The following is a 72,089-nucleotide window of genomic DNA, read 5'->3' as shown; positions in this document are numbered from 1 at the left end:
CTATGTACCATTGTTTTATCGCAATGCGAGAAATATATAGACATTTATGCAGATTTTTCATTATTTAAATTCTTCAAATATAATGCAGGACTCTAACATTGGGTGGCAACAGTTTGAAAAGTGAAACAGACATTTATAGTGAACCAAGCAAAATCGCAAAATGAAAACAATAGTCCTTCAGGGACAAAGCCCTTTTGGACTAACAAACTGGTTAATAAAAGTAAATGAATACTATTTACAATTTGAATACTATTTACAATGAATACTATTTACTATTTACAAAGGGTATTTTATTTTCCCTTTATTCTGATCCTGTAAAACCCACAACATGCATTTGAATGTTATACATCATATTTTACCTAAGTTTCTTGGTGATCAAAATTAAGATTTTTTTTTTAAGCTGCAAAAACTTTGACCGCTAAATTGCCGCATACGTCGGAGATGCCTGCATTTGAAATTGGAAAATATAATTTAAGTTTTTGTTAAAGTTATATAGCTATAAGCACAATGTATAGTAAACAAACAGTATCAAATCATATCTTCCAGATATTTTGTAGTGACATAGTTTCTCAACATTTTAGTAAAATTTTAGATATTGCTGAGTACGATAGAATGTTGTATAATTAAACAGCTGGCCTCTTGTTGAGTAATAATTTATTTATTCCCTCACATACTGTGATTGCTTTTAATAATTCAAAGCAAATTTCTCTGCTTTAATCACACCCACAGTACCCTCCCGTGATTCATTTCGAGAGCCCGAGTTAGTTAGAACATGTATGTTTTCCACTGAAGCGTAAAGTTTATAATTGAATTGTGAGACCTAAGTAAAGTTATCTAGGGCATGAGAGTTTGTTTAAACCTGGCCAATGAAAACATCTAAAATATAATTATGTATGCAATAAATTTAATTTCGGTTTAAGGCAAGCTCAAATCCGAAAATAAAGGAAAAAAAATAACACATTCTTTAAAGCAATCATACTTATTTATCTTAAAACAAAACTTGAAAACATAAAAGTTAATGTTGTAATATTGCTGAAACTTCCCTTCACACATTAATATTGCGTTCAATGAGAGCCATAAAAATCTAGGAAAAAATCTGAAATTCCAATGTATCAGGCAATAAAATATTAAAATGTTTTGGCAATACTTTGGGAAACAGTATTTAATTGAAAAAAAAAGAAAACATCTAAATTAGGAATTTTGTCCTGCATTTTTATGACTGATTTTCCCCCATGATCCCATTTGTCCCCATGATATAACCGGGTTTTATTTTAATATCAAGATATGTAAATTAACTTAATTGAAACTTTTGTTTAAGTTTCGTTAAAGAAACTAATTCTAATTTTAAATTAGGAAACAGAACAGCTTTATATCCCCTGCTTCATTAGCATTGAGTATATAAGATGCTTTATAATAAGACTTTTCTAGCTCAGTGTAAAAAAAAATTAAGGTTAATCTTCTAATTATGGTAACTTGGCGATTTTTTGGTGAACATTTGGCGACCAACCCTGCTACAGCAACCTGCTAGTTTTTTTTTTTTTTGGACGCCATTTTGTTTTCACGATGCAAAGGCATGTTTTTTTTTTTTTTTTTTTTTTTTTTTAACTCAACGTTTTCTTTTCCCACCAATCTGCTAGCCGAATTACGCTTATGCTAGAACTTTTATGGAACAAAAGTGCTTAATCATGACGAAGATTAAGTGCGAAATTGGGAGAAAGTACAGAATCGCCCACTGCTTGCCGCGTTTTTAAGAATTGCACATACACGGTATCCATGTACACGTTGACCTATTTTCACTTAAAAAAAATCCCAGAATTGCACAAAAATTGCATTGCGCACACTCTTGACTTTATCCATGTACACTGCTAAAGTCCTAGCTAGTAACCTTTATCGCCTTACCAAAATGTCGCCAAACTACCTGTTACCATATTAACCGAAATTAAAATTTCGGGAGAAGGATATAATCAGGAAAAGACGATTAAAGCTTCTTTTCCTAACAACATACTGCACTTTAGTGGCACTAACATTCGTCTGTGAAGAAGCAGATTCAGCCAATCCACAGAAATACGTTATGTTAACAAAGCATTTGGTGAATTATAAAATTAGATATGCCACTAAATATTCCAATACCATAGTTTATAATTCAGATAATTTTATAGTGGTTCATAAAGCAATGTAAACTAATTTACAGCTGGTCTAACTAATTCTGAAAATCTTCTGAAAGTTTGATTTTAATTGAATCAAATTATGATTTGACCGTTTTATATTAATATCGACACGCATATACATAACAATATATGGAATTATTATTCGGCATTATATGTGTATTTTAAACTCAGAAGAATGACTATTTTTTAGTTATTTAAATCAAGAAATAGTTTTTATCCTAAACGGCGCTATTAGGCATTTTGCATTGATTCCCTATAAATGGTAAATCACTTTTTAAACTGTTGCCACCAAACATTAGAGCCTTGTATTAGATTTAAAGAAATTAAATAATGAATAATCTGCATAAACGTATGTAAATTCTGGCATTGTGATAAAGCAACTGTAGCTAGAGCCATCCAATTTTGAATGATGTCCGTCTCTACCCGAAAATGGGCATCTGGAAACCCAAACTTGGAATTTGCTTTATTACCTGTTTCACATTTTGTTGCATTTATAAGTTTTTGATTAAGAAACTCAACAATTTCGAAGCGAGCAGTGGCAACGCTGTTCGGAAAAAAAATTACCTCCAGCGCGAAACTGTATATCTGAAATTTTAAAGATGTGCTCTTTTAAATATTTTGTTATATTGCTGTTGAATTTAATTTTATGGTTTAAGTGCTAAGAACATCATATTTAGTAAATGAAGGTAACACACAAAACGTTAAAAAAAAACGCCTCTTTGGGCGTAATATAAAATCTCAAAGCTTTCAGATTTGTTTTTTGTATTATTTGTGAAAAACATTTGTCACTGATATTTACTGTTTGTACTAGCCGCCCAGGTTAGGGTCTACCGAGTTCGAATTCCGAAGAAGGCATAGTTGTAACTGTCCATTTCTTCGTAGAAGCAAACGATGGCCGCCTATTAGGTGCCTCCGCAAAAAAATGGCTATTACTTCTGGCCTTAGGGGTGGTCAGTGCTGAATAGCCTAGTACCCACCATTAGGTTTAAAAAACTGTTTGTACTATCTAGCTGTTTACTGGAAGCTATTATGAGTATTCTATTATTTAAAATAAGTAGCCGCTTCCTTCACAAGCCAACTAAAACAGTTATTGTACAAAAAAAAAAAAAAAAAAAATCTGAAATGTTTTAGATTTTAAATTACGTCCAAATTAAATTACGTTTTTTTAACGTTTTGTGCGTTATCTTTATTTGTTAAACATTATGTTCTTCGTACTTAAACCATAAAATTCAATTCAACAGGAATATCGCAAAATAGTTTTAAAACGAGCATATCTTTAGAATTTCCGATACAAAAACTCACGCGCCGGAGATAAAAATGTTTTTTCTGCAGAACGTTGCCATTGCTCGCTTTGAAATCCTTGAGTTTGTTAATCAAAAATTCGTCAAAGTTTTAAAAAATAGGAAATTGATTATAAAACAAATTTCAAATTTCAAATGTGGTCTTTCACATCCCCATATTCGTTGGAGGATTAAGTCATTCCAAATTCGATTGCTCTATGTACCGTTATTTTATCACAATGCGATAAATATACATACATTTATGCATATTTTTCATTATTTAATTTCTTCAAATATCATGCAGGACTCTAACATTTTGTGGTAACAGTCTGAAAAGTGAACCGACATTTATAGGAGTCCGATGCAAAATGCCAAAACGAAAGTAATAGTCCTTCGGGACTCAAATCCCTTTGGACTAAAAAAAAAAAAATATTTAATGATTTTGGTGTGCACATATACTGTAATTGCATTGATTTTGACTAATATTATTCCATAAAATTGTTAATACTTTTAATAATAAATCAAAATTATTATTTTCATTACACAATATAATCATTCTTTCCATTTCAACGATTCTAGATTTTAGATGCAATTCAATTATGCAATAAACAACAGCTCATTGTACAATTCTTTAATATGCCAAATACCTTTCATATATTTTTAAAAATATTTATTTTTCAATGCATTTTATTGCTTAACAATTAAAAACGTAATCTGAGATATGGATTTCTTTCCTTTAATACAGGGTTTGGCAACTCCGGTGGAATTTCATATTTTCAGGGGGGGAGAATGCGATCAGTATCTTATTTACTTGTATTTAGTTTCAGTTTATGAATCAAAAGAATTGTATTCAGGTTTTGGTATTTATCACATTTTTTTATACTTTTTCTTGTTTAAGGAATAAGCACATTAAAAAATAATCTAAATTTTAAGCAAAACGTTTTTCGACTTTTACAAAAGAGGGGGAGGGGAATGATCTTCTAGCGATAGTAAAAGGAGTGCATGGGGCAAAAGAGGCTGAAAACGACTACTTTAGTCCTTCTTGAACTATATTATATTAAATAATTTATTTAAATTAATCAGATTAAAATTAGAAAAAGTATTATTAAGAGCAGCGTTTATTACGTTTAAAAATACTTGGTTTGTTGATCACTAGTACACAGATTATTGTTTGTTTAGTTGAAATCTTGCGAATCTTGCTTGCTCCTATGATGGAAATCACAACGCAAACCTGCAGTCCAGAAAAAAAGCTATCAGATCGAACATTTAAAAATTAGATTTTAAACATTAATTAACCGTCCTCGAATTCGTTTTAAAAATGTGTAAAGCTTAAAATTTAAAAAAAGGGTTTCAAATTGTAGAGAGAGTTAATTAGGTTATTTGGAAGCAGGAGACATGAAAAATGAGCAGCGTCTTCGCCGGGAATCGAGCCACGGACCTCTGGAATACGCGCCCAGTATGCAGAGCACTACACTACGAAGGCACGCTAAGAAGGCGGGAGAAATAACTTATAAAATATATTACTAAAAAAAACTGATTACATGTAGAATAAGGTACTAGAAAATATCACACAACATCAATTTAACTTCGTAGTACAAATTCACGACACAATATTGTTACGAATAGACAATTTTAGTAGCATTATAAGTAAAATTGCTGCATTTTTCTCTGTAATGTAGCGCGAGACAAATTTTAAGAGAAAGCTATGCCGGAAAAGTAAGAATACAGGGCAAGTGAATTTAACATTGAGTAAATGGGTATCTCGGTAATTTGGCGAGATATCGCCAAACTGAGAACGGTTTTTGTGTCGCCAAATTTGGAGATAAATCGACAGAATTTGCCACATTTAGCACCCATTTGACGACATTTTGGTATGGTCCCTGTATTGCCGTAATATACATTGAAATTGAATAAATGTAATTGACCGCTGTGTTAGCTGTAACCGTAATCGCATACTCTTATTGCTTTCCAGTATTTCAAGAAGCAGAAATATCTGGCGGCCGGGGAAAGTTATTTAAGGCCGAAGAGAGCATCTGCTCCCAGTTGCTTTTTTATTGCTCTTGCGAGTTTTTTTTTTTTTTTTTTTCGTGAACTGAGATATTGTGTGTTATTTTTATTTTTATTTTTTTTTTTTTTTTGCGTGAACTGATATATATTTTTTTTTTTTTTTTTTTTTTTTTGCGTGATCTGAGATATATATATATATATATATATATATATTTTTTTTTGCGTGAACTGAGATATTGTAGGTTATTTTTTTTGCGTGAACTATATATTTGTTTTTTTTTTTTTTTGAGTGATCTGAGATATATGTGTTTTTTTTGCGTGAACTGATATATATATTTTTTTGCGTGATCTGAGATATATGTGTTTTTTTTTTGCGTGATCTGAGATATATGTGTTTTTTTGCGTGATCTGAGATATATGTTGTTTTTTTTTTTTTCGTGAACTGGGTTATATGTGTTAGCGTTCTCTTTAGATGCGCTTTTCTTTGCGTTGCATTTGACGTTCGTACTAGTTTGATGCGTAACTACTGATTATACTGTGTTATTTCTGTGGAAAATTCCAGAGTTCTGAAATATTTCTTTTGATAAAAATAAGTTATTATTAACTTATTATCGGACTTGTGCATTCAATCGAATACGAACCAGTATGCACGCAACAACATATTTGAAATACGATATAGTAAGAACAAAGTATAGCACCTTAATTTGCTTCCAGATTGTGGAGGAGTGAATTATTTTGCTTTTGCTTGCACAGAGAGGCGATCTCTCTGGTAAAGCTCCTATGCCGTATTGCTTCATCAATTGTTTGCTCATTTATGCAAAATTCTCTAAATTATTTACGTTTATAAAAAGAGGTTACGTATCAGTTTCCTTACTAAGTAAAAGAACTCTCTTTCTTTAATGGAAAAATCCTAAACGTTTATTAGGAAATTTGTCAGTTTCTTTTGCTCTGTTTTCAACTTCTAAAGTATATCTTTCAAGGTACAAAATTCGAAACATATACATAGAAACACATAAAACTATATTTAGTGATACTTAAGGAATATATTTTAATAGTTATTAACCACGTATGTTAAAAATCATTAAAATAATTTAACTAGAGCTATTTAAGAAACAAAGTCCTACACTCAAAGATCGAAATTGTAAAAGATAAAATTTAGAACCATAAAACACATTTCATTGTTAATGAGTAAAAAACTGATAATGAAAAAAAATTATTTCCAGGATCAGACCATGTGCTTGATATTTAGTAATTTTCGTTTCTCGTTCCGTTAATTATAGGTAATTTAAAATTACTCTGATTCTGACAGGTTTTTTTTATATAAATTATGATGTAGAAATTTGCGTAAGTTTTTGTAACGGTTTCTTAAAATTATATATTCTATCACAATCAACTTTCGCTGATAAATGATTTAAAATATTTGCCTTCGTGGTGTAACGGTAGCACACTCGGCGCGTATTCAAAAGGTCCAAGTTCGAGTTCCGGTGAGAGCACTGCTTATTTTTTATGTCTACTGCTTCCAAATAACCTAATGACTGTACAGTGGCGCCAGAATTAAAAGGTGGACGATAATTCGTCACCACGAGGATCTGGCGATCGGGTCCCCTAACCCCCAGTTTCCCTTTAAAAGGGGAAGCATATAAGGTACCAGAAGCGGGCGCAGCCCCACCCACCTAACCAAACAAATTAATCTTATGTCATAACAGGCCCCGCCCAAGGAATATGTAAGAAATTTTTTCCCTCCTTAAAGCATGCCATCGTGGTGTAACGGTAACACACTAGGCGCGCGTTCGAGAGGTACAGGCTCGAGTACCGGCGAAAGCATTGCTCATTTTTCATGTCCCCTCTGCTCCATAATAAACTAATTACTCTACAGTGGGCATTAACTAAAAGGTGGTGAACAATAATTCATCACCACCAGGTTTTGGCGAATGGGTCCCTTCATTCCCAGTCGTCTTTTTAAAAGGGGGAAGTATATAAGGTATTTTCTTCCTCCTTTCAGTATTCCTTTGAGGTGTAACGGTAGCCCACTCAGCACGTATTCGAAAGGTTCCAGGTTCGAATCCTGGTGAGAGTATTGCTCATGTTTTATGCCTCATTTTTCATGTCTCATGCTTCAAAATAACGTGATGACTCTACAAGGATACCTTGAATAGTAAGGACAAATAAAAATAGAAAAAATAAGAAAATGAAGGAAGTTTCTTTAAATGTCTAAAATTACTTTAGATGAACGTTTTATGCATCTAAACTTACGTTTTATGTTTACGTTTAATAGATGTCTAAAATTATGTTTTAGTACGTCTAAAATTACTTTAGATGAACTTTCTTAATATATATAAATACCCGAAAAGTTTCTGGAGTGTTTCTGGCTAGCCAAGTATGATTTTTTAACCTTCGCATATTTTTTTTTCTTCATGTGTGAAATGAACATATTTTACTCACTAAGTGTTTGTGGTTATTTGCTATACTATTTATGTTTGATAACTTACGTATGATAATTATTGCTGTTTGTTATAAAGTTTCAAATAAGTTTCTTTAAATATTATTTTTAATAAAACTTGTAGAGTCATTACGTTAATTGGAAGCAGAAAAGATAAAAAATATGCAACCGCCTTCGCCGGGAATCGAACCACAGACCTCTGAAATACCGGCCCAGCGTGCTACCGTTACACCACGAAGGCACGCTAGGGAAGTGGGAGAAATACCTTATATACTCTCCTTTTTAAAGGGCGACTAGGGTTTTAGGGGACCTAGTCGCCAAATCCTGTTTGCAGAGAATCATCATCCACAACTCTTTTAGTTCGGGCGCCACTTGTAGAGTCATTAGGTTTATTGGAAGCAGAAAAGATGAAAAATACGCAACCGCCTTCGCCGGGAATCGAACGAAGGACCTCTGGAATATCGGCCCAGCGTGCTACCGTTTCACCACGAAGGCACGCTAGGGAAGTGGGAGAAATACCTTATAAACTTATTTCGAAAATATAAAAATGTTTCCTTTTATACCTAAAGCAAATAAGCAAAAGTTAAAAATCAGTAAAAAAGTGTATTACTCGTTTTATTTAAAATATTTACTAACACCATCATTTTGAATACTTCTACGTAAATCCTTTATTAAGAATCCCTAATATTTTACATCCTATTAAGATCCTTTAAAATGTAAAATAGTGGAATAATTTGAAACTCTTCGGTAATTGCGATATCAAACATTAGGAAACAAACGAGCCCTCGTTCACAGTTAAGAGAATCTACTTATTAAATTGGACTCAGTTTCAGATTTTGGGCAGAATCCGGAAAATTACATGGACGTTTAAGCACAGAGAGCTATTGGATCAATATCCCTTGTCATAATCAACGAAGGGGTGAAATCCAAAGGCGTCCGAATTCCACATAACAGTGGTTATTCGGGAAGACACCCGATAATTTCAAACTCAGGTAATATTAATGAGTTAAATTTTCCGATGACATGTTGGAAAACAAAAAAGGAAGGAATTCTGAAATTTCTGTCAATATTGCAAATGTCAGAGTAAACGTGAGAAGAGTAAATCATCCAATATTTTTTCGGTGATATAATATTTCTGAAAAGTGAAATTAAATAATCCACACGCTTTATTAGCGATATAAACGTGTGCCTTTCCTACACCATTACGTTACGTTAGAAACCGCAGCATAAAGAACAACCTAATAGAATTCCTATTTCTTTAAATGTGTTCCTGATATTTCTGAAGATCTCTCTTTATGCAACTGGCAAATGACCAATTCTGCCAGCTATTGCTTAGTATTCGGAAAAGTTTTTTAATTGGTTTTAAAAATGAGAGTAATATATTGCATTATCGATGCATCAACTGATGTATAATGTTACGAATTTTGTACTTAGGTATTTTTAGTAGAATTATAAGTAAAACTGATGTATAAGTAAAATTGTTGTAGTTTTCTGGCTAACGTAGTGCGAGACAAATTTTAAGAGAAAGCTATGCCAGAAAAGTAAGAATACAGGGCAAGTGCATTTAACATTGAATAAATGAGTACCTCGATAATTTGGCGAGATATAGGCCATCTGGCAACGGTTTTGGAAACATATTTTGTTGCCAAATTTGGCGATAACTCGCCAAAAGTAGTCAAATTTGGCGACCATTCGGGTCCGCTTCCCTGTATCACCGTAATATGTTTTGAAATTGAATAAATATAATTGACCACTGCGTTGTTGAAACTATTTAAGGCCGAAGAGAGCATCTGCTCTCAGATTTTAATTAGCTGCTCTTGTTATTGTTGCGAGTTCAGCGCGAGATCCGATTAGCTTTCTCTTTAGATGAGCTTTGCATTGCATTGTGTTTAACGTTCTTAGTATTTTGAAGTGCAACTACTGATTACACTGTGTGATACTGTGAACATTTGTAGAAATATTTCTGTGGAAAATTCCAGAGTTTTGAAATATTTCTTTTGGTAAAAATAAATTTTATTGACCTATTATCGGAATTGTTTATTTAATCTATTACCCCCTACGCACGCAACAATAAGTTACCGGCGAAGCATGAAAAAAACCGGCATTCTATAAAATATCTAGGCAAATTAGGCAACGTGAAATCTGAGAATTATTATATACTTTACTTAAGCATTATATATATAATACCTGGGCATTCTATAGAATGAGAATGCTGTTTATGCAAAGTATGAAAGAAAGGGTGATAATGAAGCTATTATTCAAAAGCCTTTCATTCCTCAAAAATACAAATGCTATTTAAAAAAATAATGAAAGAGTGCCATTAAGAACATTTTTCTCAGAATACATACAGAAAATTGAATGCTATACGAAATAAAACTTATGTCTTCCTTATTAAAGAAAATTTTCATATAAAAATTAGAAATTAAAATTAACCTATTTGTTTCAACATGGTATGCTTAAATGACATTTTGAATTCACTTCATTACTTTTTCAAGCAAAGACATTTCATATCTCGGCATTTTCTTTAGCAGATACACTTGACGAATCTTTGGCCATTTCCATTGGACTTAACAACTGCAACTGACCAGAGAGGAATTTCGTGGCCAGTAATATCTTCATTTCTAAAAAAGTTTTTTAGAACATAAAACGAACTGTTATCTCTGTTTAAAATGAACTAAAAATAACTGTATATATATTTTTTTAATTATTTCAGAAGTTCCAAGTCGGTACAAACTATCCTCTGAGATACACATTACCAATTTCCAATATATTGCGCGAATTATTATATACTTTAAGGCATTGTATATAATACGAGGGGGACTTCCTACTTTGCCGATCTGTTTTTCTAGAATGCCTAGGCAACGCGAAATGTGTAATCGTTTCATACATTGCCAGCCAGTTTTCGGCATTCTATAAAATACTTAGGTATTCTGTAGAATGCCGAATTTCATACTTTTTTGGTAACATATATGAGAAACATTAAAGTAAAAACAATATATAAATTTCTTGATATTTTTAACTCGTATGTTTGAATACCTTTTGATATATTTTACTGTATTTATAATTATTTATAAAAATGAATACATTATTATCATAGTTCATAAAAGACGTTTGTAATGCCATGTGTAATATATAGCGTCAAGGCATAATAAGATGCAAGCTGCCTAGAAATGAATTGTAAATTATTTTCTTTAATTCATTAATGAATAGTTCATAGATTTTTCTTTTTAAACGTAGAAGCCCGACTTCGTTAACATAAGAAAAAACCCTTAGGACAGAAAATGCAGGCATTAAATAGTACCTCGGCAAATGATGACCCGCGGTCACCGAGTGACCACTTTCATAATTTCAAGTGACCCATATGAGTTCCGAAAATAAAGTATGATGTGTACAAAAAAATTATAAAGCATAAGTATGAAACTAGGAATTTGAAGAATACATAACCAGAATACATAAACCGGAAAGAAATAATAACAATCACACTTGTGTTTGATTGCGAAGTTGCAGTAATGAATACTTTGCGAAGTTGCAGTAATGAATACTAATGCATTTTTATTTTTTTTATAAAAATTGTAATATAATTTCAAGAAGAAATCAATAAGTTTGACAACGCCGATTGATGGTCCATAATTCCAAAAGCATGGCTTTGTCATTTTGTTAACTAATAAATATGCACATATATTTTGACACATTAAATTTATTGTAAAAAAATCTCATGTGTACACCACATGACTTCCTTTTACGGAATATTAAATTATACGCATTTTTTTTTGCATTTTATTTAAACTTATTGGATTGAATTAAATCTACTTCGTCGATAGCGCATAAACCACAATAGGATAAATGCACTCTTTAAAGTTCACTATATTTGTTTACCATAGCAACACTTTGGCGCTTGGTTCATTAACAGCGATACATTTCGTTCATATTATAACTCAGAATGCACAAAATTTATATCATTTGAAGAATTATCTAATCGTTGCCACATGTTCTATTCAAATACTATAATAAATCTAGAACCACGTATAACAGAAATTAAGCAAAAAAAAAAAAAAAAAAAAAAAAAATAATAATAATTCACAGACGATTCCGTATTTCTCATTCAATTAATTCAGTTCTCACTTCGCGAGAAAGTAAAAATACATAAAAACTCAAAATATCTATATTAAAAATTACGAAGTAAATCTCAAACACTTATTTCCTCGAAAAAATTCCAAAAAGAATTAAGCATGATTTAATTGGCAATAATAAGTGAATGCGTTATCTTTAATGTTGCATAGCTACGTTTCTCTAGATTGGCAACAAATCCACTAGTCTCCTGTTTCAAATGTAAACATCAATGGCCGCCATTAAAAAAAGGCTTAGCGGCACTTAGACAACTTTAAAATTGTTGATAATTCTAAAAATATTGCATACAGATTTACTAAAGGCATAATAACCTGAACCGGAAGATAAGAACAACATAATACAATAATTTTTAAAGCAAAAAATGTACAATTTACAAACATATAAGAGTGAAGAAACTGAGGTCACTGAGCCGGGTAACAGAGTGGATATATTTATAAATATATTTATATACGTTTGGTGCGGCCGATTGTAACCAAAATACGAGGTGCACATCTACATGTTATAGCAGTCCTATATACAAAATTTCAACGTTCTGAGGCTACTCGGTTTTGAGTTATGCGAGATCCATACGTACATACATACAAACACCACGAAACATTCTCTACAGAATTCATTTTAAAGCAGTTTTATAGTTTTTTTGGAGGAAAAGAGTCTTTTATTCTGCCCTTACGTACAGATGTCACGCAGAAACATCGTTAAATTGCATTCGATAGCGGTCAAAATGGATATTTTCGTTGAAATATGCTGAATGAAACTTTTCGCGATTACAATACTTCTTTTTTACTTAGTACAAGGAAATAAAAAGAACAGGAACAGCTTAAGTACCGAAAATTCAGGTGCTTCGTCTTAAGACGACTTTGCTAAGTTGACGCCATAATTTCAGCATCAGCGAAGTCAAATGAAGTTCACTCCATTATGCGTGTTTTCATTATAATTATAATTATAATTATAAATTTTTAATTTTAAAATTTAAAGCGTACTGTAATTATTTTCTCAAAAAAAATTAACCCATTATCCACCAAGAAAGACTGTTCTAAAATGTAATTACCGTTAACATTACACACTTTGTTTAATTTTGATCCGCAGTCACAAAACGTTTCTGACGTCTGTTTTAGAATATAATTAGCTCAATATAAATGGAGTTTTAGATTGTTTTCATACTTTTAATTTTATTTAATATTTATTTGTGATAAAAAGATAGTATTTCATGCCAAGGTCTTTGAAAAGCTGCGTCATCTTTGATTAGTCTGTGATTATCAAGTAGGAAAAGTTATTTCTAATATTAAAACCTTCCAGATTTTATCTATACTTATTTCGTAAGGGAAGCATACATGTATGTGGAAAAATTAGCAAAAAAATTGAACAATCTCGATATTTTTTATAAATAAGTAGAATATCTTAATCATCTGAGGTAAATCACGCGGTATCAAATTGCCGTATAGGAAACATAAACCTTTGTAAAGACCTTATTGCGTACTAATCAATTATTATTATTTTAAGAAAATATCCTTTCCCTTTTGATTTTAGTTTCCCGCCAGAAAGGAAATTTTAATGGCGTATATGCAAATCTTAAAGAGTTCGGAGAGAGATCCGGGAATAGTATTTAAGAGTAGAGTTTAAGAGTTCGCAGTAGAAAGCATAAACTGAGTTTATGCCGTGTATTTGCAAGTAGTTCTGTTGCTGAATACTCGGTGCTAACCTTTTACTTATACTGCTATTAATTAACTTTAATTTATACTGCTATTCTAGACTCGTCTTTGCTGTATGGAGCGGTTAAAACGGATTTAGATTGAAATAGGATCCAGCATATTATACTGCTATTCTAGACTCGTCTTTGCTGTATTTATACTGCTATTCTAGACTCGTCTTTGCTGTATGGAGCGGATAAAACGGATTTAGATTGAAACAGGATCCAGCATATTATACTGCTATTCTAGACACGTCTTTGCTGTATTTATACTGCTATTCTAGACTCGTCTTTGCTGTATTTATACTGCTATTCTAGACTCGTCTTTGCTGTATTGAGCGGGTAAAACGGATTTAGATTGAAATAGGATCCAGCATATTATACTGCTATTCTAGACACGTCTTTGCTGTATTTATACTGCTATTCTAGACTCGTCTTTGCTGTATTTATACTGCTATTCTAGACTCGTCTTTGCTGTATTGAGCGGATAAAACGGATTTAGATTGAAATAGGATCCAGCATATTATACTGCTATTCTAGACTCGTCTTTGCTGTATTTATACTGCTATTCTAGACTCGTCTTTGCTCTATGGAGCGGATAAAACGGATTTAGATTGAAATAGGATCCAACATATTATACTGCTATTCTAGACTCGTCTTTGCTGTATGGAGCGGATAAAACGGATTTAGATTGAAATAGGATCCAGCATATTATACTGCTATTCTAGACTCGTCTTTGCTGTATTTATACTGCTATTCTAGACTCGTCTTTGCTGTATGGAGCGGATAAAACGGATTTAGATTTAAATAGGATCCAGCATATTATACTGCTATTCTAGACTCGTCTTTGCTGTATTTATACTGCTATTCTAGACTTATCTTTGCTGTATGCAGCGGATAAAACGGATTTGGATTGAAATAGGATCCAGCCGTGTAGTTAAAATTTAATTCATTCTGATTATATATACTATTTCGTGTTAAATTACTTAGCCACAAGTGATGGTTAAATTGTGAACGTTGAGTGAGTGCATGTTCTGTTCAATTTAGTTAAAAGAAAAAGGTTGGTATATAAACTTCGTCGGCAGTCATTTATTCTTGCATGACATAGCGAGAATTCGCTACTTCGTCTTCAGTTGGGTCTACATTTTATGCTGCCAAAAAGACATAGACTCTACATCTGACTACATATTCCTGACTAGATGTTTCAAAGGGAAACTGGTGCGTATTTATGTTTCATATAGGAAAAGCTTGGAAAGGGCTGTATAAATGATTTTTTAAGTTTAAAGTATATCTTTTCCCGAAACAAATCTTGTACAGAGCTGTTTCAGACTCTACAATATTGTAGAGCTCTACAATATTGGCAATCTACAATAATGGATGTACAGTACTGTAGAGCCATTAGGATATTTTGTAAGCAAGAGAGATTGAAAACTTAGCAACGCCTTCGCCGGGAATCGAACCACGGACCTCTGGAATACCTGCTCAGTGTACTGACTACTACACCACGAAGCCTCGCTAGGAAGGCGGGAAAAATACCTTATGTACTCTCCCTTTCAAAGGGCGACTGGGGTTTTTAGCGGACCCAATCGCCAAATCCTGGGTGAGGAGAATCATCATCTAACACCAGTTTTAGTTCGGGCGCCACTGTAAAGATATTAGGATCTTTTGGAAGCTAGAGAGATTTAAAAATTAGCATCGCCTTCGCTGGGAATCGAACCACGGCGCTCTGAAATTCCTGCTCAGTGTACTGACCACAACACCACGAAGACACGCTAGGAAGGCGGGAGAAATACATTATAATATAAATGTCTGAATTCCAAAGAGCAAATATGCCTATACTTCGAGTTTAAGCCGTATACAGAAATTTATTTAAAGAAACGTTTTATCAGCAAAGTTATACATAAGAGTTAATAATTAAAACTTCACAGCTCAGATTAAACTGGTTTCGAACAACAGGACAAAAAATCCACCATGCAACGAATGTCATAGAATATTTGGATATACAGATATACAGATTTGGATATACAGAAGTCTGTAAGATCCAACACTCTATTATTTTTGTAGACTGGAAAAAAATCCTTTATTCTCAAAGAGAATTTAGAAACTTTTCTTGCATATAAAGGCCTTTTGGACTGTATCATTGCATTCAAATTTCGCGCTGTCTGTCAGCCATTAGGCCTTCCACAGTTTTTAGATCATCCTTTGTATTCGCTGCTTTTTAAGTTTTTAAAATTATTCTGCGATTTTTTTTTTAGCTGTAGATATATATTTAATGATGACGAAAGTCCAGCCATAGAAAAAAGCATTCGGTGAGTTGGGTTGTAGACCCATTGAAATAATGTAGTAGTCGTTTCCGCTCTCACACATATTATCATTTTAAATCATTATTTAGCAAGAACGTTACTTAGTCTCTGTGTATCATGTAACTATTTACTTTTTGAATCTGGGGATTAGGGATTATTTAATTATGGCAAAGCACACGAGAGCTATCTGCCCAAATGGAGGGATGCCTTCGAGGAGGACTTTCTAAGGGAAACTGGTTCGTATATACGTTACACACGGGAAAAACCACGAAATCGGCCATGCAGCCAGCCCGTTCGCGAAATTCAAACCTCGGACCGAACTACCAGTGTTCAGCGTTTTTACCGCTCGGCCGCTGGTGGGCCCTTTGTGAATCTAGGGTTTCCTGATTTATTAACTCTTACATTTGCTATCCTTAGCTGGGCAAGAGAGGCATGAATTGTAATATTTTCATGTACATGTACAATATTTTCATGTAAGAGACGCTTTTACAATTTATTATACCGTTGTGAAGGCCACAGTTAAAAGCAATGAGCTAAATATCCCGTTACAACTAAATCTGGCAAAGCGCCATCTTAAAGTTTAAATCATTTTATTTAAAAACAGTTCATGTGTAAATTGTTATATATATATATATATATATATATATATATATATCCTTAAGCAATAAATTTTTAAAATGAACTTCCTTTGTCATCCGCAATATAATTTGGATTCTACGTAAAGTATAAAATGTTAGAGTTCTTATTATTTAGATGAACTCCAAACCCTCTAGTTATAAAGGGGTTTCTCTCATTGAAATATACTAAATTACAGATTTTGACTGTCTTAAGGCTAATGCACTGCATGTTACAAAGAATGCAGACACGTGCATTTGTTCGTGTATTTAATATCTTAAATTTTAGAATGAGTTTTAAATTGTAAATAACATTTTTCAATATAGTTTCAAATTCCCTAACATATGTATTTAATTTTTCGCACAGATATCGCACATTTCCTGATATATCTGTCCAATATATGCATAATTACTAAATTAGTATTTAGTAATATATATTTATTTATCAATTATGAATATACTGCTAAATTATTCATATACTGCTAAATTACTAAATTAATTCCTAAATAATTACTAAATTATGTATATTTCTATATCAAGAATGGTACATTTGACTTACCAAGAATGGTAAGTCAAATAATACTAAGTCACAATACTAGTACACTAAGTCAATACCAAAATATAATTTGAACCATACATTAACAAGAATTAGCATAACAATGCTAAACTGTAAAGTAATTCATGTTATGAATATATTCATGAATGGCAGATGTTAGGAGCTAATTAATAGAGAGTAATAAAACGAAAGATGAAATGTTATGGCATTGCAAATTTTGAATCCAAATGAAAACGGACTCCCTAATTATAAATTAAAACTATTCTGAAGTTTAATAAAATACATCGAAGCATTTAAGATTACAATGTTTCATAACTGCAGTCACCAAATACATCTCAAAATTCTACCCTTCTAAAGCTAAAAAAGGTAGCGATAGATTCTCTATGAAGGTCTTATGAAGGTAAGACCTTTTATTATAAGAACTTTTATTTTCTAAACTGGCATAAGATTTTAAAATACGAGTATAAGTTTATGCTATTTTGAGCTCTTTTATTTAAACATTCAGGAAACTTGTATAGGAATAGTAAGGTTTATACTGTTACTGTTTTTTCTGTCTGTGGGCGTTCTGTAACATTTAGTTTGCGATTAGGCATTTAGTTTGCGATTAGGCATTTCATTTGAATATTCATTTCTGCCATTTTACCGATGATGTCATGATGGATATACAAACTTTATATTCTGAAGGCAAAAATCTGCTTTAAATATTCCACAAGTACAGGAGAAACATGCGAACATATCAATGCATGCAAATCGAATAAGCACATAGTTATCCTTCGAATTGCCTAAAATAAAATTAGATATAAATTACGATTAAAATGAAGATTGGAAGAAAAACGTCTACGAGTTTTGCCTAATGCAAACGATAACATGATTCATATTTCAAACAAAATAAAATTACACGAAATATTTTTTCTGCGACAATATGTGCGACAATATGCAGATGTTAGTAACTTAGAACTAATGGACAAATTTGATAACAAATCAAATTTCATTTTAAAATGATTCACAGAATTCTTGCGTAAATTTAGAACTATTTCTGGATAAATTTGTAGATAATTTCTAGATAAACTAGTGCATTAGAGAATATGTAAATAAAAGTACTTTATTAGCTTATTTTTACAGTTTAAAGAACAGATGTAGAGATAAAGCATATCATTTAAGAATAATTTAGTTAAGTAAAAATATGCGTATATTTATTTGAAAATCAGAAATGTGTCCATAGTTTAGAAGCCGTTCAGAGAACAATCGTTCGAAATAAGCACAAAAAGTAACAGTCATACTATTCTTAACGCTACTCTTTTACATTAATAAATTTTTGCTGAAAGGAATATCCTATATGTTGGCTGTTGTTTCTTCCGTTCAAGTTTTTGCCCGAAAGGAATTCGTGGAATGTTGATGTAATTCTCCTCGTACATCACTTTAATGAGAAACATGGTAACAACTACTGAAATAGAATCAACAGCTTGTTCACTATTTACTCTGCTTTCTTTCATTATTTTGGTGCCTTAGATTGGGGGTGATAATCCTTTTTCTTTTCACGTTTTGTTACTCTCTTTATTAATAACGGGAGATGACACTTCAATTTTTGCCTCGTAAGTAAGCTATTTTCCACATATTCGTCACGAATATTGTCTAAATGTAATTTTTAAATAATTGCCTTACATATCTTAACAAAACGCAGTTAATGATCAACTGCATTGAAGACCTTAATCTTTGATACGTGGAGATTGAAATTTCTTTCGCTCTGTATTCAATCTCTGAGGCATTTGTGATACTTCATATTGATGCTACTGTTTCCAGTCAGCGGTTTTTGTGAGGTAAAAATAATTATCAGAAAATGTTCCCAATAAATGAGATTTAAAATCTTTCATTCATATGCCGTAATATAAATCTGCGTTGATTATGAGAGTATCAAGAATAATTACATAAAAAGCAAGTTTATCTGTACTTCTTAACGATATTTTTCAAAAATTATAATTTTATACTTTTTACGTAATCAATAAAATATGTTTCTAATACCATATAATATAGGGAGAGTCAACCTGGTCACTACCGACCCCTAGTGGGTAATTAAGCTTTAATAATGGACGGTATAGGCTTTTGTCCATCCGATGATGAAAGCTTGTTCTCTCGCGTGCATACATATATATCTAAAAAGCAGAAAGTATGTACGTTTGTCTTTTAATTAACTCAGTCACTACTATAGCTATCGTCGCTAAACTTTCTGCAATTCATGTCTGGGTCCTGAAAAAGGTCGACTTCCACTTTTTTCTAAAAAAAAGTAGCTAAAATCAGAGATATTAATTAAAAAGCCTGAAAAACGGGAATTTTCGCCCTCATTTTTCCGAATGGCAACAGTCTCGCAAGCTGGAGATGAAAACCTGCTTTATTTCGATAGGTGTTGCCACTGCTCGCTTTCAAATCGTAGAGTTTGTTAATACAAAATTTCTAAGTTTTACAATGAAATAAAAATATCATTACAAAACATTAAATACATTGTTCTCGATTGCAGAAATTCGTGGGAAGCCATTTCACTATTCCCATCTTTGTACGACTTTTATCAGAAGAAATATTAATTAAAAACTCTGAAAGCGCTAATTCTCGCACCTATTTTTCCGAGTGGCAACAGTCTCGCGCGTTGGAAGTAAAATGCTTTATTTCGCAAAGTGTTGCTACTGCTCGCTTTCGAATCGTAGAGTTTGTTAATTAAAAATTTGTTAAGTTTTACAAAATTTACACATATAAAAAAGAATGCCTGTTTGTGTGTTGGTTTCTTCGCGTTGCTCATTTCTGATCAATTATGATAAATGTTTTGCCACATTTATTCGACTAAACTTGAATATAATTGAAAAATTGGATTGAACTTGAGTTTTTACGAACATTTCATTAGAAAGACAATAATCATTAAAAACTGCATGTCATTGTTGTTGGTATGGTGAAAGAGAATTAACTTATTTTTCTATCGATATTTTTTAAGTGGGTTCCATATCTCATCATACTGAAAAATGTATGACTATGAATAGTATTTTCTTTCATCGTTATTAGAGAAGGATTACAGCGGTATCGTTCTCTCTGTTGTTAGATGCATTACTGTCAATCTAACTGAACTGGCATCGGGTACTTCCGGTAGTATACAGTAGCTCCCAAAAGTGTTCGCACACTTATTTTTATTGAAATAGGGCTCTATCCATTAACTAAAAGTAAACGTTCTGAATGAGATTTTAATAAGATCTATAATCTATTCGTAACAAATTACACGAAATATTTTTAAAATATAGCGAAACTTTATTTTTAGGAAATTAATAATCAAAAAATGACAAACATTTTATCTCACAAAAGTCTTCGTACACTGAAATATTTTTGGATAAAATCAAAATTAGAATTATCGCTTGCCGCTTTTTTAAAATTTTTGTATTGTAGTGGCATTTAAAAAAATCGTTTGCTTTAATTTTTTATTGTTTACTTCATAATATTCTATTTATTATTGAAACATGGGTCGCAGTGGTAAAGAAATTACAAACAGCATTCGAAAATTGATCATTTTTCACCATAGTAGTGGTAAATCAATTCGAAATGTCGCTAAATTAGTTAATTTATCCCATTCTACAGTGCAGTATGTGATAAAACGCTTTAAAGAAGAAATTCGGATTGAAAACAAGGTAAGAAAAGGTTAACTAAATGTGATGAGAGATTTATTGTTAGAAAATTTGTGAAAAACCCACGTTTAAGTGCTGTAAAAGTTTTTGCAGAATTTAATGCAAAGTTTGCTAATTCAGTTTCACTTTAAACTGTTCGACGAGTTCTCAGAGAAGCTGGATTACATGGGCGTTCTGCCCGTAATAAAAATTTTGTTAATGTGAAAAATAGAAAGCTTAGGCTTTCATTCGCAAAATCAATGATAAATACACCCGAAACGTACTGGAATAATGTTGTATTTGCTGACGAAAGCAAATTTAACATTTTTGGTTCCGATGGTCGAATAACTGTATGGAGAAGAATAAAAGGAGGAACTTCATTCTAAGAACTTCGTTGGAACAGTTAAGCATGGCGGTGGAGGTGTTCTTGTGGGAGGAGGCATGACAGCATCAGGACTAGGTAATTTGGCCTTTATTAATGGCATAATGAATCATTCTCTTTATTTATATATTTAAAGATACAATTTAAAATTATCAGCCCAAAATTTGGGTATTGGAAACAACTTTATTTTTAATCATGATAACGATGCTAAGTATACGGCTCTCAACGTTCGCCTGTAGTGTCTCTATAATTGTCCACAGATTTTGAAAACACCACCTCAGTCGCCAGATTTAAACCCCATAGAACACATTTGGAAAGAACTGGAGGTTAGAGTACGAAAACACGATATCGAAACGAAAAGAACTCAAAACAGCCATGATGAAAGAATGGATGAAAATTGATACAGAAATAAAAAAAAACTAGCAAAAACCTATTCCCAGACGTTTAAAATCTGTTGCAGATGCTAAAGGATATCCTACTAATATTAACGTAACGAAAAATGAAAATATTTACTAATATGTCAAGATTTTTTTGAAATGTACGAAGACACTTGTAAGATAAAATGTTTGTCATTTGATTATTAATTTCTTAAAAAAAACGTTTCGCTATATTTAAAAAATATTTCATGTAATTTTGTTAATAGATTATAGATCTTATTATTAAAATCTCATTCAGAAAGTTTACTTTTAATTAATGGATAGAGCCCTATTTCAATGAAAATCATAAGTGTACGAACACTTTTGGTAGCCACTGTATATATATATTGTGTGTGTGTGAACTAGGCGTCTAGGGAACTTCTAGGCTGAAGATACACATCTAGGTGACTAAAGTATTTACTTAGTTAATAGTGGAGATACATTAGTGACTCTTTACTTCGGTGGCTATTTACCAAATGAAAAAAGTGAGTGATCATTGGAAGGTTACATCTTTGTTGTTTCATCTTTACACCTTGATTGAAAGCGTGACTGCTATCCTTCTCTTCCATCGTCCATCTTACCACGATACCGTTAGTCGTGTTGAGTTATCGCACTCCTGCTACTCATATATATAAGGTTTTGCACTTCTCTTAGGTGTTGTTCTGTGATTATAGCGCGATAATGGGATTCTCACATCTTAACAAAGCATGAGGCTAGGAGAAATGTTTACGAAGATGTAATTTCATTCTTTCGTTGAAGGCTTCCTAACCAAAAAAGTTTCGCTGGAACCGATGTCTCGGCTAGCTACGTGAGACGTAAATTTTCTTTGTCTTATAAATATGAGAAAAGTATAAATAAATGGATAAATTTAACTATATGTATTTTACTAAGGCTGTACTCAAAACGTTACTTTTCATTTACGCTAAATTATGTTACTGCGGAACTAGTTGGCATTAAGGAAATTTTACTTACCTGCACAGTTGGTGGAAGGTATGAAAAGGTTGACTACACCTGATATAATATATCGAATGCAAACTTTTTAACACCAACTGTGTACATTGTTGTGTGCATCAAAAATAATATGTATTGGCAGTAATGAAATTTTCTCGCAATATACAAATTCGGAATATCTGTATGCATGCTTTTCATTAATTTTATTCAAGCGAAAATTTTTTTAAACAGTATTTTAATTTTAATTTTGTCGATGGTTATCAAATTATATTATTTTGGTTTTAAGAAAGGAAGGCAAAACCTTTCAAGAATTACCTTTAATTTTATTTGCCGATACGGTTTCATCAGCTGAGAAAAATAAGTCTTGTTCTCATTTGTTTAATGACAAAACCCCTTTTTGAAGATTTTAGTTCAGTTTGAAATTTTCAAAAAGCAAATGCTTTCCTTATATACACTGGTGTGCAAAAATTAAGGACGACACGGTTTTTTCAATATAACTTTGTACGAAAGCTTTCCAAATCAACACATTTAATACCGTAAGATCCCCAATATGTAAGGGCATAAGTAATGTAAGCAACACTTACTAAAAGAGAAACCAGAGGGATAAAAAGAAGCTTTATTGAAAAAGTAGCATGGAGCGCAATGCGACTGAAGGCCGAAACATCCCTGCGATGGGTGTCCAGCAAAAAACATCCGGTCTTTAATAGGGGATATGATCTTCCCTGAGTTATCTCGTTGCAATAACGGGTCCCGTTGACTGAACCTGCGTCGAAGATGTGAAGGTCTGTATAACTACCAAGCATGATGCCTCCCCAAACGAGAACACCGCCACCTCCATACCTGTCCCTTTCAATGATGTTCGAGGGATGATTGCGGCTTCCCCGTTCTCTCCAGATGAGTATGCGATGAGAATCGCTACTCAGACTGAATCTGCTCTCATCTGTAAAGAGTACTCGTCCCCATTCATTGTCTCTCCAATTCCGGTGTTCCCGGCACTACAGATAACGCCTTCTCCGATGGGCAGGCTTTAGAGGTACACACCGTACAGGGCGTCGGCCAAACAGACCACCACCGTGCAGTCTTCTGGCCACGGTAAAACGCGATATCGGTCGTCCAGTCGCCTGTGTCGCGTGTCTGGCGATTTCTCCCGCTGTCTGCCGCCTGTTTCTTCTGGCCTGTAAGGCAATATACCGGTCATCTGCGGGTGTGGTTCCTCGTGGACGACCACTACTAAACCTCCGGATAGCTGTTCCTGTAGTTTGACATTGTCTCCAAAGTCGTGAAACGATGCTGTGAGCAATTCCGAACTCTGCAGCCACACTTGTCACACTGCGGCCTTCCTTCAACTTCCCAATGATTCGACCTCGGTTGAAAGCATCCAGATGTCTAACAGATTGATTATTCGCCATTTCTCGGTGAGGCAGCAACTTGGTGTGATTTTAACTGCTATACAGCGTGCAATCTCTTTCCCAGAAATACTGATCTTACACCGACAACATGCTTTATACTACTCAGACACTCCCCCATTACGTCTGCCTGCATATCTGAGCATGTGCTACCGTACATCCCCTTACTTAATCTCCTGATTGGTCTTTCTGTCCGCTGTGCATCTTCGTTCAGCTGATATGCTAATTTTTCGACTTCGTGCTTAATTTTTGCACCCAGTGTATGTGTGTAAGTGTAAGATATAACAAAATATGATAGCTGCTTTAAAAATAATTGGTGATCTCAAAATTAGCATTCTAGATTTAGTGATTTCCCCCTAAATTCATCTGTTCTCCCAAATTCAAGATTTTTTTATGTTATGTTATCAGGTTCTGTATTCCTCCTTACTTTCTTGGGGAACATTAAATGAACTGACTCGGAACAGGGAGCTTACTAAAGCTATGTTCAATAAATGTGGGAAGTAGACAAGATACACAGGAAGGGTATACGAAACCCTTTATTTTTCTCTCTTTACAATGATTTCCGGACTTCGGAATACAGAGACCAACTACTTGTGGTCTGAATGTAAGTATATAAAAATATTAACTAAATTCTAACTAAACTAACTTTGGATAATAAACAAGTGTCTACTTGAAGATTGGCCGTATATTAACAGAAAGGCCGTATGTAGTACAGAGAACTGTTAACACTACGATACGTTTAAAATTATCAAGAGGATTAAACCTATGGCCTTGAAGGCAACCAGCAACCGAGTAAAACTGCTATGGCAAGCGGCCTGCTCCTAATCACTCCTTCCTCTCTCTTGCTTGGCAAAAGCCACAACTTAAGTACTTGGCGTTCGCAAGACAAATTTGCATAAATAAGTTAAAGCTTTTAATTCTGGCCGGAAGTAGAAAATAAGAAGTGATAGTAAAGATTTAAAATAAAATAAACGTTAGTAAAACTTAAGATCCTTACAATGTAATGCTACTGGGAAAGGGCAACTGAAACTAATATTAACCAATCATAGCTTATCTCTAAAATTGCATCTACAATGGTATATAAACCTCTGCTGAGGTAATTACGTCATTATTATTCTGGTAGCTTCTACCTTGCTAATATCTCCTCACTTCGCTTCTGTAAAATGCCTGCGTCATTTCTTGTTAAAAACCAACGTAGATAGCAATTTATCATATTTTATTATGATTTAACCATAGAAATGTATCGGATTTCATTATCATTGGATAATATTTCATTATCATTGAATAAATATCTAGAGATGTTTTTATATGCGCGGAAATAATAACTGTGAATTCCGTCAAGCTCATGTTTTGTTCTCTTCCATCAGTAAGCATTCACCATAAGGCACAACGAATGGAAGCTGAATCCTCTTCTATGCTTGAAAAACATTATATATATATATATATATATGTAATAATAAAATTCCATAGTCAAGAATAAACTTATTTCTAACTGTATGTTCTTTTAAATTTTAATGGCGACGTTCTCTTATTTGAAAGTACGTGGAATTAAATCCACAGCCCCGTAGTCAAGTTGTTTTTCCCGCCTTTTCTACACGTACAGTTATAGAATGTTCTCGAGATATTTCAAGCGAACTGGATTGGCTGACGAGGCTGACGTCATTTCTTGGAAGCTCCGCCTTTCCAGAGGCTATAAAATGACTCGCAAGAGGAATATCGGGGCTTTTTCTTAAATGTCACGTTGCAGTAAACTTCATACAAAAAGTTATTAGTAATTCTTTTATTTACTCCGGATATCTGATTTTTGTAACTGCTATTTTCTCCTGAATAATAAATAATGGATCCTGTTTTTTAAACTTATCGTCTAATTATTTAAGCTACGACTACATTTATGATTCTTCAGCATTCTATTTATTCCGGACAAAAGCTGATACATCACATATATCTATCTATATATATATATATATATATATATATATATATATATTAAGGCATAATTATAAAACCAAGCCTTGATTTCTATTTTGTTTTCTACTTTCCCCAGTTGAAGTCCTTGCTAACCTTTTCCTATTTGGATGGATAATCACAGAACAGAACCTTCAGTGTAAACTATCACAGAAAACAATCAGAAAAATTAATTAGTAATTGAAAATTGTAGGCGGACGTTTTACCGAATGTCCTAAATGCAAGTTAATTAGAAACTAAGCTTTTACACGTCTAATGTCCAACAATCGTTCAGTATTTAATTTAAAATCACAGAAGCAGGTAATAGATATTTGCATTAAGACTTCGTACCTGCAAGAATCTGAATTCTGACGAAATAAAGATTCATTTAAGCCGCGTACGCTCTGAGAAATCTTTCGTGGATCTTCTCTTCCCAAATTTAAATCCGCGCAAAATTACACCTAAATAGACTTGCGAACAATAAACGCATCCACATTTGAACTTTGTCTTGTTAATGTACTTTAACCATGCTATGTTTCCTCTTATACAACCTCGTTTGCATACTTCTGGAATGAGTGACGTAATTCAATATAATGAGAGAGTGATAGGTCACAGCAACTTAAAAATGTATTTACATAGCTGAGCTTAAGTTAAAACCTGAAAAGTCATTAACATTGTTTCATATCCGAAAGTAATTCTTTCAGGAATGTTTTATGTGGCAATAATCTATTTTATGTATTATGAACGTAGTTTAAAATATATCTCTCTTATCTAACTGATAATATAGTCGCGGAGAAATGTCATGTAGCTGTGACTGAAATTAGAATATTAAACATAATGGCTACCAGGTCTAAATATCTGCATTGTCTAAGCCGTTTTATACTCAAAACCATATTGCTGTGTTGTTGGTGTTAGGGCTTATCTCACTTGTCTAACAGTAACATCCGAACAAGCTCACGAAATTCATCTTAGCAATAAGAGCAAGACTGCACCTGCGCCGAAGTCGCAGTGTCACCTCTATGGCCTTGAGCACCATAGAGGCGACACTGCGACTTCGCTCAGTTCCGTCCCAAATTTGATGGAGAGTATTCTAGAGGTCCGGTCTGGATGTCTTCCTACCACCAACCTCTCGAGAAAACCTTCGGTTCGCCATGTATTTAAACTGCCTCCATGCCGCAAAGACACTATATATTTACAAACATACACACCTTCTCCGGGATTCGAACTCCGGCCCTTCGGTAATGCAATAGGCTCCCCTAACCACTATACCGTCTGGCCGATCAAAACCGTATTTTACTATATTAGCAATTATAAATAAAATTTACTACAAAATAATAAATTATTAGTCCAAAGGGGCTTTGTCCCTGAAGGACTATTGTTTTCGTTTTGCGATTTTGCGTTCAATCACTATAAATGTCCGTTTCACTTTTCAAACTGTTGCCACCAAATGTTCGAGTCCTGCATTACATTTGCAGAAATTAAACAATGAAAAATCTGCATAAATGTATGTATATTTCTCGCATTGTGATAAAGCAAAAGTACAGAGAGGCATCGAATTTTGAATGACGTAGTCCTCCTACAAATAAGGGCATGTGGAAGCCCAAATTTTAAATTTGGAATTTGTTTTATGATCGATTTCATATTTTTTAAATCTTTAACGAATTTTTGAGTAACAAACTCAACTATTCCAAAGCGAGCAATGGCAACACTCTTTGGGGAAAAAAAAAAAAATCTTTTTATCTCCAGCGCGCGGAACTGTGCATCGGAAATTCTAAAGATATGAAATTATTTTGCGACATTGATATTGAGCTGAGTTTTATGGTTTAAGTGCAAAGAACATGATATTTAATAAATAAAGGTAACACACAAAACATTAAAAAAACGCCCCTTTGGACGTAATTTAAAATCTAAAACCTTTCATTTTTTTTTAATAATAGTATAATCGTAGTTACCCCCTTTGTTTCATTTTTCTTTATTATTTTATTTGTTATTATTTGCACTTTAAAAACACATTTTACAACCGAAATAAAAAAGAAACACTAAACGACAAGATGAAAATTAGCAGGAAATGGAAACAAAAAACAAAAATTGGCAAGAAAAGCTTTTTTCTGTATCTTTCATCTAATTAAACGAAGGCTTTAAACAATTTTATTACTTGAATATGGAGGAATTTGATGGAGGAGAAAATACAGAATATTCTGAGATAGGAAAATATTTTTTTAAGCTAATGTGAACCCACAAGAAATCATGACATTGCGTTCCATGAAATGACCTAAATGTTTATCTTTATTGAATGATCCCGGGCAGTCTATCCAGGATTGCTTAGAAAATCATTAAGCAGATTTATGACCTAAATATTAATCATTTCCTTGGGCTCTTTCCAATAGTTACAGTCCAGTTCTTTTTGTCATTCAACATCGAGCAATGTCTTCCCTCCAAACGACGAATGACAAACGATCGGTCATCTTAATAGTTCAGCAGCTCGGGTCAGAGGCATGCCGTTGTGCAATGTCACTGCAGTACTGCTGATAAGAGAGACCATGAATTCCAGTTACATAGCAGAGCCCTCATTACTGCCTTGCCTTACCGGAAGGATAGCCATAATAAATGGGACATGTGTTGGGCAAACGATCATAAATCTAAAGTAGTTCTGGGCGGCTAGATGCATGTTGTAGCAGTATTTTAACAGCGCAATTAGCAGTCAAATATTTAATGAATCGTGCAACGCAGAGCAGGTCTTGGTAAATTGTATTCTTGCGTTATCGTTGTTTATATGTTTACAATGCATATATCGCTTCCATCTGTATATAGTGCAATAGGAAAAGAATGAAATTCGCATGCTGGTATATCGCTACAGAAATAATTTTACATATCGGATTGGATATGGTTATAACAGTTTTTATGCGTTATTTACTATTGATTGGTTATCAGTAGCGGCGCAACGATCTAGAACAATAATTGAATTAAATCAGAAGCAATAAACTCCATTTCCTACGCAGTTGTAAATCATATAATGCCAGTAATTACTTCACAATGTAAATACGATTTTCATTGTGGGGGATTATTTAATTATAAGACAGTTAAAGTAACCTTTTTTTTATTTTTTTAAGTAACTTTGCTAAAAAAAGAAGCTGAAACGTTTGTTAAGCTCTAAAAAAACAAAAGCTTTAAACAGTGTATTTTACCTCGTAAAATGATTATTTCAATGATTTAAGAAACTTCGTTATAAAATAAATTAATACATTTTTGTCTTTGCATTCTTGTATATCATTCTTATTAAAATATCTAAATTGGAAATATAACAGTTTTCTTATCTTCTTTTTATTTGAATCCAGAGAATTAAAACAAAAATAAAACTAGAAAGCTTTCCAGATTTTATATTATGCCCAAAGGGTCATCTTTTTAACTTTTTGTGTGTTACTTTGATTTATTAAATATCACGTTCTTCGCAGTTAAATCATAAAATTCAATTCAACAGAAATGTCGCAAAATAATTTTAAAATGAGAATATCTTTAGAATGTCCGCTACACAGTCTCGCGCACAGGAGAAATTTTTTTTCCGTACAGTGTTACCATTGTTCGCTTTGAAATCTTTGAGTTTGTTAATTAAAATTGGTTAAAGTTTTATAAAATATGAAATAGATAATAAAACAAATTCTAAATTCCAAATTTCGGCTTCCAGATGCCCATATTCGAGTAGAGGACTGCGTTATTCAAAATTTGATGTCTTTAGGTACCGTTGTTTTTTTCACATTGCGAGAAACATACATGTATTCATGCAGATTCTTTATTCTTTATTTTTTTTAATATAATGCATGGCTTTAATATTTGGTCACAACAATCTGAAAAGTGAAACGTCGTTTATAGTGAACCAACGCAAAATGCCAAAACGGAATTAATAGCCCTTCATGGCAAATTGCCTCTTTGGACTAATAATTAAGTTGCAGCTTTCTATTTACATAACAGTATAATTGCGTCCCTAATACGGATTTAAAAACGTAGACTCTAACTCGTAAGTGACAAAGCAACTGTATGAACACCTATTATTTTCCGACTCATAAACCTAAATAAAACTTTAAAGTGATATGTTTGTAAATGTCTACTTTGTAGAGCATAGTTCGTGAATAAGCGAGAAAATAAAATTACATTTTTAAGAAACATTCTTTATATTTAATAATTCATAATATTTAAATTTTCGTTTTTTTGTTAAATCTATAGCTATTATTATTATTCATAAAAGTATTTTAAATATACTTTATCAACAAAGATGCCCAATACCTAACTCAAATCCAGTTAGAGGCTGAGTTATTTTCATCGGTATTTTATGTTTCGCAATAAAATACAATTTGCATGTTCATCTGAAGTAAAGCTAAAAATATTTCATCTTCTTTAAAAGCAAAACACTTATCCTAGTATAATTTTGGAATTTGATTTTGGTGAGTTCAAAAGCTAAAACCTTTTAAAGGTTTATATTTCTGCTAAAAATAAAATATATAGGTTGGTTGTAAAATAAGACACTCTCCTCGAAGCTGCAACTTTGTTTGAGAACTAGAATTGTAACAAACATTATCTATGTGTTAATTAAAGCATAGAGGAGAGATTTATGGAAGGGGTGGAAACAAACTAGCTGCAAAAGCTTTCGATATGGGAATACATGGCACTGCGCATAAAAGAATAGCATTCTAATTTAGAGAAAGAGGAGTATCAGAACTTTCCCCGAAGTTAAAAACGATTTCAGTTTGTTGCCCAAGAACATAGAGTAAAAATAATCAATTTCTTGGCTGAAATGTTATAAGATATTTCTCCCTCGACTTCTTAGCATGCTTTCTTGGTGTAGTGGTCAGCACGCTCGGCGCGTATTCGAGAGGTACGTGGTTTGAGTCCCGGCGAGGACACTGCACATTTTTCATCTCTCCTGCTTTCAAAAATACCTAATATCTCTACAGTGTAATTAATATCCTTCACAATTCGAAAGAACTTGATTGATGCAGTTATCGTTTTCGTGGATCCTAAACTATATTCGATGCACGGTGTGTTTAAACACAAAATGTACTACATTTTAAATATCTTGAATTACATTCTCCGTTAGCTTCTTTTGGATCCGAGAAATGGGAGAAGTCAGCCATTCCAGTATTCTGCTAGTGCTAGCTGCACGCTATACCTTTTTACGCCGAAAAGTCTTGCGTTGGCGAATATGATAATTCCTCATGAAGCTGTCCTTTTTAGCTGCTAAATTAGAAACACTTCCATAGCAGCAGAAATTCTTCTTAAAATGGGTCAACATTAAAAAAATTAATATTGTTTTACGTCATAGAAGTGAGTATACCTAACATGGATATCTCTTTCATAAGAAAATGTGTGTAAGTTGCATAGCCCACGCAACATACCACTCAAAAGAAGAGGGATTAGTCATTATTTCAAGCTTGTTCAACCATTTCACTGTCTTAGTAAGATTCTGGATGGCAGACGTATTTGGAAATCATCATATACCGTTGTATATATTTTTACCTAAGATCAGTAAAAACAGCTTAATTCAATGTATAAAGAATATTCTTAAAATGTTGAATATTTTCTCAGTAATTATGTTTATCGTCGAATTAAGTTTAAGTTTAATTAAGTATGAATTAATTTTTTTCTCCCCAATTCTGTTCACATCAAACACTATAATCTTCATTAATATAAAACTAATTAAAATTATTTTTCTCTTTTAAATCGTGAAAAACATAAAGGTAATGAATGACATTTTCCCGCTTTAAGAGCTTGTATAGTGAAAAACAATTATCTTTAATTTCAGAGCTGTGGTTATTTTTCAGAGCAGTAATCTGTAGTTATTTTTGTTAACTAAATATCTTAGGTACGCCTCTAGACATTTTCTTAACGAGGATATTTGAAATAATCTAGTTTATCTTTTCACAAAAACCTTTTCTCCAGTCTTTAATTAGTTTATAGTTCCCATTGGGAACAATTCTGAACTATAAATAGTAAGCTCTGAGTAAGAAATCCTATCTTATATTTAGCTTATACTTTACGTTAGAAAATATTTTGAAAGAATTATCAAATGGGAACATAATCAACAAACAAATGTGTATACAAATTTTATTCATATAAAACAATTTATTATACCACTTTGGAAAAAATTTAATAAGATATTAAGAACGCTTTCTGACAACATTTTTCCCTAAGAACTTTAAAACCGTACGAGATTGACTCCCATTAATTGTAGCTCAAACTTTAAGCTGGTCTTTTTTTACGAATGCGGAATTTTTAATTGTGAACGGAACAACAATAATAAACTCAAATCAAAATAGAAATATCAAGATTGTATTCACTAGACCTCATTCATAAAACCAAACAAAACAGCTGCAGTTTACAAATTAAGCGAGCTTAAATCATATAACATATGCCCAAACAAGGTTTTAATTCCTTTGCATTTTGAACAGTCAACTTTAAAGTGCGTCTGCCATCTACTATAGTAACTTCTAGTCAATAACTGAATTAATAATTCAGTAATCCCCAGAACTGGATCTTTGCTTCAACAATGCTCGTAAAGTATCACAGCTTCAATGATTATAATTTAAACCATTTTTAAGAGTAACGCCTCAGGCACAGTCACGAAATTGCAGGGACGTTCGCTAGTAAGCAACTGCCACCATAGCTTGAATCGATTCTGGAGCTCGGAGTTACTTCCTCGTTTGCATAATCGTGCTTACTGGAGAAAACGCTTAAGGGAGAATAGCAGTATTAGGGAGATACTGAGAACGATCGTAAAAATTGCTTGGAGGTTAGCATAACTATAATAAGCTTTATGAAGCCTAATCCCAGTTTTAACAGCCCCATCACAAGGGAAGATTGTATCAGATGTATCTACAGATAAAATTTTTATATCTGTTACTTTTGTTTATGCAAAGCCTAAAATATATAACTAATAAACTAATATCAAATTTTCAAATAGTTTTACAATATGTAATAAGCACACATATTGTTTTCCATGGCACAACTAAGACCTTTTACTTTCACATTTATTACTGGACCTAATTCGCACATTTATTTCACTCTGTGATTACTAAGCCGATGTGTTTAATGTTTTCCAAATTGTTCGAGTAATTCTGAGACCGTAATAAGTTGACCTACCTTTTGTACATGAATGGTAAACAAATGAATGGGATAATCTGATGAAGGTGACGTATAAAATAAGTAATTCTAACACAAAGGAATTCATGCAGGTTTTTATAAATTAAAGAAGCAAAGTTGAAGAATGCACTGAAGGAATGATTTTTAATTTGTAAGTCATCCGAAACAAAATATAACGAACTGGTTTTGTTTTTGACCTGGAGTCTGTAACCAGGATGCTTTATTCCTCAAGGACATGTTTGTAACACATGTTTAATGGACTCCTTTGTAATACATGTTTAATATAGAAGTGTACATGAATTTATAATTGCTTAGAAAAGAAATCAGTAGGCAAGAAGAATAAATGTAAACTTCCGTTAAATTCAGTTTGAAGATCATTTATATCCAAGATCAATCAGATATCTGCTAAATGCTTTTGACGTCAATGATTTTATATTGTTTTGAAACATCAGAACTTTCGTACTGAAAACGCTTTGTATGCCGTCCACTTGTTTCTTCATTTTTGGTAAGGTAAACCTAGGAGGGAGGGAAAAAAATGAAGTAATGGCATCCGCATCCGCGTAAGCCACTTAACCTGTGCAAACTTGAAATCGTTACCAAAGAGCTCTTTCGTGACGATGGTTAGCAATGAACTTCCATAACATAGATTCAGTTTCTGGTCTCAAGGGGAACCAGAACTTAGGGAAATAACGTTCCCTTGGGAAAACGACAGGTGTTCGTGCATTTGGGAAATGAAGAACTCTCGCCACCCGCAGCGCCTAGCTTCACAAGCGTTCAACGGGCCCAGCTATACATGCTCAACGAACGGATTATAACAATAATCCACCAACGAAATCGCAATGATCGTACCTCCTCATATTGCATGACAGATGCAAGAGAAAAGTATTTCGCACCCATCATATAGACTCAGTTGCTGACGTCTACAGAACTCAGAACTCTCGCATCGCACTTAAGTCCATGGAAGTCGCCTTGAGCTAACCTCAGCTGAAAGCGCTGAACAGCTGCGAGCGCTGAACAACGAAAGCGCTGAACAACTGTGAGCCGTCAATCAAAAACCGCTCCTGCGCGCGCAGGAAATTTTTAGGCATTTGCATTCAGTGCTTCTCATGACTACAAAAGATAATTTATTTTCGTTTTCATTATTTGACCATATAATAGACAGAACAAATACAGAGATAGATCCAGGAGATCCAGGAGAGTTAAAGATCAAACTAAGTTACTCCTGAATAGATCCAGGAGTAACTTACTGGATAGGATTAAACTAAGTTACTCCAGGATTAAACTAAGTTATTCCTGGATAGATCCAGGAGTAACTTAGTTTGATGTTCTTCAAAGATGCAGTTTTCTGTTTTATCGCTGTTAATGTTAGCAAGTCTTTTTCTCAGGTTTTGTGAACCATTTGCATCCATCGCTTGTAGATTTTAGTTCAATGTCTACCGCAGTAAGCTTTAATTTCCAGAATACAAAAACGCTTTGTTAAGAGCAACCTGCCTATTTTAAGGGAAGATAATTTTAATGAACGTTTTTAAGTGAACAAATAGTTGCTATCTAGGTTTTCATTTTTGCAATGGATAAAGTATTGGATAGCCTTGTTGAAGTTAGAAGAAAACAGCATTTGTTTAAATTACTACATATGTTATCTTTATAGTTTTTATGTTAGATCTTTTGCAGAAGAAAAGAATAGCATGAGTAAATCGGTATTGTTACATACATAGATTATGATATACATAGACAACCAATTTCATTTGTTCTGTGGCAAAGTTTATCAGTGGTATTTAGTGACGTATGGATGAACGCAAGTTATTATATTAATTATAATCTCATTTAAAATTGCATTAATTTGTTTTACTTCCTCTGTTGTAGAAAATGACAACAAACTGCATTCTACATTTTGTATTAATAAAGAAAGAATTAAACTGACTCGAAAGCAGCTTCTGAAGAATATTTTCTCGCTGTTAATTTTGCTACCTTTATTATAATCTCTCTTAGAAAGAGAAACTGAAATCGTGAAATTAAACAGTAAATCCAAATCGAAGCAAGCGTTAAATATACTCCTTACTGGTAAGATTAAATTCAGAACGAGAAAGATAGGATTTCGCATTTAATTTCATTTTAGTTGTTTATAATTTTTGAGGTGAAGAAAGAAATTATGGTTTCGTATTGTTCTATGATTATTAATTTTAAAGAATCGGATCTTCAAAACTATTTTACTCTTCCACATGCAGCAAGGAATTATTAGTATTTCTAGAAAGTTAGGAAGATTTAAAAATTTCAAATTATACCGTTCCATGAAAGTTAGAGTTGTGAAAAGGGGTAGCATAAAACGCAATTGATTAAATGCAGTATTTTAAATGATAAATGATTATTCCATAGCATGGATACATAATTAGGGATATCTTTTATTAAAAACAATAATTAGTTTTCATTAAAGATGTCGAAATGTGAGCTTTTATAAAAGTTATTGAGTAGATACATTGTACAATATTTGTAAATATGTTATAGATGCTATTTCTGCAAACGAGTTTGGTACATGGAAACAATAATTCCCAGATAAATTATTTAATATGGTATGAACAATGTAATCTAATAACTCTGCTTATTTATTATTATTAAGCTTTTTTAGGAATATTGAATGGAAATGTTAAATGTAAAAATCAGGATGAGTAAATTTTGCATTAAGACCCGTTAGTTATTGAATTCTTCAATAAAAATTGGAATAATGTCAAACTTCTGAAATTTGAGTCAATAATACACTGACTACCAATAAGTATTTGGACACCTGTGATAGAAAAGAAAAACTAACTTTATTTAAAATCAATAGTTGGTAGAGCCTCCACGAGAGGTAATTACAGCGTGGACCCTCCGGAGCATACTTTCCACAAGTCTTTGTATGACAGCTAGTGGTATTTTCTTCCACTCGGCTTGGAGAAGACATAGAAGTTCCTTCACCGATTTTGCACGGGTAGTGCACCCCTGAATTCGGCGGTGCAACTCGTCCCAGAGGTTCTCGATAGGGTTCAGGTCTGGACTCTGGGCAGGCCAGTCCATTCGATGAACTCCATTGGCACCATACCAAGCCTTGGTTAACGTCGAAACATGACAACTGGCATTGTCGTCCTAACTCATAAAACTGCCACAACGTAGTCCAACTCATAAATGAGGGGTCCAACTCATAAAACTGCCACAACGTAGGAAGCACATCATCATCCAAAATAGTGCAGTAGGCATCGGAGTTGAGCTTACCATGAATGGAGACCAAGGGCCCCAGCCCATACCAGGAGAAACACCCCCAGACCATAATTCCACCTACACCGAACTTGACTGTTGGCGCAATGCATTCGGGCAAGAGACGTTCTCCAGGTAGACGATAGATCCAGACCCTACCATCCGAACGGTAAAGGGTGAACCTTGATTCGTCACTCCAAAGAACCCATTTCCACTGATCTACGGTCCAATTTCGATGTGCTTTGCACCACATTAACCGAGCAGCGCGGTTGGACTTTGTGATCACAGCCTTATGGGCAGCAGCACGACATGAAACCAAGCAGATGTGCTTCCTTACGGATGGTATTCATTGAAACAATACTCCCGGATGCCTGTTGAAACTTCTTGTGGATGAGGGCCATGGGTTGGGTACGGTTCTTCCGAATTTCTCTGGACAGCACTCGTCGGTCTCTATCTCCCAGTTTCGTTGGTCTGCCGACCAGGGGCACATTCTGACAATCACCGCTCACCTTCCACTTCTTAATCACATAGGCCACTGTCGATTTTGGGTACTTTATATCGCTAGATATGTCCCTTAAGTATTGGCCACATTTGTGATACCCGATAATTATACCTTTCTCGAAATCAGAGAGCTCCGAACTGCGAGGCATCTTGCATGCGACTAAAGCGCATGCTGTTTCCTACTCGATATATACCGGCGGAGTCCGTGACGTACCTTGGGACCGCAGATATCGTCATTTGCATAGGTGTCCAAATACTTATTGGTAGTCAGTGTATAAGTGAGAAAATGTAAAATTGGCCCATGAATGGTATTGAAATATCTTTATTTTATTTATTTATTTATTTTGCTCTTTACTCCTGTTGTAAAATACTCTGTCATTTGATGCTTGAATACGCCGCTAAGCAATAGCTTTATTCTATTTTATCTTCCAGAAGTCTAAGACTTATGTTATTACTTTGTTTTTTCTCTTTAAAATTCAATATATGTATTCGTTAAATGTCGCTTTAAAATTCAATATAAAGCTCGTAAAATCGTAAACCAAACGCTTTGCTTCTGTTAAAATACATTCGTGAGACGAGCTTCACTATCCATTTCAAACATTTCTTATCGAAGACCACAGTTTTGTAAAATATTTTTATCATATATCTTATCATATTCTTCCTCATTTCTTATTTGGTCAATATATTGTTACGAAATGTACAGAACGCGGTAAGATGGCTTCCCCGCAAAGCATTTTAAGGTTGCCATAAAATGGCAAGTTTAGGCAAGATTTCCACATTTGGCGAGAAATTGCCCTTTTGGAGACAAAATTGGCGATATACCATGGACGGATGGAGAAATTTCTGGAACGAATTCTTACCGGTTTAGCCCAGAATGTTCTCGAAAGCTATATAAACCCTGCTGGTCCGTTGTTAGTATAGAGTGTGTGTGCCTCGTCTAGCGAGCTGATAGTCAGTCACTGAGCGAGTGTCTCGAAGTCTAGCGCCGAGTTGGTTGTCGAGTGCATCGAGAGAGTCTTTTAGTGCATCGTCTTGTCTTAGACTGTGCTAAGTCGAGAGCTATAGTCTTGCGTCTCGTGGAGTGCATCGCTTGGAGAGTCTCGAGAGTACGTGGAGTTCGGAGAATGACCAAGCAGAGTTGGGAGCTGTACTCGGGTGCTTTGCAGTGAACCTGTCTCCACCGTTATTGGCTTACAGTGTGAAGGCTGTATCGGCGTGTTCATAACAGTTCGATGACTGTAAAAGTGATTTGAGCTGTCCCGATTAATATTGGCTAAATAAAGTGTGTTCCGATACTTCAGCAAGTAGTGTCGTCGTTATTCACTCCAAATCCACACGAACCGCGTACGTACGTGAAGGAAGAGAAAAACGCAACAACTGGTGTCAGAAGTAAGAAAGAACGCAACAATATTTACAGACCAGAACGTACAGGATACAACATTTCATACACTGGAGCTTATAGCCGTCGTGGATGCTATCCGTTTCCTCGCTCTTTACTTATGTTTAATCCTGCCACCCAGACGGCACAGTCATTAGCGGAATGTACTCTCCTGTGATACTGAAGTGCCCGGGATCGAATTCCGAAGAAGGGATGAATTTTTGTAATTGTATAGTGTCTTTAAGTCGTGGGGACATTCTAAATGTGCAACGAGTTGAAAGTTTTCTCAAGCGGTTGGTGGTAGGGGAAGAGAGGTGGAATACACTCGGACCCGCTCTCCCCATGGTGCTCTCCTTCAAAATTGGGGGCGGAACTGAGCGAAGTCATATTGTCACCTGCATGATGCTCAAGTCTCTTGCCAACGATAGGCGTAATCTTTGATCTCCTTGCCACGATGAATTTCGTGGGCTTGTTTTGATGTTACTGTCAGATAAGTGAGATAAGTTACAACAACAACAACATTTTCAGCTGTGAAATGAGCTGTGACGTTAAATGGCGATCTTTCACTCTGCCTCAGTGAGACTGTTTGTGATCTCTTTTTTTTGGTGCTATTCTTATTTACTGTAGCAACAATTTTTAACAGCTAAGAAAGGAAGCTAGCTAGGCAGTAATGAAGTTATGAAAATATGTTTGCTTACAAGCAGATACTTAGATACATGTGAAGAAGAAATTGGGGGTGGGGGATAAAATATTTTACTGAAAGTAATGAAAATATGTAACTGGTTAATCAAAGTTCTGATTCAAAAACAGTCTTATTTATGATGACGTAACGATAATAGTAATAATAATGAAGTAATGATAATACTAATAATAATAATGAAGATTAACTTCTTCATCTTACGTAAATATAGCATGAAAAGAAAACAGTAATTAAAACGCCTTCAGAAATGAAAGAACAAAAAAATATTATATGCAACGAAACCAAGTGCTAAAAGGGTATTTCAGAAAAACTTGAAGTCTCTTTAAAAGTAATTAATGGTAGAAGGAAGACAAATAATTTATGTGTTCTTTAGCATAGATCATGATACTGTTTTACTTCCTCACTAGATATTTTTTTATTAAAAGAAACACAAGGAGTTCCCCATGTACCACATAGTATCACATGGGACTTACAGAAGTAAGTATGAAACACAATACAAAATAAATAGAAAGGGAAAATTTAAAACAAAATTAAGAAGGTTTATAAAATTTTACAATGAATTGACAAAAATTGTCAAAGGCACTTCTATCAGAAATAAATTAGCGAAATTCTGGAGGCCAGTTAGTATTAAATTTTTTCAGTGCCAGTTTCAGGATTTTTTTCACTCTGGTATTTGGGTCATAGAAGAAACACATGTTCAACATTTTCCTCACCACCAACTCTACAATCATCTTAAATGAGCTCAAATCTGCTCAGATAACTTTTAAAATTTCCATGGCCAGTAAGAACGATGCGAGAAACATGCATACATTGAAGCAGATTCTCAGTAATGTAATTTCTTTAAATATAACAGAGGGCTCTAATATTTGGTGGCAACAATTTGAAAAGTGATACGCCATTTACAGAGATTCAATGCAAAATGCCTAAACGTACTTAATAGCCCTTCTGGGCTAACGGCCTTTGGGTTAATAAATTTTAATCAAAGTTAATAACTACTAGTAACTAAATAACTGCTTAATCATTTCCTCAAATTATCATACATTTCCTTTCTTAATAAAACACTTTTTTCAGTATATAATACGTCTGTACATTCAGTACTTATTAAAAAGATTTTGCAACCGACTGATAAACGTTATGAAAATCTAGAAGGTGTAAACCTTGTATGGAAACCATAACTCAATTCGAAGCAATTCCAAACATTTCAATTCTGTTTATTTCAAACAGTTAATTACTACTTCCAAACATTTCAATAAAATGTTCTGCTTTTCCACGCATTGTCTTTTAAAATCTGTAAGAAACATTTCTATTACAGAAAATGCAAGATAGCGCCTTGAGGTTTTTCACTTCTTTCCTGTTGTAATCTTTGAACCTGGCGACGGTAATCGCCGTCTATGAAAGTTGCTGAATCGAGAAAATACACAACTCACTCGGGAGGAAAAGCCGACTTTTATATCTTTTCACGTTGCCGAAAGGGAGCTATAGCTCGTTGTTACCGCTTAGCGACTATTAAGGGTCCAGAAACTTAGTGAAGAAAGATGAGACAGCATCTATTTGATCCGGAGACGCGTCGCAAATTATCCTCCATTTAGAGTTCAGGGGGAATGCGGTATATTGCTCTGGTATGTATAACCGTGATGTAAACTTTGGTTATTTCTTGGAATAAAATCCTGGAGCATGGTGTTTAAGACATGTTAAAGTAGTGCGACTTGAGCTTTTATTTTATATGGATGACTTCAAGCATAGCTGTTAACATGTTTAAATGCAAAATGTTTGTAATCACAATATCTATGCAATGTAATATAAAATCAAGATTTTATATTCTGAATACAGGTAATTTGTTTCGGGTTCAAAACCCCGGGAACGAGCTGGCTGCATGAGAATTTTTGTGGTTTTTCGAATACGTTGTAGAGTCATTTAGAATTTTTTGAAAACAGGAAACTGAAGAAACCCCCAATGCTCTCGCCAGGATTCGAACTCCGGACCTCCCAAATACTGTTAGAATAAATTAGTGTCACTTTTTCATACTGACACTCGGCAACGTCAAAAACAAACGAAAGGATATATTGGCGAGAGAGGATTCTACCTATGTTTTTTTTAGATCCAGATGTCTTAAAAACTTTTGTACTTGCATTATTTTTTGTCCTTCATTCTTATCAGCATGATACCTTCTTTTATAACCTATACTCCTGATAATATTGCCTAATAGGTAAGCCTGAAGTTATTTACAACGTATAAATGAGTTTTTTGTAAGTTCCTTTATTTCAAAACTTCCATTAAAATGTTTGCAAAGACAGTTAACTTTGATTTGTATTCTATTTGTGTTCTATTTGTGTGTGTTAAGCAAACTCCCTAACTTGTTAAATAAAGATTTCATAGCTATTCTAACTATGATTCTTTAATAAAACTGTACTGAGTACAGAATAGAGTACTCAAACGCCTTTGCGTTAAATGTACGATATCTCAAATACGCATCAAGAGTGCTTCTAGTTACACCACAAACGCATGCGGAAAGGAGATAGAAAATATCTTTTAAAGCAAATACGTCCTAGTTTTCGTTAGACATGTTCCACGAAGGTATATTCCTCTTTAAGTCGATAGACCCAAACGCTTTACCATACTCAACAGAAGAAACAAACGAAACTATACTATCGTTTTTCTGTTAAATTTCAAAATGGTTGCAATAATTCTTGGGGTACAATTAGAAAGGTGTATTATTTTACAAAGTATTATTATAAGAAATTATATTGTTATACGAATATACAAGGTGTTTCAGCAATTCGGTTTCAAACTTTCAGGAAACAAAGAGTACACCTAGAAGATGGGAAATCACATGGTCGAAAGGCTTTCCTGGTAGCAGTAGTGACGACATAAACACAATAAAGGATGGACACAAAAATAGGATGAGAAAACATTTATTATGCTCAGTGCAGTTAAAATGTTGGGCATGTTAAATTTTTGCATACAGTTTTGATGTGCGTCTCCACCTTAATGCAACGTATCCTTAACATTGGAATCGGCAGAGTTGGTCCGGTTCACTCAAGATCACTACACCTCATTTGCATTTAGTACTTTCTCTGGGGCCATGTCAAGACACTGGTGCATGAAACCGACCCTTAATAGTGCTCCAGAACATTCTTGAGCTTCCTCTAAAATGTTGGAAATATTAAATTTTTGCATACAGCCTTGATGTGCATCTCCACCTTAATGCAACGTATCCTTAACATTGGATCGGCAGAGTGGGTTGGGTTCACTCAAGATCACTGCACCTCACTTGCATTTACTACTTTCTCTATGGGTATGTCAATACACTGGCGTACGAAACCATTCCTTAACAGTGCTCAAGAACATTGTTGAGCGCATCCTGGCAGCGGCTGAACAAAGTCCGGGACACACCAGGCATTTTTCAGAACGTCATATCTTCTATGCGCCAGAGATGTGAGACCTGCATCACGGTTTGCGGTCTTAATTTCAATATCGTAAAACTTAATTCTTTCTTTGATGACAATTGTTGTCGGTTTCTCTTTTCATTTCTTGGTTCTGTTGTACTAAGCATAAGTAAACATGTTTTCTCATTCAGAATTTGTGTCATTCGTTTCTTGTGCTTTGTGTTGTTATGCCGCGCCAGGAAAGCGTTTTCGACCATGCAATAGCTACTTGATTTTTCATCATCTGGTGTACTCTGTCTCTCCTGAAAGCTTGTAACCGAATTGCTGAAAGACCCTGTATATATTTGTAATAATAAAATTCCATAGTCAAGAATACACTTAAAATTCTAACTGTATGTTCTTTTCATTTTTAATGGCGACGTTCTCTTATTTGAAAGTACCTGGAATTAAATCCACAGCCCCGTAGTCAAGTTGTTTTTCCCGCCTTTTCTACACGTACAGTTTTAGAATGTTCTGGAAATATTTAAAGCGAACTGGATTGGCTGACGAGGCTGACGTCATTTCATGGAAGCTCCGCCTTTCCAGAGGCTATAAAAAGACTCGCAAAAGGAATATCGGGGCTTTTTCTTAAATGTCACGATGCAGTAAACTTCATACAAAATTTTATTAGTAGTTCTTTTTTATTTACTCTGGAGATCAGATTTTTGTTATTGCTATTCTTCTGAAATATAATATATGGATCCTGTTTTTTAAACCTATCGTCTGATAATTTAAGCTACGACTACATTGATGATTCTTCAACAATCTATTTATTCCTGACAAAAGCTGGTACATCATATATATATATATATCTTATATATATTCAACTTATAATATATATATATATCTTATATATATTCATATATATCTTATATATATTCAACTTATAATATATATATATATATATATATATTATAAGTTGAAACTTTAACGGAATAGAATCATAAATAATACTTCTCTATAAAAATATGTCAACGTTTCATTCACATGTTTCTTACATGAAAGTTTACGTTTAATGTGACATTCTAAGCTAACGCGAATACCGTCAAGGCTACATGAAAGTTCCTCCCAAACACGTTCAAACGTATCAATTGTGACTATTTAAAGTTGCAGAAATACGCTTTTTATGTTCGTTCAGTCGTTCGTTTAGATTGTACAGGAATATTTATTATTTCCTGCAACTTCTTCCTTGGGAGCAAACGAAATTATTTCAGAACATATGCAGAACATATCAGTTAGTTAAAATCCATTGAATTGATAAACTAAGTCCGACTAGCTACAGTGCGCGAATCGTTTTCTGTTGTTTAGACACCATTTTAGTTTCTTTCTCCAAAGGGACTTATATTAAACATAACATTTTCTGATGTTAATATATCAAAAGTAGGTATTTTTAGTTTACATTCCGGCTGTCTCTCAGTTTAGCTAAAGTTTTTAAAATTTAAAATTTGAAATCAGATGATTTTTTCTGATTTCCTTTGTATTGTAAGCAATTTATTTTCTTCGGGTTTTCTTTTAATAGCCGAAAGGGGCAATTTGCTTAGAAAAGCTATTAATTTCGTTTTGGCATTTTGCGTTGATTCACTATAAACAGCGAATCCCTTTTTAAATTGTTGCCACCTAACTTTAGAGCCCTGTATTATATTTAAGGAAATTACATAACGAAGAATCTGCATAAATGTATGTATGTTTCTCGCATTGTGGTAAAAAATGATACCTAAAGCGATCAAATTTTGAATAACGTACGTCTCCACCCGACTATGGTCATCTGGAAGCCCAAATTTGGAATTTGTTTTATTGTCTTGTAGAGTATTAGATTATTTGGAAGCAGGATATGTGAAAAATCAGCAATGCCCTCGCCAAAACTCGAACCACGGACCTCTCAAATACGCGCCGAGTGTGCTGACAACTACATCAGGAAGGAATGCTAAGAAGGCGGGAGAAATCCTTTTTTTTTTTTTTTTTTCGAGCGGAAGTGTAGATTTAGGATTTGGTTAAGTTAAACAGGAAAACTTTGAATAAGAAACTGCACAAATAAAATCCATTGCTTCATTGTAGATGCAAGGATATCCCGCTTTAGCACCATTTCAACTTTATGTGACCTGTGTAGAAAATTAAACTAGTAATGAATATTATACAATTAAGTTTTATGTTTTCCACATAATTAAAGTGGATTATTATTTCTGTGTGAAGATTGTAAACATGTGTATTTAAATTCTTTCCAGTTTGAGCTTTCTTTTTTAAACGTTTGTTCTCATTACGTGTACTACTCTTTTGTATTATAAGACTTATAAAAGCTCTAATAAAATATAATTACTTTATAATGATTTATATTAACGTAATGATATATGCCTCATTTGGTAGAGATCTGTACTAATATATTCATGTTATATATTTAATCTTCATATAGAATTTACTAATTTTAATACCAAGACCAAAATTAGTAACAAATTTGTGTTAATAATAGTGACCCTGTAAGTATGTAATATATATGTAATTATAAAATTCCATAATCAAGAATACACTTAAAATTCTAACTGTATGTTCTTTTCATTTTTAATGGCGACGTTCTCTTATTTGAAAGGACGTGGAATTAAATCCACAGCCCCGTAGTCAAGTTGTTTTTCCCGCCTTTTCTACACGTACAGTTTCTGAATGTTCTGGAGATATTTAAAGCGAACTGGATTGGCTGACGAGGTTGACGTCATTTCTTGGATGCTCCGCCTTTCCGGAGGCTATAAAAGAACTCGCAAAAGAATATCGGGGCTTTTTCTTAAATGTCACGATGCAGTAATCTTCATACAAAAAGTTATTAGTAATTCTTTTTTATTTACTCCGGATATCTGATTTTGTAACTGCTGTTTCTCCTGACCAATAATAAATGGATCCTGTTTTTTTAAACTTATCATCTGATAATTTAAGCTACGACTACATTTATGATTCTTTAACAATCTATTTATTCCGGAGAAAAGCTGGTACATCACACACACACACATATATATATATATATATATATGGTCTCTTTAAGAAACTGAATTATTAAAGATAGTAATTTCCTATTGAAACTAAACGCAGTTTCGCAACAGCCCTAATGGGCCACGGCCTGCAGTGCCCCGAAATCTGCTTTCTTGACCTTGAGCCCCGAATTGCTTCAGCATACGCACTAGGCAGGTGAACAGCTTGTCGCAAGACCCGCGAAGGGTCGATAAAATGAGTACCAAGCGAACTTGGTACTCATTTTATTGACCCACTCCAGGGATGAGAGACTAAGTAAACCTTGCCCAGCCAGGTAATCGAACCCGGAACATGTGGTGCAGCTGCACGATGATATAACCACTACGCCGTCGGGCCTCCATTTCCTAATGATTCAAATAAAGTATGGAGAGATAATGCATGTCATTAAAATTCAAATACAATAAAGTTCAAATACAAATAAGTAGTTTTTTATTAAAAACTACTTATTTACAAAGTCTATAAGGTGTTTCTCTCTCCTTTCCGTATGCCTTCGTGGTGTAACTGGAAGCAAACTCGACGCGTCTTCGGGCAATCTACAGTTCGAATCCCGTTGAGGGCATTGCGGATTTCTTCAGTTTCCTGACACGGAAAAGTTCTAACAGACTACAAATGGCGCCCGAGCAAAAAGGTGGTGGATAATAATTCGTTGCCACCACGATTTGACAATTAGGTCCCCTAATCCTCAAACGCCATTTGAAGGAGGAAGTATATAAGATTGTTTTCTCCCTCCTTTCCGTAAGCCTTTGTGGTATATCTGGAAGCACACTCGACGTGTATTCGAGCGATAGGGAGTTCGAATCCCGTGGAGAATATTCTCACGTGCGTGCATACATATAACTTAATCACCCTGCAGGTATTGTAATATTCCTACAGCTGACTAATTATAAGCATACATATTACTACTAGGGCTCACGATCAAGTCGCCAAACACTGGTAGCTCTGCACGGGGTTCGGAACCCAGCTAAAGAGCTGGCTGCATAGGAGTTTTCTTGGTTTTTCTCGTGTGTAACGTACATGTATACGAAGGAATTTATCCCACAAAGTCCTCCACGAAGCCATCTTTCTCTCTAGGCCTTCGAGTGCTTTGCCATATCCAATTAAGCAAACCATACTACTACTGTTTAAATATTGCTGTTATCTAGTACAATTTTCTAGCTCTTATCAATTATTTTAGACAAAAAAAATTAATATAGATTTAAAATGCAGTTGTGAATTGAATTTCCTTAGATAGAATGGTTCATTTTGGGAGCAAATGGTAATCCTCTCTTTGTGATAATTACTGTCCAAAGAAAATATGCAGCTCGCGTAGAGGCGAGAGTCAACTTATATATCTTTCTCGAGACAACGCAGAGAGTTATATATAGTCATTAACACTTAGCTACTCTTAACACAATTAAACTCAGTGAGGAAGGCTTCTGTATAGTCCGGCGGTGTCTTCAATTTGGGAAATCTTGGAGAAGTGTCTCAAATTACCTTCTATTTAACATTCCAAGGAGCCGTAACGTATTGCTCTGGGCTCTAAAAGAGTAATAGGTCTTCCTTTTCGGGAATAAATATTTAATGCAAACTACGTAATTTTACATATAAGATGCTAGTATGTAAATTTCTCATGTCATATTGCGCATATGTAAATTCTAAGCTATACAAATTTCTTAAATTAGATTTATTTAGCTTAACCCTTTAACTGTCAAGTTATTTTGATGATTTGGGTACACAAACTGTCACATTTGTTTATTGCAAAAATCAAATGTTTAGTACAAAATAAAATATACTTAAGTAGTTAAAAATTGATATTTTGATGTACATGGGTAAAATTTTTAAAGTTTTGTAGCCACTGCATATTTGCTTGAGGCGGCTGCCACTCAACATGGCAGTTGTAAAGTTCGCTTCTAGTGGAGCATTATTTTCTAAAAATGAAAAAAATTAATTATTTTCTAAAAAATAAATAAATAAAGTGAATACCTATTAGTAGTTCAGTAATTCAGTCTTGTGTGGTACAACTGGAAACACATTTCCAAGCACAAACCAACTCCACAATCACTACACCAGAATCGTGTTTCCTTCCACATCTTTTTTCCATTTTTATCCTTTTTCGAACAACACACTTTGCACTGTCTTGTAGGCTCACGTTTCGCAGGAGTAGGAGGAATATGGGATATAAAATGTGGTTCAGTAAGACGGGCAGGGTTATCTATTGTAGGTGGTCTGCCAACATTTGTTTTGTCCAGAAGCTGCATCATCATATTTATGTAAAAGCTCTTCTACAACTTGGATTCGAAATTCTAAAAATGTAATACGTTTCCCAACTACATTTTTATAGAGCAAATATGAGTTCCAGAGTACCTTGTCTAGTAAATGTAAAAATATCTTTTTATAATATTTTTTCTGACGTTTTCGGATTGTTGGATGAAAGGATATTTCCTAATCACAGCGATCTACACCACCCGTAGTTAGACTGTAGTCAGAAACAATCTTAGGCTTGAGTATATCTCCATTTTTTTATTTTAGAGGCTTACCATGGAAGTATCATGAATACTGCTCATCAAACACACATCCTTCATCTTTGATTGAAGAATCTAAATCATCTATATAACTTTTCAAAGAACTGGACGCCATTTTACAACAAAAAGATCCCGTACACTTTGAACCAAAGAACTTATAACCTCTAACTTTTAAAATCTTCAGTAAAGTGCTGTCATCTATTGAATTGAGCGCACATTAACTTTTCCCGAGATACAGTCAGTTTGACAAATAGATGAAGCCGAAATAAACGTCTCCCGATATATATTCGGGTATAACAATACGGTGCACTCAAAAAAAATTACCCCGAGTGATACTCGGGCGTGACATTTTCGAACATCAGTGATCTCGGGCATGACAGTTAAAAGTTTAATAAATAATTATTAGAAATCTTTGTTAACATTTTAAGTTTTATTTTAATTTTTTAATTAATAATATATCTTGTAACATTTACACATAAAGAAATTTTAAACGTTATTTGTTCTCAACAACACATATTTTTTCAAGAGATTAAAAATACAAATTTAACTGAATCTTGAATCAAAGTGTGATATACACCCTATTGACGAATGCAATTTCATGCCCCAAAACGAACTTTTACCGGAAAAATCAAAATTTGACTTCCAGAATTTTGGGGTCAATAGCTGTTGTTGATGCCAATGACAGAAAAAATCTTTTATAATGTAAATAATTATGTGTTAAAAATTGTATTATTTATATAAAACTTCTCTGAAAAAGTTTGGAAGTAATGTTTTCTACTTTCAGTATTATTTTCAATGCAACCATCGTCGTTGCAAAGAATTGCTCATTTTCCACCGATTTGTGGAGCAAATGGTTTCCTACAAGTGGAAGTTTTATTAATCGATTAATCACATGACTATGAAAAGGCTGAATATCATGATTATTATTTTTTTAATTTAAGAAGTTATGATCAAAACAGATTGAAAATAAATCTTCTGAATTGCATAAAGTAGAATTATTTGTAAATTTACTTTCCGAGAAAAACTCCTTTGCATTTAAAACATATAAATATATACTTCGGATGTACATCTTTATTTGCACAAAGATTTTTATTACGCTGCTGATGCAAGGTGTAGCATTAAAATTGCTACAGTATGAAGTACATGGTAGCTATACCATGTACTTCATAGTGTAGCAATTTTAATGCACTATAAGCAATTAGCACTATAGTACACTAGTACTATTAGCACTATAAGCAATTAGCACTATAGTACACTAGTACTATTAGCACTATAAGTGCTACATGAAAGGAAGTTAGCATAATTATATATATTTTGCAAATGCATTATAATGGGAAAATGAAATAATTAAATGTTTTCGTAATTTAGAAGCATAGAGAGTTCAAACTCAGTACCCCAGTATGCGTCTTTGTATTTTGGCAACAATAGGAGCTGTTACGCAACCGGCCATATAAAGTTAATTTCTGATGGCGTTTTGTATATTCCAGTCTATATTGCTTCAGCTCTATGACAACGTTTATCTGTTCAAACTCCCACCTGTTATCGTGCCAGTCTCTCTTTGACGTTTCCCGTTGATTTGAGTCTAAGACCTCTGCCAAAGGGAGAATTCAAACATCTATTTTACAAAGGAAATTAGGGTATTGCGAGCGATATGAGATCTCATAATCTCCTGTTAAAAGGTGAAGCTATGAAGATTTCTAAGGTATGATATGCCCACAGGCATTAAAATCTCCCTGACATAACAGTAGCTAATGCAGGTATGCGGTATGTAGATTAGTGGGGGAAAGCACATGTACCTAAGAGCACCTTATGTTACCAATCCAAGTTCTGTGCCGGTATGGAAGACGAAAGATGGGGGCTTCCAGTGTTGGTTCTCTCCAAGTGGGTACGACTATCGTAATGCTGTAAGCAGCAGGGTTACTAGCTAAATAAAGATGACTCAAATTCTTTGATGCATCCATGCGCATGGTCAAACGTGTTATCTCAGGCGCTGATTCCTCTACTATAGTATAAAGGGAAGTTGAAGCAACGATCTCGTTGCTGACAGTCCCTGGTGATTCAGACATCGTCGCATCATACGTTCGGATATTTGATGATGTGCAACACACCCAGTTCCCTAACTGAGTTATAGGATATGCCTGTAAGATTTTTTACAGTGATGCGACAAGATATCCATTGAAGTAATTGATGAGAGGGAGTCTTTGAGATCCCATATGCATCTCTGAGTGACCCTTCTGGACTTATCGACTGCAAATTCCCATAACAGTCTAGATTTCAATTAACGTCAGAAACAGTTGCTCGTTACAATAATCCTCAATCCCGGAAAGCTAACCATTCTTCTCCAATCAAATTCTGAGACATGCTGGTATGAGTTTTTTCTTTTTATCTGAGAACATTTTATATGACCTCCAACAGAAAAAAATAATAATAGATAAATACAGTTTTTCCTAATAATGATTAACTATTCTGTAAGTAATCATCACTCCTGGCATGCTTTTGGTAATCATCACTCCTGGCTGTTATGTGTGCATTCCGTGAAATGTTAATCACTTGAGTATCTCAACATGCCCCAGCTATCATACGAATTTTCTGTTATGTGCTTTCTTCAAGGTGTAGCAATACTAATAATCAGCAGCATAACTTTAACAAAACAAAAGGACTACCGTTTCAAGAAAGTAAAATGGAAAAAACTGTCATATGGAGATTTGTTTCCATTCAATAGTATGTCATTATCAAGTAGCAAGTTTTCTTAAATTAAGTAAAACTTTATTTCAATTGAATTTTCTTTAAATTCTAAATTTTATTCTTTCTTCCTTAAAGTGCATTTGAATAATGTAGATACAATACCAAATCGGTAACTGAAATAATAATATTTTCGTAACGTAGTGTATTTATTAATGAAATAATGTTATTTATTTCATGTTAAATAATAATCAGTGTTCTTTAGTTTAACATTAAATTCATATACAAATGGCTAATATTTCTAAAATATGGGTCTGGCTTTTCTTCTTCACTCAGTTCTTTCGGATATTCTTAAGTTTAGATCGAGTTAAAATTCTGTGAATTTATTTCTTGCCTTTCAATAGTTTTCTGTGCGCCAATGAAGGCAAACTCCTTGCATATGAATATGCATATCGTTAATTTCTAGCCTCAGGGTTCTCATTGCGCATTTTAGAATATTACGCTGATGATAATACAATTTGCGGATTTCTATTTTAATCTGAATCATTAATCAGTCATACAGCGCTATTTGTTTGAACAATTTTATTTGTCTTCAAACATATTCTAAGATTGTTTTTGTCTGTTTTCTTTTCCAATATCTATAACATTTTTTTAAAAAATAGTATATTTAATTTACTTAACCTCTTAATAACATTGAAAAGAAAACTAATACATTTTGTTCTTTTAATTGTATTCTGTAACAGATTTAGGCTTTCACTAATTATTTTTCAAAATATTGAATTTTCAATTTTATCTTTTGAGAACAGAATGAGATATTTTTTGTGTTTTTTGGATATTCTGTGTAGTTTTGGGATGTTCTCTGTAGTATTTATTTTTTTACACGAAAGCGGATATTTTTCAATGCTTTTTTTGTTTTAATCATTAATAAATTTAGCGTATCCAAATTGTTAATATTATAACGAATGAAACATTTTTACGCTTTCTTCAATCTCTTTTGATGTTTTCTAAATTATATTTAATGTTTTATGTTACACATTTCGCTTTTCACATTTAATTTTGGTGCGGTAATGTACTCAGAAACTTTGACACTCCTGCAACAACTTTTGTTTGCATGATAATGTATGGCAGGTAGGTATGGGGTAGTCCTACCTGCCATACTTTATCATGCCACCTTTTTGGCAAGCCCAAGCTCGTCTTCCAGCATGCCTTGGTGTTGTAAAAGTTAGACACTCGGCGCGTATTATCAAGAGGTTCAGGTTCGAGTCCCGGCGAGGGCATTACTCATTTTTCATGTCTCCTGCTGTCAAAAACCTTAACGACTCTACAGTAGCACCCGAACTAAAAGGTGGTGGATAATGATTCTTCATTCCAGGATTTGGCGATTGGGTTCCCTAATCCTCAGTCGCCCTTTAAAACGGGGAGTATGTAAGATATTTTCCCATTCCTTCCAGCATGTCTTCGTGGTGTAACTGTTAGCACACTCGGCTCGTATTCGAGAGGTCCAGGTTCGAGTCTCGGCCCGAGGGCATTGCTTTTTCATGTCTCCTGCTTCCTATTGACTCAACGGTATTTATTCCTCATTACTGTGTTCAGCATCCATAAATGACAGCGAAACAAAATAGCGAATCTTCATTTCAGTATGAATGTATGACGAGCGATATAATGTTATTTGCAAGTAAAAAACTGTTTATTTCTGTTTATTTTAAGGATTCGTTTTATCTACAAACGTATGTTTCCTTTCAAAAAATCACTAAAATACAGCAGCATATTTTATACGCATAAATGCATCTAGTATCACTGATAGACAGATTCATAGTTCCTATTTTCTTTATTGCGCATTATAATAGAGACTTAATCTCACCAATGTTTCAATCTATTGAAATTTCAATATCTTTTTTTTTGGGGGGGGGTTATGAAACGAATATTATCTTGCTGTACCGTCTGGATATTTTCTTCCAGATTCATGGCTTTTCATAAATTTGAGTTAGGATTCCGTAAACTAATATGGCTTTGTTTCCAGTTAATGTGGTAAAGAACTCAATCTTATATTTCATTCTCTGACAAGCAGAAACAAGCAGAAAATTTAGGGCTTGTATTTTGCATCACTGATTTTTTTTTCCAGAGTTGTCTGTGCTTTGATACTGGTTTAACATATGAAAGAAGGTTATTACGTCAGAATTATTAGCCCAAAGGGTGCTTAGCCCAGAAGGGCTATTAATTTCGTTTTGGTATTTTGCGTTGGTTCACTATAAAAGTCTGAATTACGTTTCAAATTGCTTGTCAGTTGGACTGTCTTTTTTTTAATACATAGGGTGTTCGCACATTTTTAAGAGGAATCTCATAGTAATTACAGAAATATTTTACCTAAAATGTGTAGGCTTTAAATGGGCTCTTTGATAACCCTCATTCCTTGCTATCTTTATGCACTGTAATTTCCAAGACAATAAAGCCTTTTGTAGCATCGGAAAAGGTACTTTACCCTTTGCTCTTGAACAGCTTTCCAAAGTCTAAGGTTAGGTTATTTAATTAGGGCAAAGCCTCGAGGGCTATCTACCTAAGGGGAGGGATGCCTTCGTGTAGAACTTTCTAAGAGAAACTGGCTCGTATACACGTTTCATATGTATGGAAAACCACGAAAACACTCATGCAGCCAGCCCGTTCGTGGGATTCGAACCTCGGACCGAACTACCAGTGTTCAGCGACTTTACCGCTCGGCCGCTGCTGGGTCTCCAAAGTCTAGGGAGCTTGTAGGTCGACGCGTCATTCGGACAGCCTGCTTTTTAAAAGTGCAAAAGCACAAAAATACGCTGGTGATAGACACAGAGATTTATTAGGGATATACGTAAAGGATATGGCCTTGATACACTTTTCTTGTTCTACTTCCTTCAACAAATTATCATTAGATTTGGACGTTTAGTTGCTTGCTTTGTCTTGATTCAGCTCTGTTGATTGATCAAATGTGTGTAAAGAGAAGGTGTTGCATACTTGGAAATTGGGTATAAATATGTTTTCGATAATATGGAGAGGAGTTGATTTTAACATTTTACTCCACTCCTACATTTAGAATTTTTCTAATTAAAAATTAAATTAAATTAAAATAAAGATAGTAATCTTTATTTTTAATTTTTGGATCTTTATTTTTAATTCGTATGGAAAACCAGCAACAATCATAAATCCCTTTGAAAAACTTCCTTTAGATTATTTGAACCATGTTTTAAGATTATTTTTCTTCTCTTTGATGACAATGAATGGAGTTCTTTTTAGTGCAGTCATTTAAATTCAAAAAAGATCTATCTACTGTGACATCATATATATAAATATATGTCTCTCGTGAAGAATTCTGCAGCGTGTTTTGCGTTCGGCGATATGTCGTGGAGAATGACGATGTACAGTGGTGGCCAAAATTGTGGACACTTTTGGAAATTTTTATGTTTTGAACTTCGTATGCTTATAGAAAACGTTACGTTTCACAAAATGCAAATTTGTATATATCATTTTAAAGAGAATTTATTACTGAATTCAATACAAAACACAAAATTCAATTATTTGCAATACAAAAAAAGTTAAACGATAATAGTTATCGATATACATTAGATAGTGTTGATTGCAGTGAGTTATCAGTACTTAGTAGGGTACCCTTTATTTTTATTTACAGCTTCACATCGTTTCATTGAGCTGACAAGAGTTTTAAGCTCTTCTTTCGTTATTACATGATGCCAGGAAACAATTATAGCCTCAATTAGTTCCCTTTTATTTGATGGGCGCCTCATTCGGACAAGAGTTTTCAAACGGTGCCACAAATTTTTGATAGGATTGAAGTCAGGACTGTTTCCTGACCATGACAACAATTTAATGTACGAAACCCCTCTTTCGATATTTGGCCGTATGGCAAAAGCAGAATCCTGCTGAAAAGTAAACGAAGCATTGTTGGGAAAGAGATCTCTGATGGAAGGTAGAAGTTTTGGTTCTAGAATAGTGTCAATGTGTTTTCTGGCATTCAATGTCCCATCGATGACATGAAGGCGACCCATACCATCTGCTGACATGCATGACCAAATCAGAACACTAACTGGGTTCTTCACAGTTGCTTAAATGAAGTCAGGATGTAGCTCTTCTCCTATTCTACGTCTTACATATTTTCGCCCATCACTACCGAATAACGATATCTTAGTTTCATCACTCCATATAACTTGTGACCACTGATCATCTGTCCAATTAATGTGTTCCTTTGCCCACTGTAGTCTTTTTTTTTTCCGTTGCTGAAACTTAAGGCTTTTTTCGTAGAATTCTACCTCTCAGTCCAACTTCTGTTAATCTTCTCCTGATTGTTCTTGAACTTACAGAAACACCAGCATCATTCAGATCACTTCTGATGGCCGATGATGACATTTTCCTATCTTGGAGACATAGTCTTTTTATTCTTCTGTCAATAGATGTAGTGCACCGTTTTCGGCCTTTTCCTTCTTTGTTTTTTATTGAATGTGTCTCCTGATATCGTAAACAAAACTTTCGGACTCCAGATGTAGTCACTGAACCACCCACCTGTCTTGCAATTTCAGCATAGGAAAGACCACTTTCTCGTAACACAATAATATTACAACTCTTTCTAGGTGTCCAATCTTCTCTTTTATTTGATGTCATTGCTTCTTGACTAAATATTAAAAATTTTAACAAAAGTTCCTACTTGTAATTGCAGTGTATAAGAAACAGGTTCTCCTTCTACAGAACAAAGCAAAATAATGAATTGTTTCAAGTGTAAACATGATGTCAGCTTCTACTGGCAGTTACTAACATTTGATTGGTTCTCAGAACAAGAACAGTGATTGGCCAGGAAAGCTAGACATTACAAACTACTTCATAACTGTGTTTTTAATTTATATTAAAGTACATATAACTTTTTGTGTATTGCAAATAATTGAATTTTGTGTTTTGTATTGAATTGAGTAATAAATTCTCTTTAAAATGATATATACAAGTTTGCATTTTGCGAAACGTAACATTTTCTATAAGCATACAAAGTTTAAAAACATAAAAATTTCCAAAAGTGTCCACAATTTTGGCCACCACTGTACATTATGCTTTTTTGCCTTTTTGAGATTCAAATCAGCTTTAATCACTTTGTTTACAGTTGACACGGAGCATTTTAATGATTTTGCAGCTTTCGACATGGTGGATTACCTTTTAACATTTGAGATTTTATTTTTGCAACTTTCGAAACGTTCTGTTTTTTTTGCTTGGATACGTATCTGGAGCAATTTTTCCGCCTGAAACTAAATTTCCTTCGTTTTTTCCCTTTGTTATTGACAACATTACTCATCGTAGCTTTAGATACCGAAACACCATGGCCTTCCACAACGTTTTTTAAGAACTAGGTACGAATAAATGTCTTCGGAAAGAACACAAATATAGCCTTCCATCCACTGCTTCTTTAAAAGCGCCATTTTGCATGACAACATAAATGCCAAGTAGCAAAGCATAATTTAAGCTTTCAAAAATATAGTTGCAGTTAAATCCTTTTAAGCATTTAGGGCTTGGAGTTTGTTATTTTCGGCTTTGTTTGCATAGATTGTTTTGTTTTTAATTTTGAGTTTTAGGACTTTATATAGCTGCATGTACTGATTATACTATATTATGTATAAAATATTTTTCTGTAAAAGTTGTAATATTACTGTACTTCAGTACCATTTTGAGGCGTAAATTTTAACAGTAGAACAAGATCGAAAAGGAGTGAAATATTACGTAACATCAGAAAGAATTAAGTACCGTCTCCATTTACTGATAAAATCCTCTAAAGCATCTGCAGCTCTTACACTGATAAAGTGAACGCCACACTGAATTTCAATATTTAAAATAAGGAATAATTTGTGAAATTTAAAAAAACAGAGTAAATGAATGACATTATTATCGAGTCCTTTGTGCAACAAGAATTTTTTGGTTATGTACTTATAATGTATTTCACCCGCCTTCTTAGCGTCCCTTCATGGTGTAGTGGTCTGCACGCTATGCGCGTACTCCGTGGTTCGATTCCCTGCGAAGGCGTTGCTCATTTTTTCATCTTTACTTCCGAAAACTCCTAATGTCTTTACGTCCGAATTAAAAGGATGGTGGATGATGATTCCCCACACTCAGGATCTGGCGATTGGGTCCCCTAAAAAACCCGATTCGCCCTTTAAAAGGGGGAATATATAAGGTATTTCACCCGCCTTCTTAGACTGCCTTCGTGGTGTAGTGGTCTACGTATTTGGAGCGCGTATTCCAGAGGTCCGTGGTTCGATTCCCGGCGAAAGTGTTGCTCATTTTTCATCTTTCCTGGTTCCAACAAAAATCCTTATCGCTCTACAAACTACGAAATAAAAGTAAATAAAAGTAAATAAAAGTGCAGTATTCAAATTTTCAAAAGCAAAGTATGACTTGTCGCATAAGACAACTTTTTCCAATATCTCTACATTTTTCCTTTTTGAGGTTCAAGAAAGATTTATCGACTTTCAAGAAACGAGCGCATTAAACCGTAATAACCGAGGCCGAAATAATTTAAGAACAGATGGAATCTGAACTCCGAAAAATATTGAACTTTAAATTTAGTTGCTTGGCTGGTATTTTTAACTCTGCAGATTATAAAACTGAAAGTTGAGTTTCATTACATATTAATGAAAAAATCTGATGTGGATACCGCATGACTTCCTTGTATGGAATATGAAATTATACACATTTTTTGCTATAGTTCATCTAAACTTATTTCCTCGAATTTCATTAGAGATGTTTCTCGTTCAATTACTTGAGTTCTCGCTTCGCGACAAAGCAAAAATACATAAAACCTCAAAATATCTTCATTAAAATTTGAAACATGTAGAAAAAGATAAAATATCAAATAAAGTTAAAAACAATTAAGAAACAATTTTTACATTTGAAATTAGAGCTTCTACGCAAAAACAAACAACTCGGCCAGCGGGCAAGAAGGCGGATTTTTCGGTGCACAAAACTGTAAGTTTACTTTTGGTCCCACTCTCGGTACTCGGCAAAAAGACACTGAAGGTGCAGAAACTGATTTAATTCACTATTCTGCTAAGTGTCAAATGTAAGCAAATTTGGCTGCTATGGTAAAAAAAACAATTAGGCTTAGAAGCCGCACTTAAACACCTTTGGAATTGTTGATAATTCTACAAACTATTGCATGCTGATTACCTAAATGCATTAAAACCTTAACCTGAAGATAAGAACAACATAATTCAATCATTTTTAAAGCAAAAAAATGCACAATTTACCAACATATAAGAATTAAAAAAAATGAATTCACTGAGCCGAGTAACAGAGCGGGTATATATATATATATGAAATTAAAAGTATAGAATCCGCACCGTGTTAAATAATTTTGTCTTGTTAAAGTGTTAAATTGACATATAACAACAACAATTATAATATAACAATTTTTGAGCTGTCGATTGATGAAGTACTATTGGAAAAAGGGAAAGCGCAAATAATTTTCTGTCGCACGCACTTGCAAACACAAACTCAGATCGACCGTAAACCCACTGTAATGCTGAATCTCCTTAAGCGGTAATTCACAGGTGATTTAAAGCAGTTTTTTTTTCTAAATAAGACATAACAATAGCAAAGGAAAAGACGGAGCACTGTTGACGTGTACTTAGATCGATATTGAAGAATTCTGATTGCGTAATATGTTAATTTGTTGACTTGGTAATATTGAAGGAACTTGGCTGTCGAGGCGGTTTTAGCTCCATTTTTATTTTTCAGTTGACGCTTGTGCCCCCCCATATATATAATTATACATCTTTGATGCAGGCGATTGCAACCAAAACGGGAGGTGCACAACTACATGTTATAACAGTCCTATATACGAAATTTAAACGTTCTGAGGCTGCTCGTTTTTGAGGTAAGCGAGATACTTTCATTTGTACAGACGTAACGAAAAAAATCTCTTCTCAATCCATTTAAAATTATTTTTGCAACTCATTTTCGGAAAACGAGTCTTTTATTCTGTCCTTATGTATGTCCTTGTAATCATTTATCAGAAATAAAATTTTTATGTTTGTAGAAAGGCTTCCAAGGCTTCTATGTACGCCCCAAAACATCGCAGGTGCAGTTCTCTGAAGTATCGCGACAGCCCTCACTATCACTTTAAATGACAAAAACTAAAAAATCTTGCAATACCACTTATTATGCGAAGTTTCGCTTGAATATGACGTATGAGATTATAATTAATTAGGATAGAGAAGATGTTATTGATTTTCCAGCAGAAAATGTTGCCACTAGTTTTTCTTAAAAATAAATTCTTTCTTATAGTTGAATGCGCGATTGCTGAGTGATTTGCTGTCACTGGATTTTTTTTAAGGCAAAATCTATACAATTTTAGTACTTACCTATGTCAAATCCAAGGTATGTTTTATAAGGGCTTTAAAAGCATTTTCCAAGGTGCGTGGCTTTCAAGGCGATGTTTTCAATTTTTTCCTGGAGAAAATTGAAATTCCCTAGTAAAGATTTTACGTGACATCTCCGAATGTAAACCACTTGCAATGAATAAGAAGACTATGCAGGTATAAGTTCCATCAGGTGAACTTTATATCGGCAAAAGTTCTTTGCCTCAACAATATTTTCTGTAAATAAATCTCATCACATTCGGATACGATCTCCTGCCAAGATCATCACATTCGGATATGATCTCCTGCCAAGATTGACAAATAATTGCTATCTTCTCGCCGAAATTCTCACGCACCAAAGTTGCAATCCACACGCTTTGCTTGGAACGACGAAACTTTGCGACTTTATTCAATTTGGAAATTTGATAATAATAATTAGAAAAGATTTTGAACGGTTTTACTTATTTAACCCCCAAAATTACTATAGTTTTAAAGCTAAAAATAAGGAATTATATTGTTAGGAATCCGGTATTTATATAATTTGTTTACGAATAAAACAGCATAAAGCTGTAATTATAACAATGAGTTCTTTATTTATCACCGTTTATAGTCGACTATCATAAATTCATCTTACCATTCATGTGATTTTACTCTCTATATGACAAATTACTATTAAATCTGGAATAATGTTTTCCAGTCACACCTGAATTGATTCTCTAATTCCATGATACATTACATGAAATGAAACTAATATTGCATCAATTTCCTGTTGAATAGATTCCAAAGAATCCATTATCACTAATATCGGTGTCCTCTGTCATCCTTGTATGACAGAAAATGTCTCATGTCTTAGCGTCACGGCGATATCATCGTCGCATTGTCATTCCAACGATCGCGCCATGATGAATGGAAGTAGCATTATCTAATAATGACGTCATACCTAGCCTGACGCGCCTAATAACCTAGCAGGACGTGATGAGGAAGGTTCTTGGAATTTCTGTTGGCACGATGATGGATTAATTTTTGCCAAAGGCCTGTCGCATATTGTCGTTCGTATATTTCTAATTTACTTTGGAATTTTAGCAAACATTCTTTGTTTTCCATCGGTATCCCAAACAGTAATGTTAATGACTTCAGTAAACGGGCAGCAGATTTAAATTAAATATTGCAATGATACTTTTAATTGGTGATTTCGAAAAGAATAAAAAGTTAAGTTTTAAAAATTTGAATTCATTTTCATTGCAGGAAATTATGTCGCATCAAAAATACACTAAATCTCAAAAGCTTTGACATTTTCAACGTGTTTTTTTCAAGTACGAGGAGATAACTTAATTAATGAATTTTTAATTTGCAAATTATTTTGAATACTTCACTTTATTTTATAACATAATTAAGTAAAAATATTTTAAACTTAAAAATCAAAAATTAGAAATTAGGTAGATTATTTCCATTTATCTATTCATTCATTTGTTATTTTTTAGTAATTGGAAATAAGCCTTTTAGTGATCTAGTAATTAGACGTTTAATCTAACTTTAAAGATAGAGCTGATAATTATTAAGTAGCCATTTTTCTCCCTCCTCTCCTCATGGCTTCGTGGTGTAATTGGAAGCATATTCGACACCTATTTGAAAGGATCAGGTTTCAAGTCCCGGCTAGGGTGATGCACATTTTTCTTGTCTCCTTTAAAGCAGCAATTCTACTTACAGTTTTATAATTTTTAGTTAGCAATTTAAACATTTAAAAATATAATTAATATTACGTGGAGCGGGTTCCCTCATGGAGATCGGAATATTTTAATTGCTCTAAGCATTGTGCTTGAAAAAACATAATGTAGGAAAATTAATATAACATTTAATAAAAGTGCTTTCTTATGGCACCGATAATATATGCACCTGATCGTTCATTTCGATTGAAAGAATTTGAGAATTTATGTCTAATGTTCTGGTAATACGGCCAGTTTGAGATAGTCTTTGCAAGAGTCCAAATAATTTAAAAACAACTAAAAGACGTGTACAGTCCTCACCTTATGTTTTTTCTCTTACACGAACTAACTATTGTTAATCTTTTACCTACGACATCAGCAAACAGCCTGCCTGGTGTAAATATTATGATCATGCGACGGACCACACAGATATAAAAAAATCGTATGTGCGGTCCCCGCAAGTCACTATTTCCAGGCTTTGATGACGTTTCAGACAACAAGGTCTGATATCGCAGATGCAATAATTAGTTCCAGTTGATAGTACAAGAGACATAACTTCACGACCAGTACCAAGAGATTTTGGCGTTCTGCACAGTGTCTGTCGTCAAAGTCTCACGATTTCGGGAGAGTTGACCAACCAATGATCTTGAGTTTCCTCTGATATCGTTTCAGATATTACGAATCAGAGAACGTAAAATACTACTGAAAAATTAAGAGGCGTGGCTAATTCACTCTGCAGCTTGCTTCCATCGGAACAACACGCCAGAATCGTCTTGAACTCTCGGCTAGAGAGACCCTCGTTAGCAGGTTCCTAACGTCCCGAGGACTATACTTCACTACAATAATTGTTCTATGCTATCTAGTATGTATTATATACATAATGAATGGATAACATAGAACTTTATATATATTTGTAATAATAAAATTCCATAGTCAAGAATACACTTAAATTTCTAACTGTATGTTTTTTCATTTTTAATGGCGACGTTCTTTTATTTTAAAGTACGTGGAATTAAATTCACAGCCCCAAGTTGCTTTTCCCGCCTTTTCTACACGTACAGTTATAGAATGTTCCGGAAATATTTAAAGCGAACTGGATTGGCTGACGAGGTTGACGTCATTTCTTTGAAGCTCCGCCTTTCCAGAGGACTCGCAAAGGAATATCGGGGGCTTTTTCTTAAATGTCACGATGCAGTAAACTTCATACAAAACGTTATTAGTAGTTCTTTTTATTTACTCCGGATATCTGATTTTGTAACTACTATTTCTCCTGAATAATAATAAATGGATCCTGTTTCTTATAAAACGTATCGTCTGATAATTTAAGCTACGACTAAAGCTGGTACATCATATATATATATATATATATATTATATATTAGCTCTTTATATATATATATATAAAGAGCTTCTCGTAATTGTAATAAGTATGTCTTGAGGTCAAAACGTGCAGTGAGTATATGCAGCCTTACAATGTTCTAATCATTATATGGGGTCAGAAGCGCTACTAATCGCATTGTGTACCAATCGCTTACAATCATAAATGCTTATAAATTTAATGCAGCTGTAAGAAAGCAATATATTTATAAAATATTTTCACTAAGGAAACTGTAGATTAAATTACTGTTAAATATCACGCAAGAATACTTTTATTTTTAAATTAAAAATGTAATTTAAAAATATTTTTAAATTAAAAATATTTAAATTTATTATTATTATATTTTTAAATTAAAAATAATTTTAAAATAAAACACTCTTTAAAGCAGATTTAATGACAGCATTTTCTTACGAATCGTTGCTTCTGAGAGGCATAATTATATATATTAAACCTTATACCTCAATTATTGTCATAGAAATTCTCGCAAATGTTTTATTACTTCGATATAATCATAAATCGATTAAAACGATACAGATCCTATGCGTATCTAAACAATCGATTGTTCCTGCTGTAATGGTCCTTGCAGTAAATTTGTAAATGGAATCACGATATAATATGATGGCACGAGAGTGATGTGCTCGTTCTGAATGTGATTTTAACGACGTTATTAAGTTTTGGTTTCGTGCATAGTAAATCCAAGATGCATAAGGACTGACAGCCGAATATATAATTCAATACGAGTTAAAAGTTTAGAGAATGGAAAGTAGTGATTAGAATACATTAAATGAATAATCTCGCATCAATAAGGGTGTGGATGTCTTCCAACTATTGAAATTTTAATTCTTCAGCTGCATTAAATCGCCACATTTAATAATTTAATAGGATGCTTCGTATTTTACGACAAAATAACGTTTGTATAACTAATAAAGTCTTAAGGTTTGGGAAATGGCGATAAATTGAAAATGGAAACAGTTCTTTGCAATTTTCTCTAACATGCTGTTTGATTTTGTGTTTATGTTTTTAAATGCCGCATGAGATAATAGAATATTTAATTCCTGATAATCTACAAGAGCAAATTAGATAATGGTGGCATTTTTTCCTTATAACAAAAAGCAGAATTTATAATGCCTTTCAGAATGTAATATTATTCATAGACGTACACCCTAAACAAAAATAAATAAATAAATCTGAAGGCTTTCAGATTTTATTTATTAAATATCATGTTCTTCGCACCTAAACCATAAAATTCAATTCAAAAGCAATATCGCAAAATAATTCAAAAAGAGCATATCTTTAGAATTTCCAATACACAGTCTCGCGCACTGGAGGTAATTTGTTTTCGTACAGTGTTGCCACTGCTCGCTTTGAAATTATTGAGTTTGTTAATCAAAAATTTGTTAAGGGTTTACAAAATATAAAATAGGTAATAAAACGATTTTGCCTTTCAGATGCCCATATTCGTGTGGAGGACAACGTTATTCAAAATTTGATGTCTCTAGGTACCGTCGTTTTTTCACCGTGCGAGAGACATACATACATTCATGCAAATTCGTCATTATTTAGTTTCTTTAAATATATTCAGTGCTCTAATATTCTATAATATTTGCTACCAACAATTTGAAAAGTGAAATGCCGTTTATAACGAACCAACGCAAAATGCCGAAATGAAATTAATAGCCCTTCTGAGCAAATTGCCGCTTTGGACTAAATGAAAATTGGACAGTTCTATATCTCCCGTTCTACTGAGCCGACTGACGAAATTTCACTTGCATATGTCGAATGTCTCGAAAACAGGACTTATGATATATACTAGATGCATATCTAGTGTTGTTCAAACACAGGTATTTTAACATAGAATCGGACTTTTTATGAAATTACGCATCGATTTTCGTTTCCATAATTCGATTATATTACTCAAATTGTGCCGCGTTTCGTAAAAGTCGCATGAGTAGTTTTCGAAACATTAGCTCTGACAATTTTAGCTCCTCAATGTTAATTGAATTCGTATATATTAATCATTGTCTCTTTTTACTTCCTTGTACGAATAAAAAGGAAGTATTGTAATCGCGAAAAGTTTCAGGCAGCATATTTCAACGAAAATACCCATTTTGACTGCTATCGAATGCAATTTAACGAGGATTTTGCGTGCCATTTGTACGTAAAGACAGAATTAAGACTCTTTTCCTTCAAAAAATTTATAAAACTGCTTTAAAATGAATTCTGAAGAGAATTTTTCGTGATGTCTCTACGTATGTATATATGTACTCAAAAACGCTCAACGCTCTCGCATAACTCAAAAACGAGTAGCCTCAGAACGTTGAAATTTTGTATATAGGACTGCTATTACATGTAGATGTGCACCTCGTATTTTGGTTGCAATCGGCCGCACCAAACTTATATAAATATATTTATATATATATCCACTTTGTTACCCGGCTAAGTGACCTCAGTTTCTTTACTCTTATATATACCGTTTATATGTTTGCAAATTGTGTATTTTTTGCTTTAAAAATAATTAAATTATATTGTTTTTATCTTCCGTTTAAGGTGTTTATGCCTTTAGTAAATATACAAGCAATATTTGTACAATTAATGAACAATTTAAAAGCTGTTTAAGTGCGGTTAATCCTTAACTTTTAAATAACATGGCTCACATGTTTGTTTACATTTGAAACAGCGGAATAGTAGATTTGTTGCCCAATCTAGAGAAACTAAGCTTCGCAACAACAAAGATAAAACATTCATTCATTATTGTGAATTAAATCATGCTTAATCCTTTAATAAAGTAAACTATATGGAAGCCCATATTATGTAGTTGAATGGGTAAATGACGCACATTTCATGTTGTCGAAATTTAATTTTCGAAGACCCATATCTAATTAGAAATTGTCTTGAACGTTCTTCTCAAAGACATTAAGTTTTTTTAGGAAGAAGATATGAAAAATCAGGTATGCCCTTGCCAGGATTCGTATCATGGATCTTCCAGTTGTTATCTCGACGTACTATCCCTTATACCAGGAGGACAATGGGATAATCTTTTACATCCCCACACTTAAAGAGTAACTGGGGAAACTCATTCCATCCCGTTAACCAAATCCAGGTGATAACGATTGCTCGTCCTCTATATTTTAGTTCGTGAACCACTGTAAAGAGTTTTAGAATTTGGGGAGAGAGAAATGTGAAACGTAACCTAGGCTCTTGCCGAAATATGAGACAGAAAACTTCCAGTTGCTAACGAGATATATTACCACTTACGCACGCACAGAGAACACGCACTGGGAAAAGAACAAATTCCTTATAACCTTCGTCGCTTAATTTCGCACTGTTTAGAGAACACACAAAGAAAGAAGGACTAATCTTTGGAATATCGTAACAGGTAGTTTGGCGACGTTTTGGTAAGGCGATAAAGGTTACTAGCTATGACTTTAGCAATAATCTGAGAAGTACACACTTCGAATCACAGATTATTTTGCCTCTAGCAATAATCTGAGAAGTCCACAGTTCGAATCACAGATTATGTTGTCTCAGAGAAATGAGAGATCATGAGACATGTAATGTAACATTTTCCGGAAAATTGCAATCGTGATTTTAGCTAATAAGCACTTAGAAACAATTTCGCTGCTAAAGTGCAAAATCGCCCACTTATTTGTTTGGCGCTTTTTACAAGAGTGTGAAGAATTGGATTTGTGTCAATTTTCTTTAACTTTTTAAGTGAAAATAGGTCGATGAGTACATGGATAAAGTGAAGAGTGTGCGCAATGCCATTTTTGTGCAATTCTGGGATGTTTTTTTAAGTGAAAATAGGTCGACGTGTACATGGATACCGTGTATGTGCAATTCTTAAAAACCCGGCGAGCAGTGGACGATTCTGCACTTTCTCCCAATTTTGCACCTAATCTTCGTCGTAATTAAGCACTTTTGTTCCATAAAAGTTCTAACATAAGCGTAATTCGGCTAGCAGATTGTTGGAAAAAATGTTGAGTAAAAAAAAAAAAAAAAAAAAAAAAAAAAAAAAAAAAAAAAAAAATATGCCTTTACTTCGTGAAAACAAAATGGCGACCAAAAAAAAAAACTAGCAGGTTCCTGTAGCAAGGTTGGTCGCCAAATTTTCACCAAAAAATCGCCAAGTTACCATAATCCGAAGATTACTTTATAAGCATGTGGGAATTTCTTTTATTTTCTAATGGTCATTTTTAATTTTGAAACCCTTGCCTTTTAATTCTTGTTTTCTACCTACACCTCCCTGCCAGAATGAGATTTCAGTATTGCGTTTTATGTAAGTGAAGTAGAACCAGTATTTAATGCAAAGTTCAGTCACTTCAATAGAAGAGCTCAGAAATTTTCAGTAGAGCGTGTTCGGCCTTCGGGCCACGTCGTTGCTTTAAGCCTATCTTACTACGTACGGCCATAGTCGTATGTGCTGTTAGTATTCGCTGTTAGTGTTCAGATTAAGGTAGAAAGAAGTGGTATTTAAGAAAGAGTTTCGGAAGTTGGTCTTAGACAGCGTCTGTCTATTGCAGGCCATGATTATTAGTGACTTGATTTAGTGGCGTTAAGTGGTTCTAGCCATTTTGCTTTGTCTCGCCGGTTTCTTAAAAACCCGAGCCTTATCTGCGTGTTAAATTATACTGTAAGCTGTGAGGCTAATCTACCACATTTTGATTTTTTTCATCGTTACGTATTTCTGTTAAGCCAGAAGAGGTTGGCCTTTGTAAAACCAAGTTAGGTAATTGTTAAGTTTGCGTACGAATAAAAGGGCCTTATACAGCCTTCTTCTGACTTCTGTTTTGTTTCACAAAGCTAGAAGATAATTCTTTAATAGTCGTTTTTAATGTCTATAGTGTATTCTCCCTAAGACAACTACTCACATTATTTACATGGATACTCACATTATTTACGTGGATGGGTCTGCCGATCCTTGGACAGCTGTTCTATGTTTGGATGTATTCGTATATTTATACAGCTTCGGCTAAAGTTTAGCTAGTTAGAATAAGTTTCTGTTCTTATTTTTTATCTTAAGTTAAAGCTCAAGTGGAGGCTTTCCTGTAAGCGTGAGAGGGACCGTCTGTTAGCATTTCTTTGAAGGAATAAAAGGGTGTTTTAACCCTTCTTTGAACTTCGATTTTGTAGCTGGAAGAATAGCAGAGAGTATTCGCTAGACACTTCATTAAGGTTCTAGTAGGCAAGGACACGTAAATTAACTAGAACTTTATAAACAATCAAAAATAATATCAACCTAAACTTGTCTCAAATCACAGTATTTCTAAGTAATCTTGGGGTAAAATTAATTATTCTAGCTCACGCTAACTTTGAAATTCTGAAAACCCATTGCTTATCGGATCTGCCATAGAAGCTCCATAGAATATCACTTAAATAAATAAATTATTCCATAGAATATCACTTAAATAAATAATTTATTCCATAGAATATCACTTAAATAAATAAATTATTCCATAGCATATCACTTAAATAAATAAATTATTCCATAGAATATCACTTAAATAAATAAATTATTCCATAGAATATCACTTAAATAAATAATTTATTCCATAGAATATCACTTAAATAAATAAATTATTCCATAGAATATCACTTAAAAAAATAATTTATTCCATAGAATATCACTTAAATAAATAATTTATCCCATAGAATATCGCTTAAATAAGTAATTGTGTGTGTGTGATTATGGCAAAGCCTCGAGGGCTATCTGCCTAAAGGGAGGGATGCTTTTCGTGGAGGACTTTCTAAGGGAAACTGGCTCGTATGCACGTTACACATGGGGAAAACCACGAAAACGTCCATGCAGCCAGCCCGTTCGCGGGATTCGAACCTCGGACCGAACTACTAGTGTTCAGCGACTTTACCGCTAATAAGTAATTGAATTTAAAAATATTGTCATATTATTAAAATTTATATATAAACTAAATTAATCACTCAGTAATACTAAAAATATATTTTCTAGTGATGTTCTAAAGCAATAATAACACCGCAATTACTATGCAGTAATAAGTGGTAATTCAAGAGTTACTGAAGGTCTGGGACGGTACAGTAACTCATCACAGGCGAATTACTGAAGGTATCATATAAAATTGTGCACTTAAAAAAACTGTTCCAAACTTAGTTAATATAACCTAGGAGTTTTAAAATTTAAACAAAATTCAGTTAGCCGCCCAACTGGGATAGTTGGTGACTTATTGGTGACTTAGTTGGTGACTGCCATGCCAATTGGCACGTGCTTGAATCCCTGAGAAGGCATGCATGTTTGTAAATGTGTAGCATCTGTGCGGCATTTGGGTACTCTAAATATACGGTAAGTCGAAAGTCCTCTCAAGATATCAGTTGTACCGGAAGAGGGATGTGATACAATTGGATCCGTTCCTTCCTGGTTCCTCTTTTTCAAAATTGGGAGTGGGGGGGCGGAACTGAGCAAAGTCGTACTTTTAAAGAGCTCTTTGGTACTGTCACCCATATGGTACCCAAAGCTCTTGCCAAAGACGGGCGCAATCTTGTCCCTTTGCTACGATGAATTGCGTGGTCTTGCTCTGATATCAGACAAGCGAGATTAGTCACAACAAATTCTGTTAGCTAAATCAATTTTAAATAAAAATTCTGCGCATTTGGAAAGTTTCTTTTTAATTTCTTTTCCCTAAATCTATCGGTAAATCTTAACAGAATATTACTCAAATTTGCAAGTTTTTGCTGGTACCCTTCTCTTAAACGCTGTATGATACAAAACCTTCGAACGTAAATCATATGAAACTCGAATTAAAAGTAAACGAGGATAAATACAGGAGTAAAATCCTTCTCTGAATTTGGATCAAGATTCACTATGACTAAGAAATGCTTCACTGGCCCGTAAAAGAAAATTCCAGAAAATTCCTTATCTCTCCAGCAAGAATTTCAATGATTTCAAACTCTTCTAAAAGTTGTCAAATATGATAATGATATTTCAAGAAATGTCAAACAAACCAAAGTAAGCTGCACCAGTTGGATATGTGCATAAGTCTAACATTAGATACATCTTTGAATGACTTTCTTCTCCTTTTTTTCGAATTGTTCTATTACATTTTCTTTCACTGCCATGCTGATCTGGAAAGTGTTACGATTCCCTGCGGCGAATTGCCTTACGTTTAGTTTTCATGTGCTGAGAAAGTAACAAGCCATTTTGGCATTCAACAATGCTCAAGACCTTTAATTTATCTCTCTTGTTAAAACTTTTTGATTTGAACTAACGAAGCACTTAATAAAGCACACCCTCATTTTAATAATTCACATCGTTATTTTATTTTCTAGCATTATCTCTAACTGGTGAAAATTACAATATATCTGATTCATATCATTTATGATGTATGTAAATAATATTTTAATAAACATTGGAATCAACATTAAAATAATAGAAAAGGTTTCTTACGTTATGTGTTACATACTTAGACACAGTGTAATCGTTTGCGGACAGCCTTAGTAGTGAGTTTTAAACATATCTTCCTTTAAAAGCGAGACTTGGAACGAGCTGATCTATCTCTAAAATAAAGGAAGAAAATATTGAGTTTTAACGAACGTTTCCCCGCCATCGCAAATATCGCCTACGAATACGGTTCGGGTTGGCGTGTTTAATCGTATTTTGTCAAACGATTTTTGGTATTTGAAAGAAAGAGACTTGCTTTAGAACACTGTGTTGTGAAATTTGTAAAAAATATCGTTATCATTAAATAAAAGGTGTCTGAAATGAAATTATCACGCTATTAGATTAAAACAATCATTTACTTCCAGTTCTATTGTAAAACGTAAGCTACAGAATGCCACCAAATCATGTATGCAGCTTTAGGTACTAATGTTGTATGATATGAAACTATGAAAATTTGGTACCGAAAGTTCAAAAACTAGAACTATGATAAAGATTCTCCCATTAATAAAATTCCGGGTTCCATACTCAAGGACCCCATTCCGGATATGAATTCTTTGGGTATTTATAGGATTCCTTGACAGTGTGGTTTAATATACATTGGTCAAACTAAGGGAGTCCCCTCCGAGGGTTACGAGTTTAGCCCTGAAATTTCAAAGTTCCTCAAAATGTCATGAATAAGTGGTATTTTCTTGATTTTAATTTAAAAATGACTCTCTCATTTTGTACCTTGATTCCTTTTCTTCCAATATACATCCAAACCGAAATCAGATACATTAAAAGCTAGCACAAATTTTCATGTATATTAAATATAGAAGGCAGCCTTCTATACGGAATTTTCCGGCCGTAATGCTGAGAGGGTTTTCGCGTTAAGGAACATCAGGTGCGTGTTAGAAAAAAGGAAACACAGAAGTCTTCTGTTGCCCAGCATTGTTGGTCCGAAATTCACACTTTCAGTTTTTCTGCAGCCAAAATTTTTCAAAAAAAATCTGGCATTGGTGAACTGGACTTTTCTAGAGGCATTTCGCATTCAAAATTTTTTTTCTATTCTAGTTAACAACCCTAATTCCAGTTCATCTTTGCCTTCAGCCTTTAAAGAAATTACGTTTTAGTTCTGGTTTCATCAACAGATGGCGCCAGTAGCTGGACTCCTGTACAGGTTTTCTTATCTTATCTAATCACTATATCTTATCTCGATTATTTGCACTTTTGCAGCTGAGGATGATAGTTCGGTAAAACGATCGAAACTAGTCCTGTGAAAATTTCAAAATATAACGCTGATTTTTATTGTTTGACTTCTAAATTAGGACTATGATATCCCATATCGGAATATACGGTAATGAAAGAGCGGATGTGCTCGCAAAAGAGGCTGCCATAGGGAGTGTTTCGGGGACGCCCTATGTTCAGGGTTAAAAAAAATAGCAACTAAAGTTATTTATTCGTATTATTTTAAGCAATGGCAGTTACAATGGAATTCTTCTGAAAGGAAAAGTCGCTGTTGAAACATTTAGAACTGATTAGGAAAAAAAAAATTATCTTTAATGATTTTGAAGTTAACCAGTTTCTGACCGGACATGGGCGTTTCCCGGGATACTTCGCTAGGTTTAAGATACAGAACGACGATAAATGTAAACTATGTGATCTGTCTGGTGATGCTAAGCATTTCCTCGAGGTCTGTCCCTACTTTGATGGCTTAAGAAACAATAAAAATATTGATTTTGAAAATCCCTTTTTATGCTATAAAGATTTCGCACAATTATGTAAATCTGTGATGAAATTTATTGACGGTAAGCGCCGGGCAGTGGGAATCAGTGTATGATATTTGCATTTTATTGCCATCACTATTTGGTATATTTTGATAATTTGTTGTTACCATTGTTTGTGTTTGTTATTCGCGTTTTTGTTTTTGTCTTTAGTGTCTGCTCTTGTCTGAATGTTTGTTTTTCTTCCTTTTCTTCACTTTTATGTTTATAATTATTATAATTATTATTTACACATGATTATTCTCATTTAGATATTTTATGCTTCATTTTTTTCATCTGTTGAAATGGGCATGGCCTGTCATGACCATAAGACCAACTTATTTGGTTACGTGGGTCGGGCTGTGCCCGCTACTGATACTGATACTGATACTGATCTTGCTAGTGCTATCTTCCATTCTACATAAGACGTTCGAAATGAGGTTGATCTCTTTTTGGACTCGCGGCCACCAGGTTTCTGGGCCTTCTTCCTCTGAAATACTATGACACTCTTCCGTTTTTTGCATAAGCTTCTCCTGCTGGCAAGACGCTTTTCATGCATGCTGCTGCCGCTTACTTGCTTAAGATAACATCGTACTTCAAAATGAATCTTGTATTCAAATATAATTAGGAAACATATTGTCTGCAAAAGAATGGTTTGATATAGGTAAAACAATAAAGATTGTGATTCTTCAAGATCCGTTGTGCTAAATGCGTCATCACGCTTTTCCACTTAGCCCAACCTTCAAGCCACTACAGTCTTCTCAGCCATCTACGCAGTAAAATTCTAGTGTCTTCATCTACACATTTTAAAATTATTACATATATATATATATATACATACACGACCTCTTACCTAAAACTTTGGAAAAACTATCAAAACTTTGGCAGAAAGTCGTAGATTTGGATGGTCATTACTACCCGCACTAACTTTCATGTTTTTTTCCCTAACTTTACTAACAACGCCTTTTGGCGGAAAACGTTCGTTACTACCAAATAGTTATATTCCTCTTGTATTCAT

The sequence above is a fragment of the Stegodyphus dumicola genome, chromosome 12 (genome assembly GCF_044657685.1).
Source record: "Stegodyphus dumicola isolate Sdum_Otavi_A_Nest chromosome 12, ASM4465768v1".
Taxonomy (NCBI): Eukaryota; Metazoa; Arthropoda; class Arachnida; order Araneae; family Eresidae; genus Stegodyphus; species Stegodyphus dumicola.
Note: the sequence above shows the minus strand (reverse complement) of the source record.